We start from the raw sequence: 71177 nt of genomic DNA on the forward strand, positions 1-71177 counted from the left end.
AAATATTGATGTGAATATTCATAAAAGCTATTTTTTTTTCCTAGTCCAAATCCAGAACTTCCTATTTGATTACTCTTTGAAAAGAGGATCGTGAAGGCAAAAAGGTATCATGGAGTGCCCCACTGCCATATGTTAAGCTCCACTATATTCCATTCCACATATGTCTAGCATCATCTTTTCCTCCTTTCTAAATCATAGGCTACTGTGCCGCCGTGAACGTCGGCTAATTGACCTGAGCAGATGTACTTTCCTTATGCTTGGAGTCCGATATCTATTTGTGCAGTTCACATTATATTAAAATACAATTTTATTGGTATCAGAAATTTAAGAAAAAAAATACAGGTTACTCTCTTCGCCCATTGTATGAATTATTAATAAAATTTAGGTTTTTTTTAGCTAAAAGGTGTTTGAGATTGACATAACTCTTCATTTGATCCTTGAGATGTGGAAATCATAGAAGTAGTCTCAGAGACCACTTTTATTGATTTCAAATTTGAGGGACCAAGTAAGGAATTATTAATAAAATGTAGATTTTTTAGATAATAAGTGTCTGAGATTGACATAACTCCTCACCTTGGTGCTTGAGATGTGAGATGTGAAACCAATAGAAGTAGTCTTTGAGTTTGTCTACCATAAATCATTTTGGGCATTCCGTGAGAAATTCTGTTAAATGAGGACCAAAATGACAAAAATACTTTTAATTTAGTAAACAATAGGCCAAAATAATTCAACAAGAATTGAGGGTATTTTTGTAATTTTATCTTTATTTAATAGAGATTTTTCACAAAAGAATCAAAATGATTAATGATGGACAAACTTAGGACTACTTCTATCGATTTCAAATTTGATGGACCAAGTAAGGAGTTTATACCAATTTTAGGGACTATTTAAACGAAAAAGCCCACAATTATTAATATATCAATCCTCTAATTTGACCACAAAAGAAAAAGAATGCTGATCTGATTAAGAGAAATGAAAATTAATACTTTGGAGCCTTAGCTTAAATCTAGCTTCAGGGAGATTGACCTGTAAATTGGGCAGACTTTGGCACCCAGGCCCATTTCACAATCTGTATGAATTACTGAACCGAAAAAGGCCCGTTTAGACCATTTCTGTTAGAATTATATATGCTAGTAAGCTCTTTTGCTAGAAGTATTTTTATTATAAAACCATGTAAGGTTTCGTTACACATCCTAGTGTCTCCTAAACTTATAGTGCTTTCCTGCAGAGGCACGTGCTTCCCCAAAAAGCACTTCTACCCAAATACGAGTAAAAATTGAAAAGAATGATAGAATAATATTAGTAAGATACTATCATTGTTGTTCACTCTGCATCGAAAGAAATATAAGCAGCCAATTACAAACATCATTAATCGATGAAAGAAAAACTCACGACAACATTGTCATTGTTAAACATCAGGATACTTGCAAAGTTACAATGCTCATCCAAACCATCACCATTACATTCTGAACTCTTGTTACGATATGAAAACGCAAAATAAATAAATAAATAAAAAGGCGGGTGGTCGGTCAAAATAATGGCTCTTCAGACAAAGGAAAAGAGGATGTACTACTGTACATGGTATGTGAAAAATAGTTGGGGAATTCCCCGCACTATAATTCCTTTTGATCAAGCAATAAACATCTGCTTGCCTTGGTTAGTGGTGACCCCGTCGCAGGATGGACAGTAATCCTCCCGATGATTTGTGTCGTTCCTCTCCATCACCAACCTGTTCCAAAAAGTTAGTTTAGTCCGTTAATTTGCTCGTATTATTAATGACATACGTGCTTTGTCAAGTAACTGCAACCAGAATTTATACCTCTTTGGCTAATGCCTGCAAAATTTCTATGATTTCCAAGAAATCAGGTCTTGATTTTGGATCTTGTTGCCAGCATTTCTCGAGCAGCTCAGCAAGCTTGGGAGGAGTGTTCTTTGGGATGGTCGGCCGTAAGCCCTGGAAAGATGGTAAGCAAACTTATACACGGTCCATCGTTTGGATTCAAGATGTATCACTCAATGATTTTTCATTTTTCTCCCTAGGAAACAAAATTGTTGAATGATGATGTACCTTTTGAACAACTCCAACGGCTGCTTGTAACGGGGTCAAGTATTCATATGGAAGCTGTCGATGAAACAGAAGAAATCTTAAAACAGTAGCAATGGTGGGCAAAAACATGATAAAAATAAAATTCCCATCGCCAAGCATACCTTTCCGGTCAGCAACTCCCATAACACAACTCCAAAGCTAAAAACATCAGCCTTGTGATCATATGGCTTGTGTTCTATAACCTTCAATGCAAAAGAACTGTTGTAAGGAAATGACAAGATGAAAGACCAATTAGAATTCATGTAATAGGAAGGACATGGACAGAGATTCATGACGGAAATTAGGTAGCGAATAACCATTTTCTTAAATGTTGCTTTCACTTTCAAGCACACTTCTAAAACAAAAAATTGAAAATAATAATAATAATATTATTATGTTATAGTAAATGTGAGAATTAGGAAGGACATTTGGAGCTGCAAAGAGAGCTGTGACCATGTGAAACCCTCAGGCACAACCCAAAATAGTCTAATACTCTATGCTGACTAATTAGGAAGGTTTACCGCATAGATGATGATGAAGCACTTAGTTTATTTATTTTAATAGTACGGGAAAACCTAAGTTACCTAACTATGCGGGTCTAATATAATCTCTCTCTCTCTCTCTCTCTCTCTCTCTCTCTCTATATATATATATATATATATCTCTCTCTCTCTCTGTGCATTTGTATTTGTGTAAAACTAAATGATGAAGTGAATGAAAACAATTTCAGAGAACTTTCAAGGTGGAAGTACAGACCTCTGGAGCCATCCACCTATATGTCCCAGTTTCTGCTGTCATTACTCCAGATTGAGATATCACTCTAGCAACCCCGAAATCAGCAACCTTAACGACCTGTAAAGTGATGCATATATCAGAAAAGGTTTAGAAATGGTAAGTTATTGATCTCTAAAAGTATTAGCAGCTAAACTAGACGCAGAATTACTTTGCTGACTTGATTAAAGTATCACGGGGGTCTCTTACTTCATTTTCATCCATCAAGAGATTGGCCGCTTTCAAATCCCTGTGGATTATGTTATTCTGATGCAAGTAGGTCATTCCCTTGGAAACATCGATTGCTACCTTGAGCAAGGATGGGAGCTTAAAAACACCCTTTTGTTTATGCAAGTAGTCATACACACTTCCACCAGACATATATTCTGTCATACGACGAAAATAAATCTTAAAAAAAGGAACTAATAACTACCATTATTTGAAATATCAAGGCATCAAGTAAGGTTTTAATGTACATTACCAAACAGCAATGATAAAGTCATTGTAATTTACCTGTTACAATGCACAAGCTTGGAGGCTTGGTACATGCACCAATGAATTGGACAACATTCTTGTGTCGAACTTTCCTACAAGTTTCAGAAATTTTTTGTCAAACTAGGAGAAAAAAAAACGTAGTGTAAAAAAATTATAGTAGATTTCAACCACTTCCTCGTTTTCTTGAACAAGAAAGAAAACCGTTCAGTAGCTAACAAACATTTAAAGGAACGTTACATAACAAACACAAACATTTGAAAGAACGTTGAGTTGAGGCGTCAAATCAAATTAACGTAAAATATTTAAAAGACCAACTGGGAATGCAGTCCTTATGATTCCTGACAAACCCCTATTCATGTCCCTTAAACATACCATCTTCACTTTTTTTAACTGCCATCACAAGAAAATGCTGATAAAAATGATTTCTCTTGGAAATTTACACTGGAATTTGCCAGCCTAGTATCTCCCTGGCGAGCCAAAGCCCTATATACAGCTCTCATGGCTATTGATTCTGGGCAAAGTCAGATTAAATAAAAATGGTGCACATGTAGGTTAATATAAATTGATATACCTCATAATATAAACTTCCTGGGCAAAATCTTTCTGCATATCAGAATTTACACACTCAGGCTTGAGGACTTTAATGGCGATTTCTTGGGTACAATATGTACCTTTATATCTGATAAAAGATCCACAGTCAGTCACCACTCAAAAGTGCATGCTTAGCTGGGAGGGAACAGAAAAAGGGAAAAACCGATTCGAACAGTACAAGTATCTTATACTTCAAAACTTACAAATCTCCACAAGACCCAGATGCAACTTTGTTCCCAAACTTCAACTGTCTAGGATCAATTTCCCATACATCAGTCCCATCATTAGGTATTTGCAGATGAACAGGTTCAGTTTTGATCACTACTTGATTATGCTCGCTGCCAGAAGATGATTGATGAGTAGGCGGCCATGGCCTCTGCACATAAACACAAAATTTCAAATGTAATGATGCATTCCTCATGAAATTGCATGTTGACCATGGGAAGGTAAAGGTTAAGGTATAAGGAAAAGATAAGGATGTGCACCTCAACTAACATAAAAATGAAAACAAAAACATTATACCCATGGGACATCACGCATTGTCACCCACCCTACTCAATCCAAAATGAAATTAACAAGTAGAAAAGAATCACCTCAATCTTTAAAACTTCCTTTTGTATTGCGATCTTAAGCTTCTCTGTTTCCTGTTTCAATACCAAGTCAGGCAACTTAGTTTCTCATTGTAAAGAAAATAAATATAAAAAAAATAAAAAACTGCTGTTGGGAGACTGGAAAAGCCTGATGTTATAATACTTCCTCGGTAAAACACTATTGAATCAAAATCATGTTTACCATCTTAAGCAAACGAATGCCTTAATAAAAACTGAGTATTCGAATTGAAATGTCTAAGAATTATGTGTATGTACCTCGTAAGGCCAGCCATCAACAACAAAGACATCCAGGGAGTAACCATCTAATGTGGAAAAAGCATGTGCTTCTTGGATGTTCAGCCCAATCTCCGCAAGCAAGGAAGTCAACTGCCAAATTTGTCATGAGAGAAATGACCATGAAAAATAAGAGGTACCCTAATATATGAGGATATAATGTTCACAGAAAAACTATGTATTTCATGTGCGTGACCCTCATATGGAGGCAACATCAAGTGAAAATATGTGAGTTTTATGTTTTTACAACAGTAACTTGCGACATTTCCTAGCTCAAAATGTGTTTATTGCCATAAGCTTAGCTCACACAAGTCCACACACACACACGAAGGTTCAAAAGATCCTATGAATATTACTTGGTTTTAATTTCATATAAGAAACTGGCAAATACCTGACTGAGTAGTTTAGGCTTGTCGTCTGTTGAGAAAGTAATTTCATGCAATATGGGCCTACATCATTGTCAATCAAAATAAAAACACATCACTATCCATCTGCAAGTGTAGTCACTTTACTTTAAAGAGACATTAGAAAGCATGAGAATATAGTTGATTTACCAGTGGTCAGGTTCTTTTAAAGTCTAAATTCTGAAATATGAAAATTAAAGTTTAGGCATAGATGAGTACACTTAATCTAGCTAGCATGGATGACTGTTAAAATGCAGTGCGTCAAGCCATCAATTAAGTCCATGGCTAACAACAAACTAGCCAATTTGCAACCAATTTGAAGGATAAATAATTCCTAGTGCCTTCCATAAACTAATTTTAAACTAGGAAAGTGAAAATATTGTAGTCAAAACTCATGAACAAAACTGAAACAACTTCAGAAGGAGAGGTGCAGTGAAAATATATTTACTAGAGACAAATAGCTATACCGAGTAAATTGAGTTCTGGCATGTACAGAATGTTCATCATCATGCTCTTCAGATTTATTTGCCTCAAGTGCAAGGGCTTCAAGGTTAGGAGATGAGCCGAATGCTGGAGGAGGATGTATACTGATACTCGAAAAGCCAGCTGGAGTTGTCAGTAATGTTTGAGAATGCAGTAGGATGACAGAAAAAAAAGAAGGTGAACAACTTTTATTCGCAGACTATATGCGTTAAATCTTTGGAGCTGCATTTGAAAATTTGGATACACTATAGGAAACTAAATAAGAGTACCTTAGTCTGCTAGATATGTTAGAACTTTGGGCAGCATCTTTACCCGGAGAATCTGTAGCATCTGCTGTATTCCCATCTGCAACAGAATGAACCTGCGTACAATATTGTGATTCCCAGAATGCACGAGGTCATGCAACAAATTTTAAGAATGAATGATAAAGGGGTATAAATTGCTATAAAATTATGAGGGAAGTTCCAGCAGAAGATGGGACTTAAGACTTTGTTTGAATTTTGATTTTTCAATTATTCATTGATCATTTGTTTTCTTAAAATTCTTTGGCTCTAGTGGCAGCAAATTTTCCGCCCTCCATGTAAAGAAAACTTGTAGCTCTTATAGAAATAACCTAGTTTCAACGGGCAGCTACTCGCATACCTATTCCGACTGGCCTTGTCTCTCACAACATGACCAAGTTATTAGGTGCGAAGTGCAAACTGCAAACTGCATTGAGAGTAACAATTAATGTGACCCTCAGCTTACAGATCTAATCTAACTTAACGATAACCACTATGAAACTAAGCTGCACGGGGTAGAACCCTTCATACGATTTCTCTAAGGGAAAAAAACATTCTTTGGGATAAAATTAAGGTTGTGGGACAACTCCTTAGCACAACACTAACTTCTTTGAATGTGACATGACAAACATTTACATATGTTAGGTATGCAGTCTCAAAGTGGGGCCAGATCCAAATTCAATTTCTAAACTTAATCAAGAAAAGATCGCAGAAAATCTGTGGTGACAATAACGATGCACCAGCCACAGAAATGATAAGATAAACAGGCTAGCAGTTAAGCATCAATGGCAACCACCAAATCTTATACATCAGAGGCAGCGGTGGGTCAGATATGTAGTCGATCATCTAACCTGTACAAGGCGGACTTCGATCGCTGGTCGATGAGCAGGATCATGAGCCAAATGCAGTAATCTCTTGTGCATAAGCACATCTTCTGCCCTCTCCACATTCACATCTAGTGCGTACCTGCAAATACGCGAGTACAACCAAATGCCTCAACTCATGAAAAAACCGTTTGTGATTCTACAAAACAGTAAACCGCGAGTACTGAAGCGAACTGAAGCGATTACAAGTAGAATAATTTGTTCGAGAATTGCTAAATCTGCTTTATTTACTACTGTTTGGCTCAATAGAAAATTACGCCATAACGTAACAGAAAACGAAAGGAAAATTTCCAGATACCAATTTCCATAACCAAGATTCAGAAACAAAAATTTCAAATAACATATTCAGAATCAACAAAAAATCTTAATAAAAATAATAATTAGAAATTAATTCTAGTGAGAGTAATATATATACATGCATGTATAATATAAATAAATAAATAATTCAAGGAAAATATGAGGATTAAAAGGTACCGAGTGGGGAGGCGATTGAAGTGAGCCCAAAGCTCGTCGTCGAAGCCAGGGCAAATGGCTTCGTCGTTTTTGGAGTCCTTGAGGCGGCGGAGGACCTCATTGTAAACCCCGAGCTTTCTCTGCTGGCGAGACTGAAGCGGAGAAGACGACGCGTCGTTCAGCGCTCTACTCCCGCAGCTCTCGCTGTTGTCCTCCATCACCATTGGCGGCGAACGCGACGGAATTAAGTAAACGGAGGAAGAAAAAATGGCGGAGAGAGAAGGTGAGAGAGAGGAGGATCGTCGGTTGGTTTGTTCGCTTTTTACGTGATACGACGAGCAGCTGGGCTTATATGCGCAGGATTTCAGAGCGAGGGTTCAAACTGAAAAATAAAAAAATAAAATAATAATAAGAGTAAATAAATAATAAATTACCACAAAATGGAAATTAGAAAGTGCGCACCATTGGCGGTGCGAATCATGCCGAGGTGTATCTCTTACCATATCGACGCATGCTGATCCGCTTGTTAATTCTGTTTATTTTATTCTTCGATAATAATAACTTAATTAATTAACATTAGCATTTGCCTATACATTTTATGTGTATGAACATATTTTTTTAGAAAATGAGAAGGAGAGAGGGGGAGAGGAAGAGAGAGAACGTGGGGGGAGTGAGAGATTTTTGTTTTTGGTTTTTTTATTTTTATTTTAAATATTAGAGATATTTTAACATCACCGGTAGGTGAGATTTCAATAAAAAAATAGTAAAATTTGGATTTGTGAAATTACATTATTGCCCATCATTTTTTTTTTGTGTGATAGAAGACTAAGTTGTATTTTCATCCTCTTTTGATTGACAAAGAGGGTTTCATTAATTAATAGAGATGGGCGAAAAATCCATCCACTCCAACCAGCATAACTTAGGGGTATATTCAATTGTGTTATGGGTATATATTCAATTGAAATTGAGAGCGCTTTTAATGAATTTATACATCCATAGATTTTAATGGAATTTAATTTAATTTTAGAAATTTTATGTAAATTTATTAGTGAATTCACTCAAATTCTCAAGAGGAAAATGTGAGATTTTATAATGCTTAAAATACATTGCGAAATTTCTTAAATTTCCTCGAATTCTCTAACTTTTAAAAATTCTTTAAATTCAATTTTTAAATAAATAAAGTTGGAATGTTATAAACATCTTAAATATTGGTTAAATAATCTAGATTCTCAGAAAATCACTTAAAATTTTAATTGAATACTCATGAATTTGTAAAAAGAACTAAATCTCTAAAAATCACAATTGAATACACCCTTCTTAATAACAAATTAGACTAGATTATGATTTGGATTCATTACATTACAAAAGTAATGATGAGATTGATAACTGGTGAAAGTTTTATTCATGGTATACTCAGTGTCTTATCTTTGCTTTTTATATTGACATTTCTTATCACAACGAAGTATTGTATGATATTTCATGTTGTATGGCTTGAACATGTATTTTTTTTTTATCGCGCTTTGCAAAATTGAATTAGTGATCCGACCACAAATTAATTTCGTAATACATTAGGGGTAGTGAATTGGCAATTCTCGTTTAAGCTATATGCACTCCAAACATCAATTTTTGACGTGTTAAAAGAAATCCGTCTTGATTGACGGTGTGATTAACTGTGGGGCATATGTCTAAATTTAATAAATTTCTATGAACCTGTGAGTTGTGACGCCAAAGCCACCTTTTCCTTTGCCAATTAGACGTCTCCGACTTCCCTCCCTCTCCACTCGCATTTCCTCACAATTACCAAAAGCAGACACAAAGTAGCATATTCTGAGGCGCCCACCGATTTGGATAAGCTCATGCCACAAAGACAATTCTACCCCTCACTCACTACTTACTTTTGTATTGGCGTCCCCTTGTGGGCTTGTACGATCAGCATCCCCCGCCAAGAGCTAGGGCCGAAGTTTTGGCTCCTAATTGTTTGGAGGAAGGGTGGACCACAAGACATGCACTAACGGGGTACAGATGTAATTTCAAGTTGAAAATTAGAATTTTTTTTTAACAAATGATATCATCGTAACTAAGAGAAAGGGTAGATTTAGCCTCACAATATGTTAGCAATAATGTGGTTCAAATTCGTCTTTCGCGAGAATCGAACATAAGACCTCTTATTTACAAGTGAAGAAAAATAGTACTAGACTGAAATACTAAATGGCATAAAGCAGTTGGGTTTAAACTTAAAAATTCATAAGAAAAACGTGAGGGGCAGAGGAATAAAGGTAAAAGGGTAAATTGAGAGATATCAGTTTGTTTTGCTCGTTGCTGTGTTGATGCGAGCTTCTGAGGTGGAGAATATTTGTTACATAGTCCAAAAAAAAAAAAAAAAAAAAAAGAAAGAAGGCGCAATTTTTATAAGGTGTAGAACTTGGATTCCATCTCTTACTTTATACTAGGAACCTAAGTCGCCATCTTCAATAATTTTCTTTGGGGATCATATTGCCACATGGCTTAACATGGGCTACTTGATCATACACATTGGACCACATTGGACCACCATTTCCGTCTCTATGTTATCTTTGACATAAAATTTATTGAAAACTTCTTAGTGCGAAATGTTTAAACATGTGACCTATAGAGCAATCTGTTGTGATTTGCCTAAAAGAGTGATGCATCTAGTCTACCAACCAAAGGTTGAGTTGTAATTGGTTGTGAGAATTTTAGATAGGATTTTTATCTGTGTGACATTTCTTATCTTCAACTTCTAATGTCCATAAATAGGGTGGATATTGGCCTATAATTCACACACCCAAAGTGGGCTACACTTGTCCAAGCAATTGCAAACCATGTGGATGACGCCGAAAGATGGTTTACCTTACACCAAGAGTGTAATACCCTGAAAATTTAAAGATATGAATTAGATAATATAATTATGAATATGTGGAGAAAATCGAAAATAAATCGATTTATGGTTATGAAAATAGAATTGGGAATTTTAAAGTTTTATTTATGGAAATTATTATAATTTACGTTGTAAATTTTATCGATACGTGGGAAAAGGAAAAAATGCCCTAGTGGTATAACGTAGATGTACAAGGACATATTTTATTCTCATACATCTTGTAGTATTTCTTAGCATAATTTGATAGAATTCGATTTTATGAGTGTGCAGGCGAAAACCGTTCGTCAAACGAAATTATAACGAATAAAATAGAAGCGAATGAAAGTAAGGGCAAAATAGTCATTTAACCATGATTTGGAAAATTCTGATTTTGGGGTGTTGTGGTGGAAATATGCCACGGGAGTGGCTGACAAAAAAGGAGGGAGGAAGTTGGTTGGGAAAGAAAAAAGGGGAAAAAGGGGAAGAGGAGGACAGAAGAAGGAGGCCCAAGGAAAATGAGAGAAAGGAGAGGAACAAAGGGAATTCACCCAGCCAAACCCGGTCATCCCATGACCTACGGCTCGATTTGGTGGAATTGATGATCTTCGACGCCGTTTTTAGGCAATTTCTCCAGTGATTAGAAGCCACACACCACCTGAAATTGACCTAGCATCCAATCCTCTCCCAATTTCATAAAATAAAAAATAAAAAAAATAAAAAAACCAAGTTAAGTGGGTTAATTTCGGGATAACCCACCACAGGTTTGCGGGGAGTACAACGGAAAATTCCATCATTTATGAAGGTTATCATGTCAACCACCACTACTAATAGACTTCCCTTAACCCCAGGAACAAAGCCCAAGCAATGGTTGGGACGTCGGAGCTTGTTTGAAGTCGAATCAAGAACACCCATTTCTAGGGTTTCCGGTGAGTTTGAGAGAAATTGGAGACTTTCCAAGCCAAATTGGACTTCGCCACATGTATAAAGTTTGCTCTACTCTTTGAGATCTTTATTTCTGTAATTTTTGAGAATTTTTAAAAATAGTTGAATCTTCCAGCGAGCTGGGGTGGTGGCATATGTGGTGGCGCATGGCCAGGGAGCCGACGTTGCCATTTTTCATATAAATTGTGATATTCTGAATCTATATTTGGTAACCATTTGATATGAATTGGATTATGAAGGTTAGTGTTGAATATGGTGGTTTCTAGATTACGTTTGGAAATTGGTAAATAATGAATTGTGAATTACGAATAGTTTGATCCTTGTTTAGGGTACGTAGACAGTCTAACGAGATGTTAGATGCAGCCATAAAACAAGTAAGATTAGATAATCAAGAATTAATTTCTGTTAAGAAGTTGAGTTATTAGAAGTAAATTTTGACTTAATAGAAAGCCTAGGCACATGCCTTATAAATTAATTATGTTTATGTTTATGTTTATTGAGAGGGAGTTAAGGAATTTAAATAAAGAATCGTGATTTAAAATTCTGTGAAATAAAGCAAAGTTTTTGGGCCATCACCAATATCATTTCCCGAAATTAATATTTTTGGGCTGGGGTGTGACAAAGAGGCATGCCAGAAAAATGTTGAGAGAGCTTTCGGTATTCTACAAGGTGGAAGATCATTAAGGAACCAACAAGAAGGTGGAGTCGAGAAAATTTGATCTCCATCATGATGTCTTGCATCATATTACACAACATGATTGTGGAGGATGAGCAAGATGGGTATATTGATGGAGAGTCTGATGACGACCAAGAGGATCCAAATAGGTCAAGAAGGGCTCGTGCAAAAATATATGATAGGCCTAATTTGCCTTTGAATCCAAGAACTGGTAATATCTCTTTAAATGAGTACATGAGGTGTCATAGGATGATACGCTAGTGTGCCACAAATAAGTACCTACAACAGGATCTTGTTGCATATCTTTGGGCCAAAAGAAGCATGGAGTAGGCGTTTAAGTTTTATGTTGTTAAATATTTTTTTAATGTTGTTTAAGTTTCATGCCGTTAAATTTTTTTTATTGTTGTTTAAGTTTTATGTTGTTTAATGTTACTTAATATTGTTTAATGTTGTTTAATGTTACTTAATGTTGTTTTAATGGCTTAGGTAGTAATAGGACAAAAAAAACAAAAAAAATCAAATTTAACGGCTAGTTAACGTCAGAAACTAGCAGTTGGGATTCAAAACGCTGGACCGGTCGAGGCTGGCTGGTTGGTTGGCTTACGGTAGCCGGTTGGCCTAATTCTCCCTTTGTGGCTCGGTGGGGCCCACGAGCCCTTTGGCCTAACCTTCGGTTGGAGACGATTTTCGTGTTATTTAGGGCTATTTAGGACCGGATTGGTTGGAGATGGCTTTAGGGTGCATATGGTTTTGTGAGGTTAGCCAAAGTTTAGAATTAATTAAAACTTAAACGTGTATAGACTATTAGCCAAAAAATTTTCAATGATCAGGGAACATGTTGTCACCACATATCGTAACTTTTACATAGGAAGGAAAGAAATTAAGTTTGGTGAAAACAAAGACTCATAATTTATCAACCACAGATTATGCTTGTTTGGGGAGTAAATTCTCCTATCATCACTTCTATAAATAACTATATGCACTTAACTATGTTAAGCCCTATATATATAGGCTTTTTAGCCAAAATAGTCTCTGAGATTTGCATAACATATCACTTTGGTCCCTGAGATTTGAAAACAATAGAAGTGGTATTTGAGATTGTCCACCATCAATTATTTTTGTCCTTCCGTGCAAAATTATGTTAAATAAGGATCAAAATGACAAATATGCCCTCAAGTTAATAAACAATAGGCGAAAATAATTTGACAGGAATTAAGGATATTTTGGTCATTCTATTATTATTTAATGGAAATTTTTCAAGGAATGACCGAAATGATTGATCGTGGACAAACTCAGAGACTCATTTTATTGATTTTAAATCTCATAGACCAAAGTGAGGAGGACCATTTTGGCTAAAAAGCCTCTCTCTCTCTCTCTCTCTCTCTCTCTCTCTCTCTCCCTCTCTCTCTCTCTCTATATATATATATGTATATAAATGTGTGACAACCATTGGAAGTCTTGTTTACATAAAATATGACAATACAGTGTGCGTCAGGTATACATGTAGAGTAAAATTAACCTTGAAATTATATATGTGTGTACTGGTTGGACCCGAAATAGTTTTTAGAGTAAATTGTAGTAATGGTCTTTTCACTTTAACTCAATTGGAGCAATGGTCTCTCAACTAAAAATTCATTACCATTGGTCCCTCAACTCATCAAAACGTACAACTATGGTTCCTCAACTAAAAATCCATTACCATTGGTCATCCCTCAACTCATCAAAACGTGTAGCTATGGTCCCTTAACTAAAAATTCATTACCATCGGTCTCTCAACTTTAATCCAACTGGAGATATGGTCCCTCAATTTTAACCTAATTATAATAATGGTCACTCAACTTTAACCCAATTATAGCAATGGTTCTTCAAACATAACTTATTTTGACAAAATTATGACGAACTTGACAAAAGGAACCATAACTACACATTTTGATGAGTTGTGGGACCAATGGTAATAAAATTTTAGTTGATGGATCATCACTCCAATTTAATTAAAGTGGAGGGACCACAACTACAATTTACTCTAGTTTTTAAGGTCAACAAGTACCAAGCAAGCAAGGATGGCAACAATTCGGTTTGGGGACAGAAATGCTATATCTATCACCATAACCACGGAAATTAACCATATCCATAACCGCAAATTAGCCATTGGGTATTATCCATAACCATATCCACCGGGTAACGGATTTCCCATCATATCCATCTTCGTAAGAAAAAAAAAAGAATTATATTCATACAATTGACGCACAATAATTTAGTAGATACTAATTTCGTCATTAAATAGCCTCCAATAATAAAAAAAACATAACAATGAATGAATTTTGTAGAGTATAAAAATAAGAGTATTGAATAAAACATTGATGATGTTGGTCATTGATATCTCCCATATGCATGATGTTTGGTGCATAATGAATATAGCATAATGTTCGACGCATAATGAATATAGTATATAGGGTTCGGTGAATATTATTATATTATATACTAAATATATTATGCGGTGAATAATGAATAAGGTAAATTGGTATAGGTTCACTCAATATAAATACATACATATATACATATATATATATGTATATATATATATGTAGGTGTGTGTGTGTATATATATATTATAATACTATATTATAATATGTATGCAAATACGGATTAGAAACCCTAGAACCATATCTAAAATCATAACCAAATAAATTTAATGGTTTTTACCCATAACCATAAATACCCGAATTTTCATACCTAAATCAGTTACATTCAGACGGTTATCTACGATTATCGATTTTAACGGTTTGAATTGTTATCCCTAGAAGCAAGTAGATGGAGGTTGGGCTGCTATTATCTAAAAATGGAAAGAACCATTTGTAGTACAAGTCGTTGATAGGGCTGCTATTATGTAAAAATGGAAAGAACACCATTTGTAGCATAAGTCGTTGATAATGTAAGCTGAGGGTGAAGTTAAGGGTGGTTATTTTATAATAATCCAAGTTGACGATGTGCGGCCCATAAGCTAAGCATGCAAATCGTGGATTAATTAGAGTTTAAATAAAACATTAATTCAAATCAAATGACAAGGATTCAACATTCAAGGAAAGTGATGTAAGGATGTGTATTCAATTGAGATTTTGAGAGATTTTAATTTTTTTAATGAATCTAGGGGTATTCAATTAGAATTTTAAGTGATTATCTGAAATTCAAAGTGTATTCAATTAGAATTTAAGATAATTTATTAAAATCCTTAGGAATTCAGGTGTATTCAATTAGGATTTTAAAGAAGTTTATAATATTCCAGGTGTATTCAATTAGAAATTGATTTTAAAGAACTTAAGAAAGTTGAGGAATTACAGGGAATTGGAGAGATTTCGTAGTGTATTTTAAGCATCCACAAATCTCACCAATTCCTATGAGATTTCAAGGGAATTGAATCAAAATTTTATATGGAATCTCAACAAATCAATTAAATTCCATAAAAATCCATTAAAATTTCTCAAATTCTCAATTGAATACACCCCCCTAAGTTTGCCGTATATGATGACATTATGGCGCCAACATGTTGATAATTTCTGTGTATTCTTTGTAGCTGTTGAATGGACATCCATATATGTAAATAATTACGTTCTAAATCAAGATAATACTTGAAATTAAAAATATTATCTAGCCTTAAGTAGGATTAGTCCGGGATTAAGCAATCACATGGAATGAGGAAAATCGGCATCGTAAAGCCACGTGGCGCCTGGGGGAAGACACGAAGGGGGTGTTGACCAGCTGGAGCGGACAGGGGATCCGCATCCCCCAGAGGAATGACGCTGTGCGAGCGACGTGGAGACACGTGGAGACGCGTGGAGGGAGGTGATTGGGGGAAGTGGAAAAGTGACCCTTGAGGGCAATGAAGGGGCAAAAAGGAGGGAGATTATGGATGAGGATTGAGGGGAGGAGTGCCAGCGAAGCAGCGGGCGGTCGGCGGGGGAATGGAAAGGGGGAAGAAAGTAATGGTGCGAGACTTCTCCGAGTCCAAAGTCCAACGCTCTAGCCCATAGATAAATACTATAAAATCTTATCCAGTTTTTTCAGCTTTGTTTTTTGCCTGTTTGGTGGTTGCCTATAATATTTTTCTTGATTATTTGGAGGTTTGATGTGGAGCAAAATGGGAAAAGAAAAGTAAATGTGCTTTTTCGATTCCCAAATAATAAAGAATGGTTGGTAGCGTCAGCCGCGGATAAATTATAAAATATTAAAAATAACATTATACTGATTAGGTTACAAGTCTATTAACGATTATAATGGAGTACAATGACCACGCACAACAAATGCTAATCTAACTTATAAATAAAGTAAACTTATCAATGAGCAAGCAACAACATACAAAAGAAGAAGTATGTACTTCTCTATCTTGAGAATATTTCCCTAGTCATAGTTATTTGTTTTGGCCCAATGTGTATCAAATACTATGATAATGTAACACGATTATGTACTGCGATTATGTACGACCGATGTTAGTCTAATTTCTAAACCAAACTCGTTATTCGGCATGCAACAATATAGGCATATATGAACTACTACTTCACATTACATACAATCGAGCACAAAAATTTAAGTATGATGAACTACTACTTCACAGTACATACAATCAAGCACCCACGCTATCGACATTTTATCAAGTACTAGCATTCAAATTTGTACCATAGTCCAACATCGATGAAAAACCATGAAGGTGATGTGCGAGTAAGGTAGCACTACAAAAAAAGAGAACAATAATCATGAAGAAATAATATGTAATTCTTGATTGTTATTGTTGTAGTAACAATGATATTATTAACATATAAAAAATGACAAAATGTATTTGCAACCGTTGCGGTTTCATTGATACTTATATTAATTTTGACATTTTACCATTATTTTTCTCGTTAATAATATCATTGTTACTCGGGCAACATCGACAAACTAGTATTTAATTCTTTGCAGGCATTTCTCTCTTTTTGTTGAAGGGCAGACAACATGTACAGCATGTACAGGGCCCTCGAATGAGATGTTTTCTCCATGATTAAATGAGGAACAAAAAAGATAACAAAGGGGTTGGCGAGTGGGTCCAAAATGTCCCTCAAGGAGACGTCCAACGTTAACCTAGCTAACAGTTAAAGATAAGATCAAGTAGAGCCATTGTACCTCGCTGACAGCCTGACTACAACATTGTCGCCCAAACTCATATGGTCGTCCCCTTTTTTAAATCAAGTATGAGTGCATTTCTAGGGTTGTTCTAGTATGCACTATAAACTAAAATTCGTATTCAGTATACCTTTTATTTATAGAAAAACTAATGAAAATGACTTGATAACTTTGAGTTTTAACGATAAGGATAAAATGAATAGTACTAGGTTTGACTTTTTAGTGTAAAAATATGATTTTTCGTTAAAGTAAACAGTACCGCAGACTTTTCGTTAAAACTCTCTTTATTTATTCAGTACATGTCATATAATAGAGCGTACATATTATAATTTTTGATATTTCAGTTCTTTTTTATGTCCATCTCAACAATTCCATTTTTATTTATGGTATTTCATTACATGTTTTATAGGAGTACTCCTCATCAAATATTCCAGTAAGGTACGTTCTTATATATAACCAAATGATGTGGTTGTAGATGATTGGATTATTACTTAACTGTTGATTAACGTGTTTATTTCCTATTGATAACATATCGTTTGATTTGTAAATTTGATTTAAAATTTTGATATTCCTAGCATTACCTATATAATAATATAGTTAATATTACTATTCTAAACTATACTATGAGAATGAGGGAGAGTTTGAATCCACAAGGCACTGAGTTGAAGAAGAATATCCTAACCATGACAATCCACCACTTGTTGCATGATACAATCTTTCATCATGTAATCTCCCAAAGAATACATTTGTGAGATTGATAACATCAAGCATTTAAAGACAATTGAAAATTAACAAAAGACAAGCGCGATAAAACAAAGATTCAAAGAACACATTAATTCTGTGACTAATTATATTCTTAATAAATAGTAGCAGAACAAAATTAAAAGGGTTGGCACATTCAATGAACCTAGACAATTTTTTTCATTGTTCATTGAATGAGGACATATTTTTTTTGGAAAATACTAGATAAACTAAATTTTTAGACTAAATTTTCAAATTAAATGATGTGTCACCAGTAAAATAATAATTCAATCATTAATAACCGCATAATTTGATTTACAAATTTGGTCTCCATACCATTACTCTTTTCTTTGTAGCAAACGCTTCCATTGATGACGAACCGACGATTGATTTATCCCTTACTTTTCTTGTTAATTTTCCCTAATTTTTTTAAAATAAAATTTCTTAATCTTAAGGCTAGACAAGCTACATTATGAATGGTAATTTATATAATAATATTACCTAGTTCTACCATTTGATATGTTATTGGGCGAAATGTGTAAATAAGTGTCATTCTTATTCGTGTTATACATTCTCGATCAATGAATCTTTTACACAATATTTTGGCACACAAATTCACATTCAGACACTTTATTTTTGGAAATTCAAAGAAGCTACTTTGCTAACTTGATTGTTGGAATATAAGATGTTACACTTTTGTTTCTTTGTTTTTTAGGCGAGAGAAATTAAGGAGTTGTTTGATAATTGTGGAGTGAAAAATAGCTTCAAAATTCAGAAGGCGACACGTGAACTTTTTTTTCTTCTCGAATAAGACAAGAATTCCCTCATTAAATGGACACGACACACAAATATTCCCATGTGCAATTCAACATCTCTAGAGGCTTGAGCAGCTGACTACGACATTACCAAGCTCTAGTATAAATACCTGATCTCTACCAAATTCTGGTTAGCTTTTAACTACACATTATGCCCTAAACACTGACTCTTCTATGAGATATTGACTGAGAGACATCAAAGATCTATTGGCCAAACCCCATCACCGCACCTCGTGGGCGCTTGTGGCTTTGGTTTGATCAAATGTGTTGATTATTTTGTAGGTATAAATTCGTTAAGACTAAAGATGATAAATTTTTGCTACCACAATAATCATTTCGTTTTCAATTTTAGTTTCCGTTTCCATTTTGTGTTAGAGACGAGGAAAATATACACCGAAGAAAAGAGGCATATAGGAGAGTGGAAGAATTGCGGAAGAGATGTATATAAGAAATGTATAGAGAAACTTAAAAAAAAAAAAAATTAAAACAAATAAAAAACTATTCTACGTTGTTTTCAACTTGTTTTTCTTTCCTCGCCATAATGAAATGAATTCGAGTTTTTGACCTACCATGATCATGACCTATTTCCAATCTATCTTCACAACTTGAACTAATTCCAAGAACTTAAAAGTTGTTTGATAACCATTTAATTTTTCGTTTTCTTGTTTTCATTTTTTTGTGTTTATATGAACAACATACGAGGAAATAAGGAGTGAAGAAGGATGGGGAAATATGTAGAAGAATTGCATAACGAAATTTAAAAGCTAAAAAGTAAAAAGTAAAAATTATTTCTTCCGCTCCCTCTCACCATTCTTCTTCATTTTTTTTGTTTCCGTACAGTTTCTCCACATCTTATGCACAAAAAACAACTAAATAAAAATCAAATAATTTTCAAAAGTACCCTAAATTTTAATTTCTTTTTTTCTTTTTCAAGAAGGATGTAGGAAAATTGGAGACTTGGAGCATGCTGTACATATACACAGATTTCAAATACAAAGAGTGATTTGGTTCAAGGAGTAACATTTAAACCTAATGAAACCTGGTTTGGTTAATTACAACATGATATAGGATTAATTAGTTTTATTTATGCTGCATGCACCCGTTAATACCCTATAATTTCTATCTGAGAGAGATCACAATGTAGCTTAAAAAAATGCAAGTGACACTACAGGTGGAACAAATTCAGAATAATTAAGTGAAAAACTATTTCCAATTATCCAAAATAATTACAGAGATTAAAAGGTCCAGATAACGGATTTGGAGTAAATCATACAACAGTAATCAATAAAACATGATACACTTTGCAAGGGATGGATTGTCCCGATGAATTTCTCTTCATCCCGCTTTGTTTTGGGTTCAAACCCTCACCACTCCCCTTAGCATAGTTTAGAGTACTAATATCGTTCGTCATAAAAAAACTATAGTTTCAACAGAACAACCATTATTAACAATAACATAATAAGAAATTAAGTGTTTGATCACTCCACTGCTTCTGCATTCACCATATCTTCATCTGCCACCATATCTTCATCAACATAATCATCTTCTGCAAGCCAGCGTTCAAGCTCGTCCATCTCATCATAGTCATGCATGTAAACATCATCAGCGGTATCCCCTTGCTCAACTCCCAGCTCCTCACCACGGCACGACACATGCAAGAACGGTCTACTTCGAGCTAAAGCATCTACCACATCCCTATTTACACTGCCCGTGACTCCCAACCATCTGAGTCTTGGAAAATATGGTTTCTTCAACCACCGGAATGAAAGAGGGGTAATCCCACCGCAATTAAACAGATCCAACAACCTCAAGCCGTTACCATGCCACCTCTCCTCGTCAACTTGCATAGAGGCTAATGCCATTACCGAAGTGTCACCTATGAGTGGGCATTGCCGCATGCGCAGTTCAAGTAGCGGAATCCTACTCTTTGCCAGTAATAGAACTGCATTGTCGGAGAGATTAGGAAGATTGGACAAGTCTAATTCTTGCAGCTCCAACTTGGAAGAGCCATCAAATAGAGCAGAGATACATTTATCTGTAAGTTTCTTGCATCCTCTAAGAGACAGTGAAATTAGTGAACTTATGACCACTTGTCTCAAATATGATAATCCCACATCACTAATGTCAGAGCCATCCAGCAACAATGTCTTTACCTTTGGAAGAGTGCTTATGGCTCGGAGGGATTCATCCCCGAGGTTTCTGCAATCTCTCAAATCCAAAACTTTCAGATCCTTGTTAGACGCCAAACTAGTCACTGCATGGTTGGTTAAAAGAGTGCAGAGTCTCAAGCTAACATGTGTTAAAGAAAGGGAAGTTGCAGAAATGTCATGAAAAACCAAATCAGTTAATTGAGTCCCATGAGACACCCTAAGTTTATATAACTTGGAGCAAGAATGCAAGATCGTTTTGAAACCCGTGTCTGTAACACGACAGAAGCCACTGAGAAATATGCTTTCCATGTTTTCACACTTGTCAGCCAATAAGAGAAGCCCAAGATCATTTACTCTTCTAAAATAGGTAACGACATACTCCTGGCTCCGAACCAATGAGAGATGCTTCAACTTCCCATACTGATTAATCTGTTGAAGGCCAGAGTTTGTAAGGTCAAATGAAACTCTTGGTTCTATGAGGGGTGTATCTCTAAGATCCAAATGGGTGAGGGACAGGAGACCTTTAGAAATCGCTCCAACCATAGCATCAGTTATATAGTCAACTGAAAGGCACAATTTGTGAATGTTTGGCAATATTGAAGGCTGAATACGGTTTGATGGCTGATGGGATACAAAATTCGTGCAAAGTAGTTCAGTCACCATCAATGATGAAATGTAGCCAATCTCGAGAGACGTGAGTTTCTCCGACGCCAAAGCCCAAACTTGAGCAAAGTTATGACGGAGATAGATTGATGATACATCAAACATCAAGACCAGTGCCTACCAAACATAATCAAACAGAGATTAGACGAAAGACATCAAGCAATTATACTGTACAGTAACAAAATATGCTTTACCGGTACATTGCAATTAAGGTAACTTATATATGAAGCATCTAATGTCAAAACGCTAACAAGACTGCTATCAACCATTTAATTATTAAGCCAGATGACTGAAGAGGAACCTATCCATCCTAACAAACTCGCCATATCAGTCTTGAAGTTAGCATCTTCCGCAGATTCAAAAGCCAAAATGTTTACTCAAATCCTTCTTGTTAAACATTTGCTTACTAAGCAAACGTATATATTAAGCATCTAATGTCAAGATGCTAAAAAGGACTGCTACTAAACATTTAATTACTCAGCCAGATGGCCGAGGAGGAACCTAACCGTATTAACAAACTCGGCATTTTCGACAACCCATCAATTATAAAGTTAGCGTCTTTTGTAGATTTCAAAAGGCAACATCTTTACTCAAATACTTATCATTAAACATTTGTTTGTTATTGAATCATCATTTAACTGAGTCTTACTTGTAATTGAGTGCAACCACTGAGCAACTCCTCCAAATCAGAAATATGAATAGCCCGCCCTCTCTTTTCGGCAACTGACCCCAAGCACAGAGACCTGAAGGGAAATTTCATAATCCCCAAAAGCCAATAACAACAACACCCCTTTCACTTTCCACAACTCAATAAGTCACCAGCAATCTATACATATAATTAGCAGAGCTTGACCGAAATCGAAATCGAAACCAAACCAACCTCAGATCCTTGCACCGGGCTCCGATTTCCGAAAGCAATTTGCCGCTAAAATCCGCGCAATTGAGCATACAGAGCTCTTCCAGCGACGGCTGAAGCAGAATCTGAATGGCGGAATCGTCAAGCAGGCCGCAGTTCACCTTCACGCTCTTCAGCCAGGGGTTTGGGAGCAACAGGGGTCTCAGCAACTCCATGGAAGGCGCTATTTCCTGAAAACCCAATTCAAAAAGTACCAAAATTTTCAGAAAAAAATCCACAAAGTTACCAAATTTCAATTTTTGGGGAAACCCAGAAGTGAAAAATTGGAGGACTTACGAGGATGTGGAAGGAGGGAATGAAGGAGAGGATGTGAGAGGCGCAGGCTTTGAAGGCGGTGCAGGTGGATGCGACGGAGCAGACGGAGGCCACGTCGAGCTTTATCATGATGGTGGCGAGCAGGGCCAAGGGTAGATGATCAAGGCTAACGATTGAGCTGTTGCTTTCGCTCGTCTCCCCCGCCATTTTTGCTTCTTCTAAGTCTTCTTCTTCGTCAATCTTGTGGGATCTGCGTACTGGTGTTTACCGATTGACGACACGACACGACACTACAACCGCCAAGTCTGCATCTTGACGTAAATCGAACGGTGCCTGTACTGTTTAGTTTAGAATCACGAGGTAATGTGGATTTGGGTTTTGGTTTTTACTTGGCCCAAACTATATCCAAAGCCGAAAGCCCAAAAGTCCAAGCCCTTATCAAGTTAGAGTTCTATTTATATTTACAGAATTTTTATTAGTACTTTAAAATTCTTATTTTGCACCCAATTTTTCTATATTTAAAAAGAATAATACACCTTTGAGCAATGTAAAATGAGATTTTAGAGTGTCAATAACAATTTTCTTATACTTATTCATACAAATGATACTAGAGGATGAGAGATTTAACCACGAGATTTCAGGTGTAAAGATATTTTTTTTTTTTTAATTTTTTATAACCAACTGAGCAACAAGATCTAGTCCTTATAAGATTTTTGATACAAACGATATTTTACTTAATTTAATCTATATTATAAGCAAAGAAATTTAAACATAGGTACAAAAAAGGAAACACGTTATTCTAGTCAATATAAATGCCCGGTATGCAACCTTTATAAAGAGTTATTAACAATTTAACAACCAATTTGACAAGAACAATGTTATAATTTTGATACTAATAGGTTACACTAATTAGCTGTTGAATTTTGATATATTTGGAAGAAGTAAGCTAGTGGAGTTACATTTTCTTATCGCATTCTTTAATGGGGAGTGTTAACAACTTTTGCACTAACTTTTTATGGGAACCTTTCACTTTCTCAAATGTCATGTGTCATTTGCTTGCACAAGAAACAAGACCTTTAAGGCTTTTGGCTAGGAATTAATGGCATATTTACGTAAGGGTAATTAGAATTAAAAAGCAAACTTGAATGTCGATTACGGAATACTCTAGTGTTTATCAAACATTTGGTGGAATCCATGCAAATTTTAGAATCTACTTCCAATATTTGTATTGAAATCCCTACAATTTGATGTATTTGGATTCCGAATTGCTTAGTTAATCAGAATGAACTTTTTCTCCCCATTATGCCCTCATTATTTTTAAAAATACATCTAGAGCTATCTCACCTTCTCTTCGGCGCAGCTTCCCTTCTCTTCAGTCGCAGCTCTCATCAAATTAATGGAGACATAAAACCTCTTTGTCTTATGCGTTTTCATCAATATGTTGATTTTTTGTTTTCATAAAATTCATCGTGGAAAAGAATTGCATGATGAAATGACTACTTTCATCGTCGAAGGTGTTTTTTTTTTATTGGTAGAACTTAGTCGACAACTCCATCCCTGAAATCAATAACCATTTCTAGAATTATGGTCTCTAAAATTTTCAGTCACCTTCATGAAATTAGGAAGAGTGAGGCAAAATGATATTTTAGTAATTATACTAGTTATATTTCGATTTTGCTAAATTATTAAACAATTTTAAAGAATTAGTACAATTTTTGTTTTAATTCCAAAACATTTAGTAAACAGTTTTTATGGAAATCTGAATTTTGATTCTCCTCAATTCAATTCTTTTTAATCAAATTCCTCTAATTTTAATTACCATTACGTAAATGAGCCATAAAGGTGAAAAACATGTCATTTGGTAAGGTGAGAAGGTCAAGTTGCTAGCATTTCTCTCATGTCATTTAATTATATATTTTTATAATGGCTTTTTAACCAAAATGATCTCTGAGATTTGAAATCAATAAAGTGGTTTTTGAGATTGTTTAGCATCAATTATTTTGGTCAAGGAATTAAGGGTAATTTTATCATTTTATTCTTATTTTATGGAGATTTTTTATGGAATGATCAAAATGATTAATTATGAACAAACTCAGGAACCAATTCTATTGATTTCAAATCTCAAGAACCAAAGTGAGGAGTCGTGCAGATCTCAAGAACCATTTTGGCTAAAAAGCCTTTCATAATTGATGTGCATTACACCGGTATCACTTTGTTGTTTCTAAAAGATTACAAATGTTGCAATGTTAATATTATTGTAAATTTGCTTAATGTGAATGAGCTTTTAACTTTATAAAAATGTGAATAATGATATGATCATTTGTTTTTTTTTTTAGGACAAGTAATATGATCATTAGTTAGTGAATGGTTTTAATATGTTTTTGTTTATACAAGAAAGAGACTATAATTTACACAACAGATTGGAACTCGAGTGCAAGAAGCGAACATAAAGAGTTGCCCTGGCCAACAAGTCTAACCCACATTTGCAATCAACCCATAGCCAATCAAATAAAATTCCCAATGAAAATTTTGTACCCTACAAATGCCAAGTTCACTCTTAAAAACCAACCCCCAAACCCCACTCTTCCCACAACTTGGAAATTCAGCTCAACATAATCTATCATCTTTTACACTGTTTAAAAGCTATTTGTTATTAATGGGATTATGCTAATGCAAGATTAATCCAAGGTGCTAATACAATTTTCTGCAAATTAAGCATCAAACCATATAAAGCTTATGCTCTAATTCTATCATCAACTGACACTAAACCCTCTATCAACAGCATAATCCACAAAGCTGTAGAGTGGCACCACTCCATCACCATACTTCTCAAACCCATCCAACTCCTGTTTAGCTTTGGTTTTGAGCTGCTCTGCCACCTCCATAGCCTTCTCCACCCCATACATTTTCACATAGCTGAACCCCTTCTTCTTCCCCTCTCCATCACCATCATCTCCGCCCTTCATCTTCTCCTCAAGAATATCGTCAACCACCTGGTACAAAACCCCGACAGCTCTCCCATACCTCCTCAGCCTATCCAACTCATCATCTTCAGCACCCCCCAGCAGTCCTCCGCAAACAGCAGAGCACTGACTCATCTCCCCAAACTTCTTCTCCTGGGCGAATTCCACCGCCTCTGGCCCGCCTTCAAGGTCCAGGAACTGCCCGGCCGCCATTCCCGTGGACCCCACGGTCTGAGCAATCTCTATGATCACACGCAGGAGGCGCGGCTCCGGCACGAGGTTGGAAGGCGTGTTTGATACAATGTGCTGAAACCCCAATGGAAACAGAGCATCCCCGGCGAGAATCGCCATGTCATCGCCGTAAATTGTGTGGTTCGAGGGCTGGCCTCGCCGTGATGGGTCGTCATCCATGCACGGAAGATCATCGTGTATGAGTGAAGCCGCATGTACCTATCAATTGCCAATCAAAGAAAAGCAAACAACCTTATGAATATTCCAATCACAAAATACAAAACCCAAGTAAAAAATTGAGCAAAATTAGCAGCTATTTACTCCCAATTAACCAGACAGGGTTAAAAGCAAGATTCTACAATTTTTTTCTTCTTCTGAAAAACCCAATTCGGATTCTGCGCAAAAAATCCAAATGATGCAAGAATATTCATTGCAAATGAATCGGTTTAATTAAGTCTCTGTAAGGTAAAAGGGAAACAAATTACTAACCATTTCGAGAGCGCAGGCGGTGGGGAAGGCGGCAAGGCGGTTGCCGCCGAAGAGTTCACAGACTGCGACGCACATGACCGGTGAGGCTCGCTTGGCGCCATCAGCGAGAACGGAGTATCGCATGGATTGATATATCTGCTCTGGGTACCGAATCGGAATGGCTTCGTGAAGCTTCTGATTCATGTCGGCGATGAGGGTAGTCCAGTAGGTTTTCAAATCGAACTTGAGGGGGCTCGATTGGGTTGAAATGGACGGCGACGATGAAGCGGAGGAGCACCGGATTGGAAAAGCTAGCTTCTTTGGGATATAGAGGTGGGATGATGCCGATATCATCGAGAAAGAAGCCATTTTTTTCTGGGTTCTTCTGAATCTCAACTGGGAGCTCTAATACGAGATCTGCTCTAATGGTGGGGAGAGAGGAAGCGGGGGGAGAAGATGAGATTTTGGAGAGATTTTTCAATTTGACCACAGCACTGGTGATTCTACGTGTTATTATACAACTAATAAGATATATGTTTTACAATGTTAAAATCTTAAAACATAAAATTCTGTACAATTTATATAAAAACACGTAATATATTTGTGTTCCGATCATAATAAAAAGTTTATCGAAATTTTGGATGTGATTAGGAGAAAATTTTAGTTATGACGAGAATACAGATGATATACCGCGTATTTTTATGTAAATGATGAAAATTTTTATTTTTTAAATTATTAACTTTTTAATACACATATTTCATTATATATACGTGATATATTATCCGTATGAACTTGGTCCAACCACCTGTCCTCATTTCAATTGGCCATCCCCCTCAATTTTATTTTATTTTAATAAAATCAATATATTTGTAAAATTTTACTCTTTAACAAGAAGGATAATTGGAGAGTAAATTTTTAAAACAAATTTACAAATTAAATAATGTGTCATCAATAATAAATAAGTGCGTTAATTAAAACTTAAGTAATAGTCCAATTAAAAATCATAAACAATCACATTATTTAGTTTACAAAATTTGGTTCTCTAGCTTACCTAATAAGAATTAGCCACTACCAAAAAAAAAGGATTAGGCGAGTTTGATTACATATATAGTTTTTTTGTGGGTAACGTACAAAAAACTACCTCAACTATTGGGGTCACGACAGTTTCATACCTCATCTTTTAAAATTGACAATATCATGTCGTATCTTACGAATTTGTGACAATGCCATACCTTTGTCAATTTTTCTGTTAGTTTTTCTGTTAAGTGATCACGTGGCTTGATTCGGGACATACTTTCTATTAAAAAATTATTAAAAACTAAAAAACAATTATTTAATATTTTTTTAAATATTAAAATAATAATAAAAAGCAGAGGAAAAAAAAAAAAAAACCATCAGTTCGTCCCTCCCCTCCCCCTCCCCCCTCCTCTCTCTTCTCCCCATCTTCATTTTCTTCCCCCCACCTGCAAACCCAAAAAAATAAAAAAAATTTGGAAAACCCAACAACCCCCCTACGGAAGAACAAGAAGGAGAAGGATGAGGAGGAGGAGGAAGAAGAAGAAGAAGAGGAAAAAAAGGAGGAAGGAAAAAAAAATAAAAATTCCCTCGTCAGCACGGAAGAAGAAGAAGGGAGAAGGAGAAGGAGGAAGAAGAAGAAGAGGAAGAAAAGGAGGAGGAAGAAGAAGAAGAGGAAGAAAAAATAAAAAAAAAATTTGAAAACCCATCAACACCCCCCCTGCGGAAGAAGGAGAAGGAGAAGGAGAAGGAGAAGAGGAAAAAAAAGGAGGGAATTTTTTTTTTTTTTTTAAAAAAAACCATCAACTCCCCTGCGGAAGAAGAAGAAGAAGAAAATGAAAAAAAGAAGGAAAAAAAAAAGAAAATTTGAAAAAACATCAAATCCCAAATCCACCACTTTCATCTATTCTCCACATCCTCTTCCGCACCCATCCTCCACCTTCTCTGCTCACCCATCTTCTCGCTGACAGGATCTGGGTTTTTTTTTTTTTTTTCCTTCTTCAGGGTTGCAAGAGGGAGAAGAGTGTGGGTGTGGGGAAATTAAGTGTGGGTGTGGAGGGAAGACAAATTGGATTTTTTTTTTTTTTATTTTGTTGGGATTTGCAGGTGGGGGAAGAAGATGAAGATGGGGATAGGAGAAAGGAGGGAGGAGGGGGGAGGGGAGGGACGAAATGAGGGTTTTTTTTTTCTGCTTTTTATTATTATTTTAATATTTAAAAAATATTAAATAATTGTTTTTAAGTTTTTAATAATTTTTAATAGAAAGTAGGTCCCGAATCAAGCCACATTAGCACTTAACAGAAAAATTGACGGAGGTATGACATTGTCACAAATTCGTAAGATGTGGTATGACATTGTCAATTTTAAAAGATGAGGTATGAAACTGTCGTGACCCCAATAGTTGAGGTAGTTTTTTGTACTTTACCCTTTTTTTTTTACTGCAATTACATATATAGTTGAGTTATCAAACTAGTGGGCAACCACGATTGTAGAGAACTATTCAAATAAATCTCCAATAAAACGTCACTCATTAACATCATTACGATCGTCAAATAATACATTCAGAAATGGTTACTGATGTTAGGCTTTATCCCTTGGGCTTATACACTATTTATAGCTTTTACGGTCAAATTCCATTTGACCATGACGCTGGATTGAAATTGGTATATGAGGTTCTGAAAGAAAGTTAAATAAAGAAAGGAAAATTAATGAAAAAAACTTGAAAACTTTGAGTTTTAATGGTAAGGACAAAATAAAGGTAAAGTGAATAGTACCAGGATTGATTTTTTAGTGTAAAAATGTGATTTTTCGTTAAAGTGAACAGTATCGTAAGTTTTTCGTTAAAACTTCTAATAAAGAATGCATGGCAAAGTATGACATAAAGAAGAAGGTTTTGAAACAAAGTAGCTTGACGTGGGTTTTATGCTTTTAATCAAAATGATTGGGATTCGCTTCACTGATTTTCGGCTTAAGAGGAAAGGCACTTTTGACGAACTAAAGAGGTCTCACATCCGACCAAACGATGAGCAACGTCATGAGCTTACTAACACACAAACAAAAACTCAAACTCAACAATACTTTGAATGGTAAAGTGAGAAAATTGTAGCAATGATCCCTAACTAAAAATTTATGAACATTGGTCCTTTAACTCATCAAAACGTGCATCTATGGTCCTTTTCGTTAACTTCGTCAAAATTCCATCAAAATGACTCATGTTGGAAGAACTATTACTACAATTGGGTTAAAGTTAATGAACCATTTCTCTAATTGAGTTAAAGTTGCGAGACCATTGCTACAATTACGTTCAATTGGTTTTCCATATTTGCCCTTTGATTCAGCCTCATGTGCGTGGTACGTGACTTATTTTGATGGAAATTCTAACAGAGTTGACAAAAAAGACCATAGTTGCACATTTTTATGAGTTAAGAGACCAATAGTTATAGATTTTTAGTTGAGGGACCATTACTACAATTTTCTCTTGTAAAGTGTCACAAATGTTGTCACTTAGTACTACAATTTAGTAGTATTCCTCTTCACTTGTAAGTGAGAGGTCTTAGGTTCGATTATCGCCAAAGGCGAATTTAAACCACATTATTGCTAGTCCATTGTGAAGCTAAGCCCACCCCCTCTCCTTTAGTATAGATAATACCGTTTGTTTAAAAAAAAAAATCTAACAAATGTCCTTACTCCTTAATAACCCCTAAGACCATCTCTAACCGAAAGAGGGCCAGTTGATTCGTTTTAGCCCTTTGACTCTCCAAGAAATTAATATTTTAATAAACAGTGCAGGGTCATATTTCTTATCATCTTCAACCGAGGGCCAAAGGGCCAAATATAGCTGTCACAAAAAACTATCTCCAAGCAAGGGCCATAAGGCCAAACATAATTTATTATTTAAATTTAAAAACTATAACAACTTAAATTTAAAAATTACAACAACTTAAATTTAAAAACTACAACTTATATTTAAAAACTAAAACTAAAACTTAAAAACTACAACTTAAAATTTAAAATCCATAATCAACATCATCTTCATCATCTGCCATTATAGAAGTATAGTCGGAGATAAACAACTACCGCCGGGTCATAATTTCCCTTTTTTTCGTAACAAAATAGGCCTTACTCATTGGAGTGTAATCCGAAGCGTCCATTTGCATATTCCTATCATCCATTTGTTTGGCCCGTTCTTCATGCCTACGGTTCCTTTCTTCCGCGGCAAAGGCATTTTGCTCTGTCATTAATTGCAATGAGGCCGCCACTTCATGTTGAGCGGCATAATCATTCTTTGCCTTGCCCTTTTCCTTCAACCTTCGGGCCTTGTTTCGTCCCATAGTCCTAGCCCCTAGGTATGGAACCTTCACCCAAAGATTGATTTTCTACCCTTATTTTTTGAATGGTAGGAGATCCATCTTCATCCCCATCTACAACTTAGGATTGAGTTCCGAACACCGGCTTAGGACCTACTATATGTTGAGATGGATCTTCAAATAACACCCACCCTTTACAAATTTCCCAACAACCGTCAAACTGAAAGGATTTCGAGCTGCCCTCCATATACAATTTCTCCGCTTGGCGTACCTAGAAAATATAATTACAAAAATTAAAGGAAATTAAATTTAATATAAATAAATATTTAAAATAAATTGTGAAAACAATTACTTCGTTGTAGTAATTGGCGTCGTTTTCATGTTTACTTGCGGCTGCTATTAGTGCTTGATACCATTTATTCAAACTTGGATGAATATATTTCTTCCATCTTGAAGAACAACTCTCGTGGTTTCGAGCATTTGGTGGAGTGGGGCCTTTGTAGAACTCAAAGTATTTTTGGACACACGAGTCCAAATACCTTCACTTGTTCGAGAAGTCCCACTCACACTATCTTCCAAAACCCATATATAAGCCCTGCAAAGAGCTTCATCTTCTTTTTGGGTCCAAACCCTACCTTTCATTGCAGATGAGGCCATTTGAAAGTATTGAAAAAGTTGAAGGAAATATTATTGGACGAGGTAAGAAAATATGAGAATTGAAATGGTGAAAATGTATTTATAGGAAAAAATGAGAATTTTTTCAAAATTTTAAAAAAAATTTGCCCAAAAAAAAAAAAAAAAAAATTCAAATCCAATGATAAATGACGTCAGTTAGCCGTTGTGTTTAAATTATAGCCCGACCTGGGGCTGAACGGTTGGCTCTTTGGCCCTTTTTTGTCCGTGGGGCCATTAAGCCATTTGGCTTGACTTTTAATTAGAGATGATTTTTGGGCTATTTTCAGCTCCTTGATCCTCTGGACCTTTCAGTTGGAGATGACCTAATTTATTTGGTCAAGCAATATGAGTTAAATTAGTTAGCCAAGACATTACGTCTACATCTTTACAACTCGTGTTCGAATCTCCTAAGCACAGGTTGGATTAGTTAAGATTCAACATTTTATGCTATAAAGAAAATAAAATGTTGAGTAATGTTATTCATACCATATTTTATACTACATTTCTGTATCATCTTAGGTGGTATCTGATGTGGACAATCACATCATTTGAAAATTTTGTAAAACCCAAGGAAAGGAAGGTGAAAGACTCCTTATATACCACAATTATCATTTAATTAACTAATTTTTCTTAATTATTAGTTTATTAAATAATGAACTAAATTTAAAAATTTGATTAATTCAAATGATGTGATTGTCCACGTCAAATACTAGCTAAGGTGGTATGAAAATGTGATGAATAGAATTACTCTAAAATATTTGTGTCCAAAATCCCCTCGGTCAATGCATTTATTCACTATATTATCCCACCTATACAACTCAACCCCCTTCACCGCTTTCCTCCAACTCCCTCCTCCATCTCCGTCCCCTCTAATCCTCAATGGTGTCCGTACAATTCCGTACGCTTCTCATCGTCTCGGCGATACTGAGGGTGGTTTTAATCCTCTACGGAGAGTGGCAGGACGCCCACATGGAGGTGAGGTACACAGACATCGATTACATGGTATTCTCAGACGCAGCTTCTCTAATGGTGTCTGGCAAATCCCCATTTGAAAGATCCACTTACAGATACTCTCCTCTCCTCGCCTTTCTGCTCATCCCCAATTCGATTCTCCATCGCTCTTGGGGCAAATTCATCTTCTCAGCTGCAGGTACTTTACTTTTTGTATTTGGAAATATGCACAAATAGATCTGGTTACAAACTTTTTATCGAAAATATAATTGCGGATACTAAACAGACAATACCCGTATATAAATCATGGCTTTGATCTTGTAACCGGTTCCATTTGCAAGTATTTCTCGTTTTGTATTATTATTTGTTTGAGTGGAGGAATTCAAGTGGCATTGTTTTTATGTTGTGCAAATTCTGTAGATTTGCTTGTGGGTTTGTTTATAAGGATGATACTGAAGCTTCGCGGGGTGCCGGAGAAATTGAGCATGATTTCTGTGATTGTTTGGCTCTTTAATCCGTTTACTTTTACGATCGGGACTCGAGGGAATTGTGAGCCAATTGTTTGTGCTTTGGTTCTTTGGGTCTTCATATGTCTTATGAACGGTGTAAGTTTCTTTCCTTGTCTAAAATTTATTTCCCTTTTGGCATTGAACTCATCAGAGAATAACTGCTACTAAATTACTCAGTAATGAATTTTTCTCTGTATTGAGTGAGAGTTATCTGTTGCATTATTAATCGAACTAGCTATACGCTTCTATCTCTTGAGTTTTCTGTAATGACGTTTAATCTTCTCATGATTTGTTCTCTTTTGCGGCAACCATGCTAGATACCAACAAGCATGGCAGTGTCTTTGTTGTTTTCCATTTTCGATATTAGAATTATGATGTTAATATTCCCAATGTTCCTCGGATTCAGAAAGGTCCTTTGCATTTTGTGAGCATGATCGCTTTACGAAAACCCAAGTTGGCATTGCATTCTGCTATAAGTAGTGTTGGTCAAATTCTATTATTTTGAATGGTTGTTATGGCTTCTGCCCTTAACTGTCTAACTCTCTGATATTTTTCTTCATGACAGGACGTGTGTTACAAGCTGCATTGTGGTATGGGCTTGTTGTCCACTTCAGAATCTACCCCATTATCTATGCACTCCCAATCCTTGTGATTCTTGATCCGCATGTGTTTCAGTCTGGTCAGAAACCTAGACTTCAATATTGGAATCGTCGGCAAGAATCACCTCAAAGCAGTTCTGGTACAAGACTCGCTCAGCTTCTTTGCCCATGGTTTCTTTTGAAAAGTGCATTAACACGAGAAAGGATACTTTTCTCCTTTATATCTGCAGTTGTATTCTTCCTTTTCACTGGTTTATTCTATCATCTGTATGGGTGGGATTTCCTGTACGAGGCTCTGCTGTATCATCTTACCCGTACTGATCCAAGGCACAATTTTTCCATTTACTTTTATCACATCTACCTTCAGTACCACCGTAAACTTTCCATATTGGAGAAACTCGTCTCATTTTTGCCTCAGTTGATAGTCCAGGTTGTTCTTGTCTTGAGTTTCGCCAAAGACCTTCCATTCTGCTGCTTAGTTCAGACAGTGGCATTTGTGGCATTCAACAAGGTTTTTCTCTTCTAAAAATTGCTGGCTTAGTAAATTTTTTACTTATATGATTGACTTGTGATGTCTGATTCCTAGTGGTTATTCTCATTGAAAACCTCTGCTTCAATACTGTACTTTTTTTCGCTGGCATGGAATACTGTACTTTCGACCTTAGAAAATTTTGATTTCCCGACTGAATCTAAATTACTTCTGTCCATTGTTGACAGGTAATGACTGCACAATACTTTGTGTGGTTCTTTTGCCTCTTGCCGCTGGTTCTCGCTTGGAGCAACATGAAGCTTAAATGGAAAGGTGTATCATGCATCGCATTGTGGGTAGGCGGTCAACTTCATTGGTTGTTGTGGGGTTATATGCTTGAGTTCAAGGGACAAAACGTCTTTCTTCAACTCTGGATGGCAAGCATCATATTCTTAGCTGCAAACACGTACGTTTTAGTTTCTCTCATCCGCGACCACAGATTTTCTCCAGTTTTCGCACCGTTGGAGAAAACCTCCAAGGACTAGAAGAAACTCAAGTGATAGAACATGCAGATTTGTTTTGAAGGTTTGTGTATAAGTTGACAATTTAGTTCTCAGTTTCTTCCCGCTTTATTTGGCGTTTAGATAAGCACATTTTGGCTGTATTTGGCGATTAGATAAGCACACAAGCAAAAGAGCCTGCACGATGCCGCGGGTTTTAAAACTTTGTTAAATGTGTGGGACTTGTAAAAATTTATTTACATCCATATAAAAATCTATTGACATCCTATGTTCTATAAAGAACAAATCATACATAAAAATTATCTTATTTACATCCATATAGTTATAATACACAAAAAAATATCTTGTTTTCTATGCTCCAACTTTTCACATTGTTGTTCAGTATTTCACTCTTCTTTCTTCTTTGCCGCTAATCCATAGCTAGAAGATCACTGTGGAGCTTTTCGATAGCATGAATAATGCCGACCTACAGAAGATTAGATGCACAACTGACAAAGTAGTAAGCCAAATGTTCTTAGCAATTGCGAACTACATCAAAAGATTAGCTCAATTAGCACAAACAATCAAACGAAACCCAAGATTTAATTTGTAGCCCAAAAAAACAGAGGAACAGTAATCATGACATTTGATGAGTACATATATGAAAAATGTACTTCAAGATTGAAAGTTTCATCAAATAAATCACAAAAAAGCAGAAAATTAGAGAAACCCAAAATTATAAATTGCATAAAATTAGATCATCCATTTCAGTCATGCGTAAATACAACATCACACATAACAAATTTGCCTATATGACGGTGATACACAATGTAATTGTTCAGATTCAAACCACACACAAAGCATTTGTAGCTCCCAAGTATACCTGTATCACATTATGATGCTTGCTTTTTGACCTTGCTCCTGGAGTCCTGACTACTGTGATCTCCTTAAGTGGTGCATGAGGGTAAAGAAATTGGTCACAATAGGTTTCACATACATCAGTTCTAAACCTTAAAGGCTTTGGATTTGTAGGCTTTGGTTTCCTGTACTTCTCCCCATGAGCATTGCTGGCAACAGATGTGGAGTTTTCTTTTTGAATCTTATCTACTTGATTGACCCGCATCATTGTTCAAGCGTTAACAGGCATAAAAAACCGTAAGGGAGAAATGAACAAACATAAACACTATGAAGTTACGCCAAAATATTTTCTTTTTTCAATTATTCTTGTTCCTTGTGGTTGAATGGGATTCTAAGCTTAAGATTTCGAAAACAGAGAGTTTCGAAAAACCTTAGAGCCAGCACCAATGAGCTTAAACAGAACAGATAAGAGCTAAAGAGATAGAGCTAAGCTACTTCACCTCTTCCGTAAGTCTACGTCTCCACCCAAGCCTAGACATCCCAACATTGCCCAAATAGGTGTCCCATCTTGACCTGCAAAATTTACACAGAATTGCAAAATTGGAAGAGGTTTAAGCATGAACAGATCGTAAAACGTAAAACTTTATAGCAGCAAATTGGGTTGCAAGCGAGCACTAATCATCATGAATAAAAAGTGGGTGCACAGAATTGGCAAGAGATAAACTCGTTTCCTGAAACGCAGCTATGAGTGACGGCGATCAATCTCTCCATTTTTTACACAATTAAACTTAAACCTGTGCATAACCAAGGTTTGGAATCGTACTCAAATCAGGAATAGGCCCTTGTAAGTTGCAGTTTCTCAAACTCCTGAAAGAAACAACAAAAACACAAAGATATCAATCTTGACATGATTCGTCGTGTTAAATATTAATAGCTACTTCTCGATTGTCATTCCAAACAACCAGCACCATCACCTAATGTGATATAACATCAGATAGAAACGGGAGATGTTCCTTGCACAGTGGTTGGAAATATGTGTTTCCCAACAAAAACTATGATTCCCTCTATTGTTGCTTCTATGATTATAACTTTCCCTCTATCGTTCGGAATAGCTTCTCTGCACTTTTTCAGTATACGAATATAGTCGTCATCTCTCCAGTTGTGAAGAACCCACTAAATTCACAAAAAAATCATACTTTTCACATAACACGTCTTGTCTATTAAGCAAGAATAGAGGCACCCCATTTTTTCTCGATGGTAATAAGCAAATCACGTGATGTGATAGTTGATATGTTTGTTAACTGACATCTTAATTATATTAAATCATAAGTTGTGATCCCTAGCTCTATTGAGGTTTCATTGGGGGATTAATATTAAACAAGACGACTGCTAGCTAGTAATTTTTAAGGCAATAATCTTCCCAAGTGTTTTAATTTTATTGGTTTCCATAAACTATAAATATACTAACCATGATAAGTGCAGCATCAGCCTTTGGAACACAAAAAAAAAGTCACCTCCATCCGATCACACTCCTGAGCAACAGACACAACACGAGGAAGATCAAAATCGATGCCTCGAATCCACAGACAAGTCTCGACCAACAAGCGCAACGTAGTACCATCACCACCACCCACACCTACTATTGTCTCAAGCCCTTTGAACACCTCTAAACACCCTTTGAACACCTCTAAACATCTTTCAATCACTGCAGGCACAGCCACCCTTGCCTCACAAGCCATTGCATCATTGATGAGCTTGCTGTGATCAGGATTGGCGGTGGCAAAGCTCCATACATCTTCTCGATGCACTGCCTCAAATGACGGATTGCTATTTCCTCGAAGTTGGGTACTTAGGCCGTGCCATGGTGCCAGCATTACCGGGATACTCTTGAGCAAAATGATTGCAGCCACGCTATTTTCTCCGGATTTTAATAGCCGTTTGGACAAAGGTGTTTGTGCATAACCTTTGGGGCCTAATTCCGTTGGTTTTTCTTTGAATACTTTGAGGTGGACTAGTGCCCTCATGACGCGGTAAAGGTGAGAAGGATCACAACTTAGAGCAGACGAGAGCTCCAAGAGTGTCATGGGGCTGCCATGGCTTTCAATTGCATCGGCTATCCCGAGTTCAATGGCGCATTTTACCACCACGATTTCAACAAATCCTATACATATTTCCACGCATCCACTTTCGCACGCTCTTCCTCTTCTTCTTCCCACCTTAAATCTCTTTTTGTATCTTCCGTTTTTCTCTGCGAGTGCATCTTGTTGTGCGAAAGCTCAACAAAATGTGTAAGATCGTGAGCGGAAACAAACAATGACAAGCGAGAGATAAACAAACAATGAAACCAACGTATTGAACCAAGGAGGTTACATATGGGCATTTGTAATACAATGAAATACACTTATATGATATCACACTAGGTTACTAATTGAAACCTGAAACTATACTCCTATAAATGAGTTCATATGAATGGAGAATTATATATGAAGGGTTGTGAGTCGCCCACATCATATCTCCATAAGTAAATCCCTCAAGTATACATGGGAGCAAATTGCTTTGTATAAGTTCTAAAAAGGTAATGTGTCATGAAGTGTAGGAAATCTTTGAAGGATTCAAATTGCTTGAAGTAAGTTGTGGAAGGGTAAATCATAAATTATGTACTCAATAACCAATGGATGGTATAAATTGTTTTAGTGAGTACTTTCATTATGATATTGTTGCAACATACTAAACCTCTTGCAAGAGTTGATAATATTAGATTGAGACTCAAGAGTCTAGAAAGATTATAAAGTGTTGAAAGAGATATTGTCTTGAGCTGCAGATCGAACAATATGCCAACACGAATCTTATTCATGATGTTTATGATATTAAAGAACCATATGGATTGAAGATTATGAGTTGAATACTCAAATGATTAATCAATATTTAGACACTAAGACAGATCATCTATCTTCGTGAGGGAAAAGATAAATTGATATTTGGTCCAGAAGTACCATATCTTAGTAAAGGATATGCTTTATTGTATTTAACACAATATATTAGAATGAAATGAAGCTTATCTATTAATTTATATTCTTGGAACTAGAGTATTGCATCATTTCCTCATGTATTTATTGATTATGGAACTAGAAGTTTCTATGGGTTTCTATATCTAACAAGCTGGAATAAAAGTTTTCAGGCATATGGGAGGAAATTTTTATACATACGTTACTTGGGAGAACCCTAGAAGGAGGAGGCACTGGAGATTGATTATGTGACGCCTTAGTACTTGGCGGAACTCCAGAAAGAAGAGGCACCGGAGGTTGATTATTTGGAGCCTCAATACTTGATAAAACTCCGGACAGCGAAGGCAATTGGTGCCCTTGGAATAAAGCCACAAACCTCTGATGGTCACTTTGAATCCAACTTTTGAATTCCTGCAGCTGGTCAAGCTTAATTTTTTTTCATGCTCGTTGAGTAATTATTACAAGCCTGTGCAACTCTCTATTCTCGTGCTTGAGCCCTTTGATCTCTTGTATAAGACTTGCCACCTCAGCTATTAATGATTCGACTTGGCGAGTTCGAGTAAGTAGACGTTGGTCCATGTTGGATATAGAGCTCACACACTGAACACTGAAAGCCAGGGGGTCTTGAACAAATCAGACTGTTTTGGAAGTATCCTGTTATATTTGGGAGCGAGAAAATTCCTAGTTACCATTGTAGCAGTTATGTCATTCTTCATCACAGAGTCCCCAACTATAAGAGGACCATTACTGGATAAGGATAGGGGCGATATATTGTCTTGAGGAGACATGTTTGCATTTTTTACAACATTCAAATTGAAATGACAGTCAGATGGGCAAGCCATTTTCAAAAATGATGAAAGAAAAAGAAGTTAGATAAATTGAAATCTCAGAAATGCAAAAAAAGGGAAATTTCTACAAGTTGCAACTTTTCGAGTGTGCATTTTGAACACAATTGATGCCTCTATAAAAGAAAAGGCAACATGGCCACTTGGTCAAAAATCGAAGAGGCACTGCTGTTCGAATTTCAAAAGCCAGATTTTCCTGAAATCAGTCGGAACCTGAAATCAAACTTCCAGTTAGGAACCGACTGTCTAAAATCAGTTGGAACCTGAAATCAAACTTCCTGAAATCAGTCGGAACCTGAAATTAGTCGGAACCTGAAATCAAACTTCCAGTTAGGAACCTGAAATCAAACTTCCAATTAGCAAGACAAGGAGAAATAAAGCAATCAGTCGGAACCTGATATCAAACTTCCAGTTAGGAACCGACTGTTTGAGACCTTTCCCTGATTGCTAGCATTGCTCTCGAGAAGTCATCTTTAACTGTTGTTAGGTCTCAGATTTCCTCAGCAAATACCTCAGAACAGTTGATATGATGTTGGCTTTTTTACACTGAAGCTGTCAAGCATGGATGAGTCGCTGAGAAGTGATGTTTTGAAGGATCATTCAAAGACAAATGTTGCGCATCACTTTTGCTATGCAAGAGACTGAAGCAGAAGGATCAATGAAGAGCCCACAAACATTCAAATATTTCATTGACATGCATCGGCCTAAAGAATTTACATATGGCTATCTAAGGAGGAGTGTTATAAAAATATGTGGATGACCCACATGAATAGTGATTCCCTTGGCTATAAAATGAATGAGGGGAGAAGGAGGAGAGCACACCAAACCGGAAGGAAGAAACATGAAGGAAGAGAGAAAAGAAAGAAAGAAAAGAGAGAGAGAAAGAAGAGGGAAATAATAAGGAAAAAATAGTGAGAGTTATCTTTGTATTCTTATTATTCCAGATTATAAATGAAAGCACTATTGCTGCCCCGATGACGTACTTTAGTCACATTGATTGTAGAGGAGTCTCGTAAATATTGTGTCTTGTTTCATTTATTTCACTGCACACATACCGTCGATTTTACAACAATTAACTCATATTCGCCAAATATTGTCTCGTATATGCATGAAACGTGAAGAGCACACTACAAAAGTGTTATGCACAAAATAAATTTCTCTCTTGTATTTGAGCAAATTAATTAGAATCTACTATTGTTAATGATTAAAATAAAGAGAACTTTAACGAAAAACTTCCGATACTATTTACTTTAACAAAAAACCATATTTTTACACTAAAAAGTCAATTTTGATATTATTCACTTTACCTTTTATTTTGTCCTTATCGTTAAAACTCAAAGTTTTTTGTCCTTATTGTTAAAACTCAAAATTTTCAAACTATTTTTATTAGTCTTCTTTAAAATAAATTGTTCAAACTAAATATTGTATGAGCTCCTCCAAAGAGTTAACCATTTCAAAAATTCTCAAAGACATAAGGCTGAACCCAAGCCTAAAAGGAAGTCTGGAAATAATTTTCAACCAACAATAAACACACCACATTTAGAACCTCATTGGCTACGTCATTGGCCCAAGCGCAAAGATGCATTCTAAACCGCCGTTGGCCCCATTTTACAGCGCATTTGCAACTCTGCATTCTTCACTTGACCGATATGGGACAAAGTTTTTCTCTTAAATATGTCTCAAGAATCTTAACAATCTAACACATCACACAATTATATATTATTGTCAAAACAATCCAGATACTACAAGACAGACGACAAAGCAACAGCACTAGAAAATTACTTTTGAAAAAAAAACCACCAATTGAGAATACCAATCGACATCCTTAAGTTTAATTGCTGTGTAAATTTATGGAAAAGCTTGAATCACTGATTGGACTGCATGAATAGGTGTGATTGTGTATCGGCTAAATCCAGCCTCTCCAAGAACATATCCCCATTCCTTCAAGGTCCTCTCTTTGCCTGTGTTTGTATGGGCCAGCATCACCATGTCTAGCATCAATCTCACATCTGCTAGCTTGTTGTCTTCTTTTCCATCTTCTTCGATCACAGCTTCTATGATTATAACTTTCCCTTTATCGTTCGGAATAGCTTCTTTGCACTTCTTCAGGATACGAATGCAGTCGTCGTCTCCCCAATCGTGAAGAACCCACTACAATTCACGAAAAGAGAATTGGATCATACCTTTTATCATAACATGTGTTGTAAATCAAGCAAGAATAGAGGGACCCTGTTAAAGATGCTCCACATGCAGTGCACTGTGCTTTACAGATTCCACTGTGCTTTACAGATTGGAATATGGTTCCCACGTTAAGGATGTATGATTATGCATAGTGGACAGCAAGGCCACTGCATGTGTATACTGACTGATGCATCATAGACAGCAAGGATGCCACTTCCAGTTGCTTTGTTTATTTGCATGCGTATGTAGTAAACTGTGTATAAAACTCTGCTGCAATTGCAGCAGATCATTCATTCAAATATAGATTGGATCCAAGTTTAATAGACCCCACTCTTTGTCTTCATAATAATGGCAGACTACATGATGCAATAGCTGATATATTTATTAATCCATCATCTTAATATAATAAGTCATAAGTTGTGATCCCTAGCTCTATTGTGGTTTCATTCGGGATTTATATTGAAGAAGATGACTACTAGCAGGTAATTTTAAAGGATATAATCTTCCTAAGTTGTTTGTTTTAAAGTTTTTAAGCCAAAATGGTTTGTACACGAGATTGACATAACTCATTACTTTGATCATTCAAATTTGAAATCAATAGAAGTTGTCCTTGAGTTTGTTCACCATCAATCGTTTTAATCATTTCTTATAAAATCTATGTTAAATAAGGAGAAAATGACAAAAGTACCCTCACCTTAATAAATAAAGGGCCAAAATAATTTGACAAAAGTTGAGGGTATTTTGTCATTTTAGTCCTTATTTAACTGAGATTTTTCACATAAGAACCAAAATGATTGACGATGGACAATCTCAGAGACCACTTCTATCGATTTATAATATGAGGGACCAAAGTAACGAGTTATACTAATTTTAGAAACCATTTTGGATTAAAAAAAATCCATTAGTTTTATTGATTTCCTTATACAATAAATATACTGACCATGATAATTGCAGCATCAGCCTTTGGAACACAACAGAAAAAGTCACCTCCGACATTCTCAATCCGATCATACTCCTGAGCAACAGACACAACATGAGGAAGATCAAAGTTGATGCCTCGAATCCACGGACAAGTCTCGACCAATAAGCGCAACGTAGTCCCATCACCACCACCCACATCTACTATTGTCTCGAGCCCTTTGAACACCTCTAAACATCTTTCAATCACTGCAGGTACAGCCACCCTTGCATCACAAGCCATTGCATCATTGATGAGCTTGCTGTGATCAGGATTGGCGGCGGCAAAGCTCCATACATCTTCTCCATGCACTGCCTCAAATGACGGATTGCTATTTCCTTGAAGTCGGGCACTTAGGCCGTGCCATGGTGCCAGCATGACCGGGCTACTCTCGAGCAAAATGAGCGCAGCCATGCTATTTTCTCCGGATTTTAATAGCCGTTTGGACAAAGGTGTTTGTGCATAACCTTTGGGACCTAATTCCGTTGGTTTTTCTTTGAATATTTTGAGGTGGACTAGTACCCTCATGACGCGGTAAAGGTGAGAAGGATCACAACTTAGAGCAGACGAGAGTTCTAAGAGTGTCATGGGGCTGCCATGGCTTTCAATTGCAACGGCTATCCCAAGTTCAATGGCGCATTTTACCACCGCGATTTCAACAAACCCGAACACATATTTCCACACATCCACTTTCGCACGCTCTTCTTCTTCTTCCGAAGTTAACTCTCTTTTTGTATCTTCCGTTTCTCTCTGCGTGTCCATCTTGTTGTGCAAAAGCACAACAAAATGTGCAAGATCGTGAGTGGAAACAAACAATGACAAGCAAGAGATAAGCAAACAATGAAACCAAGTAACAAGTACTCAAAGATTTATGCTAGTTGAAATTTTGTAAACTGCAGGTTTAATATGAATAATTAGTAATCCGCTATGATTAAAGAGGAGCATATGGATATAGTGTTTGAACACTCAACATTTAGGATGCACAAGTGAAAGATGGAAAAATATGAGACTCAACCGCAAAAGAGTGGATGTAAATAGCTAGTGTGTTTTTCTCGGGATTTCTAGCATCTACAAATATATGTTGAAAGCTTGGGATTTCTCACACACATATGTGTGTGTATATATACACACAATGGCCTTTATGGGGAGGGATACCATTTTTTTTCCTTTCAAAAAATAGGGATTAGTTATGGGACCTACTCGGCTATTCCATGTCGAACTTCAACAACCCAAACCGTCTATTTTTTCAAGTCCCAATTTATAGATCATCTATGCAAAATTTAATTTAGTTTGAAACCATTTGCCCATTTAATTGTTATGATGAAATTTCAATGTTTCTTAGAATATTGTGTTCCTCAATTTTTTTGAACTCAACAAAATGACTCAATTATTTCCGATTTGCCTAATATTTTGTAAGAATGATCTTACACCTTGAAAAATAGATGGTTCAGATTATTGAAGTTCGATGTCGTGTGAGCCCAAAACAATCCCCATTTAAAACAAAAGGATGTGGAGTCATTCCCTTAAAGGCTTTGTGTGTCTATATATAACATCCAAAGGTTTTAGGCTGAATTGAATTTTTGCAAAAAGTTTTACACTCCTTTTTAACCATTAGATTTTATAACATCCAAAGGTCTTGATTAAATGTGATGAGAATGTTTTTACACATTAAATGACATGAATTATAACTAATTAAAAATAAGAAGGCTTATTTTATTAACCCACAAATTGTTGAATAAACCCCACATACTTAATCCACCCCACATTTGCTTTTTCACTTATAAATTATCTTAATACACCCCACATACTTCCCCATAAGACCTTCACACCCCACATTCTCAATATATACCTTTTATTTTCTACATACCCATATTTTTTATACACCCCACATTTCTCAAATCTTACAACACTCATTTTTAATTTTCAAGAACTAAATCCAAACATTTGTTTGTCGAATGATTTCAAATTATATGAAGTTTAGTTTGCCGAATGATTTCAAAATGAATGATTTGAAAAATGTTTAGATTCATTTGAACTTTTTCAATAATAATAATAGTAATTTCAAAGCTACCATGCTGTTTCCATTTTCTTGTGCATATTTTGGTCGAACAAATTCGAATTGCAAGAAAACATCTTAGTATACTGCAAGAAAGCACCATTAAAAATCACCATTGCCGAGTTGAAAATCACCATTAAAAAAAAGTCTTGTTGTTTAAGTTGTACTCTTGCCTGGCAATCAATATATTTTAGTTCAGCTTCTAAAACATAACTTAGTCAAAATCTAGACATATCGTTTTGGTGGTGGCTATATTATTTAGACTTGGTAATAGCTTAAATTGTTCCACACGATCTTGGTAGTGGCGTAAAGGTGTCGAGAGTTATTTACTGCAAGAATATGCCAATTTTTTGCAATCGGTGGCATGGGATGTCCTGGTGCCAAACGTAGCTATACAAAACAAAAGGAGTCAATTAGCTTTCAAAAACAATGTTCCATGTTGCAAAAAAAAGTAAGTCATCTCTTAGTACTTGTATAAAGTGATTGTCATTGACTAAACCAATAACAATCTCAGGAAGATTTGTGGACTCATCATCTCCTAATACATATAAAGGTAGGAATGAGAGGCATTGCAAACGGGATAAAAAAATCACCACTGCACAATAATGAAGTTTCATTGGTTAGGGTTTTGTTCAATAATGGAGGGTGGGAGGAGTTTTGATAGTTGAAGAAGAGAAATAATACGCTAAAAGTGATTTGGGTGTATTTAGAAATTTTTTATTTTTTTAATACCTAATAAGGTCAAAATTGTCATTGCATAGTAGGGTAAATAAGTCATTTAATATTAAATTTTATTGTGAGGTGCATTCAACATTTTATGGGATGCTAATATCAAAAGCCAATAAGAATGTTAAATGAATATCAAATAATTAAAATAATAAAACAAGTAAAAATATCATCTAACTTAAGGCACTGGCCAAGAATGAGGTGAAGAAAAAATTTCAACACCTTCATTAAATGTCGTTCTCATTCGATTGATACATAAATTCAAAAACATATTAAGGTATTAGCTTGATCTCTTGAATTATTTGGTAGGTAAACAAAACGAAATGCTAGACCCTAAATCTTCACTCTTGTATATTTTGATAAACCTAACAAAAGGTGATAAACCTAACAAAAGGTCCACGTCAGCACCACCAATTCAACCACAACCTTCCCGCTGCAATCTGCAACCGAAGGAATAATCCCAACATGCACAACTCTCTCAACTATCTGCTGTACAACCTGGACAACAGAAGGAATAATCCCAGCCAGACAATCACATGGCTTCTGCCACCTTTAATGTTTTTTATATGCTACCTTTATTGTTGTTTATTGCATGCGTGTATATGCAAACTGTATATAAACCATGCTGCCATTGCAGCATTGGTAAGTGAAAAATATATCAGACAAAGCAATATTCTTTATATTTGGGGTGATAAATTAGGTTGTAGAAAAATCCCAATTCATTACGTGAAGAAACATGTGTTAAATATTGTAGATTATATATACACATTATACGCATACTCATACGCACACATTACACACTATATGTTTGTGAATTGGGGTAGCTTTGGTTCATTGCATGGAGAAAATGTGTCAAATATTGTAGATTATCTGTCACATTCAATGGGATCTCTGCAAGATTCAACCACCCTAGATATACAATGGCAAAAGGATCATGGAGAAGATGTGTCAAATATTGTAGATTATCTGTCACATTCAATGGGATCTCTGCAAGATTCAACCACCCTAGATATACAATGGCAGACATCCTTTTGCCCTTTGGTTGCAAGGATTTTGTCTTAATATCAAACAGGCTGGCAAATGTGCAAACCCGATTGCCCGGGGTTGATAGAAAAATCCGAATTCGGAAAGCGAGCCAAAATTAAAAATAAAATAATTAAAGAGAAGCTGAAAGTGAAGATAAATTCCTTTTATAGAAATAAATTATAATTCTTTAAAAAGTGAAAATAAATAAATAATTAAACTTCTAGTATTACATTTGATCCGATCTTTTCTCATCTATCATTTTGATTGTCTAGTTTGTAAACATGCATAACAATATAGGGGTAAGCTTTTAGTAGCTCAGTAAGAACATAACTTTATCACAATAAATTGACAATACTAAATTAAGTATCACGATATCACGACATCACGACATCATACAATCAGGTATTAAATCATCAACGATAATAATGCATGAATACAATGCAAAGCACCTTAACTATACTCATTAATCTGTAAACCAAACACCCATAGCTCGGAGGTCCCATTATGTACTTATACCCTTGATCCCAAGTGACAAATTATACGAACTAACCCCGTAACTCAATCATCTAAATTTCTCTTTTGTTAGTCGTCTTGCCTAAACTCTTTATTGTTATTCCTGAATTACTCTAAAAAAAGGGTGCATTTATGGACTCGCTTGAGATCTGGCAAATGTTGAAATTTTAAGTGGTATTTCAAAACACAAATTCTCATCTTACACTACCATTGTTGTTAATATTTGTTTTAATTCAAAATTACGTTTGATTCTTTAAATTAATTTCCTTTTGGTTGGTATTAATTCATTTATAATCTTTCGTTGACCGTACCTTTAGAAATAACTTTCCAGGTGTTGAATTCTTATGCTACACATTCAAAGCATTTGACATCAAATCTTTTATATGTTTGTTTTGATTCCAATCTTACTTAATTGGACCGTTAGGACATGGCATTAGAATTGGTTTTTACTTACTATTATTTTCAAGTTAGATGAGAACAAAATCCTTCAGTTTCATGAGTCTGGTTTTAACGTATTGTTAACAATCACATTTGAATGCATAACGTTGCAATCATTTGATTTAATTTGTTTTCATTGCCATGAATGTACACAGGTTTTTGGGGCTCTGCCTTTACTATATATGGGTAGTCGTGAGTCTTTTTTGGGATCATATATACAAGATCATCATCTGTATTCCCTAATCGAATCCCTCATTTTTCCAAGTGTGGCTATATCATTCAATTGTTTTGTACTAATGGAAAAATTGAGTTATTCATCCGATTCAAGTATGATGAGTGTACACTTGCAATGATCATAGGTTGTTGTATCTTGAAGGATAGGGCGCCATAACTTGTTCCACCGAGACATTGTCTTCGCAGGGCGAAATCTACTTTAGGGACAATAAACTAACAGGCCTCAGCCTAAAATCTTGTTCTAATTAACTATCGACGAAGAAAGATTTCTACATTACAAAAGACAAGTATTTTGTTGTTATTAGATTAGTTTTATCTATTTTGTTATTTTGATGTGAAATGATATTTACTAATATATTTATTTTATATGATTTATTGTAAGAGAGATAGCATTCGGATCGCCTATATTTCCAACCATCTTAAGAGTAGATTTGGAAGCTACTTCTATATCGCTTGATCTCCGCACAACTATTATCTATGTCGGCAGGGAGCGGTAATGGTGATCTTGCTTGTCATTTCCTTCCTCTCTTTCCCAGATGATGGGCTCATGGATGCACACCACGATGGAATAGTGGCGATTATTTTTTTTTTATTTTTTATTTTTTTATTTTTCACCCCCTCCCCCTAAATCCAAAGTATTTATCTTTCTTACCGTAGCCACTAACATACATAACCAGTTGTCTGTTCCGAGTACAAGGTAGGATGTTGTTTTATAAATTTACGTTGCAGAGCATATTGTCTTAATGATTTGATTATGATCATATTGGTTGCAACATATTTATTTTGATTTATACATTTTTTTTGAAATAATAGTTGTCAATATTATTATGGTTGGTGTTCTGCCGCTGCATATTTGGTTTGGGATATCTTGTAGTATATATATACACATATATTATCGACTTGTGTGTATTTCAATGCTTCACTTGTCATGTTAATATCATTTCTAATGATTTCTTTTAATTCTTAATTTCAGTTTTATTTAACCAAAACTGATGCATTGAAAGGATTTATAATGTTAGCGTATGATTGCGCAATAATTTTCCGTGAATTCCCACTCTTTGGCCAACGTTTTTTGTGATTAGCCCTATATATATTTTTTTTAGGGTAAATTACATAAAATTACTTCAATTATGGATCGAACGACATTTTCATACCTCATCTTTTAAAAATGACAATGTCATACCCTCAACTTAAGAATTTGTGACAATGTCAGACCTCCATCAGTTTTTTTGTTAATTTCTCTGTTAAGTGCTGACGTGGCTAGAGACGGGGCCTACTCACTAATCCAACTAAATTAAAAAATAATTAAATATTATAAAATTAAAAATAAAATTATTTTTTATATAAAATTGTGGGATCCACTCTCTCCTCTCTCTCTCACCTTTCTCCTCTCTCGCCTTTCTCTATTCTCTCTCTCTGGACACTTGCATCCCCAAAACCCATAAACCTTTCCCACCCTTACCACCGGTCCCCCCAACCTTCCTCCACCACCCTTTCTCTCTCATCTCTCTATCGCCTTTCTCTCTTCTCTCTCTCTGGACACCTGCATCCCCAAAACCCAGAAACCTTTACCACCCTTCCCACCCGTCCCCCCCAACCTTCCTTCACCACTCCACCGCCGCCCTCTCCTCCTCCATCTCCACCTCCTTCCCAAGGTTCGGCTAAACAAAAATTGAAAACGAAATTCGATAGATGAGAAAACAGAGAAACCAATCAAACACACACCACAATGATACAATTCAATTCAAAGAATCTAACTTTCCCAATTTTCCCACACTTTCTCAGCACCCAAACAGAAAACAAGAAACAAAACTCAAAATCATCGCCGCGAAACGCCCGATTCAGCTTCGCCAATTTGTAAATCTTCGGCAGGTCCAAATACCCCAAAATCATCACCGCATAGCTCTCCGGCAAATGCCGAGACCGGATTTTGATGGCAAAGATTTCGGTGCATACAAACCTGTTTTTTGGGCTTGTTGCATGGATGCTCCTGTGGCACCTCCCGGCCACCTCTTTGCCGAGGATAGCTCTTTTCCCACATCGAGTGGGGAAAGGTGGACGAGTGGGGAAGGTTGGGGGGACGGGTGAGGAAGGTTGGGGTTTTCTGTTTGAAAATGGGGAATTAGGGTTAGGACTTGGGTTCGAAATGGACGGGAAGAGGTAGGGGAATGGAAGAGGTGGGGGGTGGGGGTGGGTTGGGGAAGGTTTAGGGGACGGGGAAAAGTTTGGTGGCTGTCGAAGAGAAGAAAAAGGTTGGTGCGGGTGGAGGAAAGGGGAGGCCCGCACCCCTAGGCCATTTAAAATAGGCCTGCACCCCTAGGCCATTTATTGGAATTATAAATAGGTCAATGATATTTTAAGATACGTAAAACACCAAACCTTTCCATCTCCTTCATTGTAAATCGTGCCTTCCACCACCTTCAGTGATTGTGCATTCAAATTCATATAGGTTTGTGGATTCAGACACTTCGTTGTAGTGTCTGTTTCCTATTCTGTGATAGTGTATTCATATTCAAATACGTTTATGGATTCAGACACTGCATTGCAGTGTCTATTTTCGGTTCTGTGGATTCATACACTTCGTTGTAGTGTCTGTTTCCTCTTCTGTGATTGTGCATTGAGATTCAAATAGGTTTGTGGATTCAGACTTTCTTGTTCTATGAATTCAGACACTTTGTTGCAGTGTATGTTTCCTGTTTTGTGATTGTGCATTGAGATTTAAATAGGTTTGTGGATTTAGACACTGCAACGCAGTGTTTGTTTCTTGTTATGTGAATTCATATTGAAAACCAACGAAGAAGAAGACCGAAATCGCAAGGGAGGTGGACGAAAAACTTCAAATGGCCATAACGGCTTCATTTCTCAACCAAATTCAAAGATTCAAAAGCCAAAATAAAGCTCAAGAGGTAAGGAATATAAATACACCTAATTGAGGTTGAGCCATGGCTAGAGTTGCCCGAAAAATACCTGCAACATCGTTGGTCCTTTGCTAGATACTGGGGGAAATTTCTTCGAGTTGATTTTCGTTTAACCTTCACCAAATCAAATGGATTTTCATATTCAAACTCTAGCATAAGATCCGAACCATAAAAAGGAAGAAGTTCAAGAGTTCCCAACCCTTACCTAGTTGGAAAATCACAAAACCTCGCCAGAAAATATGGAGGTAGAAGTCTGAGTTCGAGTTCGTAACCTGGGGTCTCGGTTTTAGTACTGGGATATTGGTGGACTTTGTTGAGGTCGAGGAGGCCATGTTGCATTCATAGAGAGAAGGAGAGAAGGATAAAAGAGTCAAATTTTAACTACATATAATGACTTAAAGTACATGTAGCACTCATCATTGACCTATGTCTAATTAATAAAAATATGTCATTGATTAAGTTCAAAACAAAAACATGTCATTGACCTATGACTAATGGTTTTTATTTTATTTTTTATTTTTTTTAGAAAAAGAGTGTGATATTCATTGAAGATGAAAGAATATGTATAGGGTGCTAACAATGGGCCTTGATAAAAAAACTTGTAGGGGATTTCAATATGATTGAAGGGAAAAACAGCGTCCTGCATCAAAATTAATGTTGAATACTATCCTCGAAAAGAATATCAGAGATTACATCCGGTGGTTCTTCAAACCAAGAAATTTGACTATCTAATGTTAAACCCAATCTGGCCAATCTGTGAGCTACCTTATTTGTTTCCCGTCGACCAAACGTGACCTTCGTTGTGAGAAAGACTTCAAAATATGTCTAGCATCATTTAGAATATGCCCAAATTCCCCACTTAATGCCGCTACATCAGTTGCCTGGAGGGCATTAATTATCACCACAGCATCCCCATGTATCTCCATGGCCGAGCATGACACCTCCTACACAAAATGGACAGCAGCTCGCGCTGCCATTGTTTCTGCCATTTCTGCAGATTTCACACCCCGCATACGTGCAGCCATCGCTGCTACAAACACACCTTGGTCATCACGGATCACAGCACCAATCCCCCCAAATTCTTCGATTCGTGCCACTTTCTATACTCTTGGAGCCATGCTTGAGTTCTACAATGTATATCCACTTGGTTCATCGCTTTCCCGGTCCATAAGAAGGAATTTCTTTCCTTCCATATGCTCCAAAGCAACATCAAAGTTAACTCAAAGTTTTGTCTGGATAAAGCACTCGCCATTTGTGCCAGCCAACTTCGAAGGCCACCTTGTTCTCAAGCTCAACGGGCTAGAAAACCAAATTGAAACTGAACGTGTCAATCGAGCAATGCATGTTCAACAGTTTCCCTCGCGCTTGCACAAAAAACATGTGTGTCAGTTGTAATGACCATTCTCTTCTGCAAATTAGCTCTAGTTGGTAATGCGTTCATACATCCCCACCATACACAGATTTTAACTTTCCTGAGGACACATGCTCTCCATAAGGCTTTCTATAGCAAATGGATCCCTGCACCCATCATGGATCCTGAAGGTTCCGGTCTTCTTCGCAATCCTTGTCAGAGTATCCGGTGATCGAAAATAACTACGGGGAATACTCAAGATCAAACCCGCTTCTTCCACTGAAAAAAAAGCAAGTAATTAAATCCACTTTCCATTTCAAACCCCCTTCCTCCATTAGCAACCAATCCACCTTGGTGCCGTGATCAGTGCCATGCGGAATTGGGCTAATAACCTTGAAAAAAAATGCTCTATCCACTTCTCTTCCCCACCCCACAACCAAAAAAAAAAAAAAAAAAAAAAAAAAAAATCCTTTTCTCCATCCCCAATCCTCCATCTCGATCCTCGTCGAATAATAGTTCGGGCTTCGCAAGAGTACGCCAATAATAGAACGCATTGGTTTTCACTGCTTGCATGAAATCCGAATTGGGGAAATAATGAGCTTTCGACGCCACTGTACCCAATGGATTCTACGCTTGCCAAGCTCACGCCCCCACCAAAACTTTGCAACCATTTGTGTCAATTCATTACAAAGTGTCTTCGAAAGTAAGAATGTTTGCAGCGTATACAAAAGGTAGTTTTGATTCTTAAAAGATACCTACTAGTCTTTGAGCTTGTAGAAAACATTTTTTTTGAAATGTAAATAACGAATATTTGTTTACATTTATAATATTATATCTGTGGGGGTTTTCCATGGACCTTGTGATTCGATTGCTACCTATTTTGATTTGTGTCATATTTACAAGTGAACTAAGAACTAGGTCGACAAATCTAAACGATACTTTTGTCACTTGATTGATTGGCATCCCCAAAGTTTTCCACTTCATCACCAAGAGCGTTCAAAGTAAGCTCTTACCTAGATGACCCGGATGTGCTGGATTAAGGTCCATTTTCATTATGAAGTTTACAGATAAGTGACACATTATTTTAATTAGTTATTGATTTTTTTCCTATATAAAGTAAAATTATTAGTAAGAGTAAATTACATAGAACTATCTCAACTATTGGATCATTAATAATTTCATACCTCGTTTTTAAAAAGTTTCAATGTCATACCTCATATATGAATTTGTTACAATTTCATACCTTCTGTCAGTTGTCTGTCAATTCCTCCGTTAAAATGCTGACGTGGCTTGAAGCAGGACCCATTTTCTATTAAAAAATTAATTAAATATTAAATTATATATATATATATATATATATATATATATATATAAACCCAAAAATCCCAAACCCAGATCCCCTTCCCCCCGAAACCCCCCATTCCTTTCCCATTTTCCCTGTCGGTCCCCCTGCACCCCCCAAAACCTTCCTTCCAAGCCTAGAACCCCTCCCCCACCTCCGTTACAACCCCCCCCATCCCTCTTCTCCCTCCATCCATCCATGATTTTGGCCGCGATTGTCCACCATCCATGATTTTGGTCATTATGTTAAAAACTCTTTGGGCAATTTTCAAAGCCATAATCTATCAAAATGAAGATAAGAAAGTGTAGAAGAAGATTATACCATTTGGAAGCCCAATGATTGCTGGAGATGGCAGGAAAATAGCCTGAAAGGTAACTGGTCCGCGGGAAAACTGGAAAACTCGCCAGAAACTTGGTAAATTTTAAACGTTCATAACTTCTTCAATACTCAACCAAATCGAATGATTCAAAAATGAAAATCATACTTCTCGATGAGATGAAGAGAATGATATCTTTTTTCACTGCTAACTCACCGTGGTTTGGCCGGAAAACTGCTCGAAAGTAGATCCCCTTCCCCCCGAAACCCCCCATTCCCTTCCCATCTTCCTTGTCGGTCCCCCCGCACCCCCCAAAACCTTCCTTCCAAGCTGAGAACCCCTCCCCCACCTCCGCTGCAACCCCCTCATCCCTCTTCTCCCTCCTGAGCCTCCCAACCACCTCCCTATCCTCCACTTTCTTCACCTCCCTTCCCATTCAAAACTTAAAAAAAAAAAAAAAAACAACCAGTTGTGGTGGTCCGCCTTCGTCGGGAAGGAAGGGTTGGGTGGGGTGCGACGATCTGGACAATCTGGGTTCAAATTTGTTTTTCTTTTCTTTTGTTTTTTTTGTTTTTTTTTTGAATGAGAGGGGAGGTGAAGAGAGTGGAGGAGAGGGAGGTGGTTCGGAAGCTCTTGAGGGAGAAGAAGGGTGGGGGGGGGGGTTGCGGGGGAGGTGGGGGAGGGGTTCTGGGATTGGAAGGAAGGTTTTGGGGGGCGGGGGGGGGGGGGGGGAACCTATGGGGAAGATGGGAAGGGAATGGGGGGTTGGAGCTGTTGGCGTGGGTGGGGAAGGGGTCGGGGGCAGATGAGGTGGAGGCGGGTGGAGATGTTGGCGGGGGTGTGGGGAAGGGGTAGGGAAGATGGGTGTGGGTTTTTGTATTTTTTTAGGGTAAATTATTATTTTAATAGAAAATGGGCTCCGTCTCAAGTCACGTCATCATTTAACAGATGAATTAACAGACAACTGACGGGAGGTATGACATTGCAACAAATTCGAAGATAAGGTATGACATTGAAACTTTTTAAAGACGAGGTATGAAACTGTTAATGACCCAATAGTTGAGGTAGTTCTGTGTAATTTAGCCTATTAGTAATCTGTTATGATTCCATAGTCAAAAGTCAATTTATCAGTAATCCATTATAATATCGGTCAAGTACCTCACGAGCTTACCATGGTTATGATGAAAAGCAGTGATGTGCTAAAGACAGCCTTGTGATATGAGCATGCACTACAAGGTTTGCAAGTCCTACATTTGCTGGAGATTTCCCTCAATTTGTGGGGGTTCATGGTGAGCTAGTTTTTGCATAATTAGTTGATGCTTCTTGTGTGGTACACTTCTTAATAATCAGATAGCTTAAATTGAAAAACATATGCGTTATAGAATTAAGACACACATACATGCTTGAGTTTTTTTAATCTTCTTAATTAGTTGTGAAAGACGTATTATTCATTCCAAATTCTAATGGACTGCTATTTGTCACTTATATATTTGACTTGTCTGCAATATCTATAGAGTAGTTTTGTGTTTGTCTTCTATGGTGAAGCTGCAACAATACGAGTGATCCTAGGAATGGGGGTGATGTACTTGTGATGACCTAACACTTCCAAGGAAGGCTCATTTAATGGAGTAGGTCACTGTATTTGTCCCTCACTGTGTAAAGGTTTGACCCTATAGTAGAAAAAAGCTCATCTATCATGGTCGATGCCCGTGATAACTTGCAATCCACCATGGCCACTATGCCAGTTAGTAATTTGGATGTGATAGAAAGTCACAGATTCTATCACGGGTTATGCTCGTTATCAATTTTAATATAATCACGGATTGTGCCCGTTGTAGATTAAGATCTAATAACACGTGCACTATAACAGTTGTGGATTACAAATTGGCCACAGCTAATGCCCGTTCTAAAAAAATTTCCAAAAAAATTTTTTTTTTTTTAATAAATGTATTATATAATATTTATACACAAAATTACACATTTACTACAATATAACAATTAAATAAAAAATCATAGATTCAAACATTACAGTTGTACACTAAACTAAAGCTAACAACAAAGATGAGATATACAAAGAAATACCAAACTATCTAGAGACCTCCAACAAACAAGGACATTGTCACTTGAAGACTTCACATTTCTTTGAACACCTCCAAACAAATGACCTTGAAAGCGAACTACTGCCCCTAATGCTTGAGCCTTAGCAATTGTTGCCTCTCTCTATCTGCATGGACATAAGCATATCATATGGATCAAGAAAAAAATCTTGTACTTGTATAGGTAGAAATATACATTTGATCTCAATCAAGAAAAGTGAATAGAACTCTTGAAAAATTATATTAAGGGGGGTCCTTTGAGAAAAGATAAATACATGATAGATTATGAACCTGCTAAATGGAGCCACTACATATATTACTGCAAATATATACGATACAAGATTAGCCAACCCAATACCATAAACAAAGATTTTGTTTTTATAAACATAAAACAATAGGAACCAAACCAATGCTATAAGCTAAATCATTAATTAGCCCATAAATCAATATCAAGTTCTTACCCTGTCTACAAGTTCTTTGTGCAAATAAAAAGGGTAAACCGCAAAGCTACCAAAACCACAGGTTTAGAAAACATCACTGAAAATTTGTATTAAAAAACTCAAAACATACAAAAACTACCTGTGGAGAAAAGTGCTAGAACGTATCAAATTTTGTGACTTGAAATATTAATTTCATTAGATTACTACTTCACAATTCGACGACAAGGATGATTAAGGACCAAGAAGTGGAAATTAGAATCACAAGTTGGGAATGGAATATGTTTATTCCCCATGAGGAGAACACAAGTATTATTATTATTATTATTATTATTATTATTATTATTATTATTATTATTATTATTATTTTAACTCAATGATTTGAGTTGTCAGTGAGAAAAAAGTTTAAAGTTTAAACCAGCAGGCCTCTTGAAGCTGCATTCGAAGAACAGAGTACAAATAGTAGACTCAGATTTAACTCCACTTTTACACATTTATGCACTACCTGAACTAGCATGCATTGGAGTGTACAAACTAAACTAAATAAAAACTCGGTGTTTTAAGCTCCATCATAAACAATTATATCCACCAATAATATAAGGACTTTAGAGGAAACTCAGACTACAAAATGAGATTCCGTAAGCTCTTTCTTACACTCATACTCAGTCTGGATATTTGATAAAACGAAACCTCAAATTGTTAGGGAGCTGGTGTTATAATCGACTCAATATAGAGGATACGAAAGAACATAAGAACACAAATTTCCATCAACATATTCTTGATTGAATCAGTTTTTCGTCAATGAGTGAGAAATAATGACACAAACTGGGCACAACTGTATAAAGAGATTAAGACCTGCACAGACAGAACTACCAACATAGCTCTAATGCAAAACTCATACTGAAAAACCGTTACGATACATAACCAACAATCCCCCAACGATTCCAAACAAAAAATGCAACCGGGTTTCACATAAAAAGGCAGCATAATAGACAAATACAACAAAAAAAAAAAGAAGAAAAACCTAACTTTTCAACATAGCAACACATGTTTACTTCTACTCAATCATAAAAAAAGGGTTATTATACAAAATGGTCCCTGAGTTTGCATGATCAATAGAAATGGTCTCTGAGATTGAAAATCAATAGAAATGGTCCCTGCAACTGTCCACCATCCATGATTTTGGCCATTCCGTTAAAAAATCATTGGGCAATTTTCAAAACTTCGTAACTTAATCGATTCTTAACCAAATTCGACCCATAATATATCAAAATGAAGATAAGAAAGTGTAGAACAATATTATACCATTTGGAAGCCCAATGATTGCTGGATATGGCAGGAAAATAGCCTGAAAGGTGACTGGTCCGCGGGAAAACTGGAAAACTCGCCGGAAACTGGGTAAATTTTAAACGTTCATAACTTCTTCAATACTCAACCAAATCGAATGATTCAAAAATAAAAATCATACTTCTCGATGAGACGAAGAGAATGATATCTTTTTTTACTGCTAAATCGCCGTGGTTTGGCCGGAAAACTGCTCGAAAGTGGCTAACTCGAAAATGGTTAGCCACTTTCGAGCCTTTTTTTCGGCCAAACCAAGACGAGTTAGCAGTAAAGAAAGATAACATTCTCTTCATCTCGTTGAAAAGTATGATTTTCATTTTTGAATTACTCGATTTGGTTGAGTATTGAAGAAGTTATGAACGTTTAAAGTTTACCCAATTTCCGGCGAGTTTTACAGTTTTCCCGCGGACCAGTCACATTTCAGGCAATTTTCCGGCCATCCCTGGCTACTATTGGGCTTCCAAATAGGTATAATCTTATTTTAAACTTTCCTATTTTCATTTTGATATATTATGGGTCGAATTTGGTTAAGAAACGATTGAGTTACAAAGCTTTGAAAATTGCCCAAAATCGTTTTTAACGGAAGGATCAAAATCATGGATCATGGACATTTTCATGGACAATTTTTATTGATTTTCAATGTCAGGGACCATTTTTATTGATCATGCAAATCTCAGAGACCATTTTGTATAATAATCCTAAAAAAAATAAGGGGAAACCATTACAACAATTCACAAACACAAGTCAAAATTCGTCAAAAAAAGAAGAATCACATACCGAGAAAGGATTTGCCTTTCAAGATCCATCTTCAGTGGAAACGCGCTTCCGTACGTGCACCCCTAGATTTTCCTATTTATCTGCTCCTGTGTTACCTTCGCCTAAAACCCAACAGGTAAACAAACCCAAATCAACAAAATTTAATCACATATCTTAAATTCTAAACAAACAGCAACACAAATCAAGAGAAAGAAATAGAGCAATAGAGAGGGAAAATATCGATTCCAAAGCAGATTCGAGAGGTCGATTCCCATTCAAACTAACAACGGTGATTGTGCCAAAGCCTCGCCTTTGAAATCCACCAAGACATACAGCGGTGAGATCTCGTGCTTTCTAGTTGGAGACGAAGCCGAAGATCCTGTAGATTGGGAATACTTGAGATGCCAGGTGGCGTCAGATCTCGAATTGGTAGAGATTGGGGTTTTGTTTTTTCAATTAGAGAAGATTGGGATAAAGATTACTGCACTATATGTGGGAGCATGTCCAATACGTATGACAGTAAATCAGGTGTGATTTGTTAAAATTTGAAGGCTTTCCAGAACTTGTGGATGTTTCTCTCACCGTACCTTGTGATTTATTAAAATAAATTGGTTACACTTTTTACTGCAATATGATTAGAAATTGTGGGGGGTTATCACCATTTTGAAATTAAATATGAGGTTTCTTTACATGCATTTTAATTGTGATGTTGATTTATGCATGATGTCAATTTGATCTGTATGGAACTAATGATATTGGTTGAGCCTTTGTAATACTATAATCAGAGTAACTATAAAGAAGGGGTAGTACAATTGTGATGACCCTTGTGACAGCTCCAAATCGAGAAGGTTCCAATTTAACCGATTATGACAGCGGTGGAACTATGTTAGTGCTAAAGTTTGCAGATCTTGATGCTATACACCCTTCCAGAATACATTCAAATTGTGGGGGTGGAGAGTCCTAGTATGGAAAAATCTTCTTTCAGGTGACAATAGGTAGTTGTGAATTCATATATGATGAAACACTTAATTGGAGTACATTCAAAAGTTTTAAAGAGCCATATATTTCTCGTACAAATATAAGAGAGGTACTCTTTATTAGTAGATAATGTATGGTGAGTTTTATCTTTCATGTATGATGATAGTATTATTTCAACTGTGAGACTTACCTTGTTATGTTGAGAAGCGATGTCTAGAGCTATCCTAATTAGACATGCATTCCCAATATGAAATCCAGTTGGTAGTCTTAACGAAGACCAACATTGGACGGAAAATGTTTTTAGAATCCTTTATGTGGAAGAGATTAGTTTATCTGTGTTTATATGTGGCGATATCCTACCAATGGGCTTGAGTTGAATTTAAATTTATCTAGCATATATGCATTTGATATAATATTTTGAGATACAATTTAAAATCAGTTTTGTACTCACCAATTATGGTATGGAAATTATATGTAACCATTATGATATTAACACTCAGCTGGTGAGATGTAAAAGATTTGAACAAGTGTACCAAAAAGTTTCAGGACCATTGCAGAGGCATAATCTGAATGTTAAATAACTTGAGGTACTATATATTATATATTAATTTGAATTAGCAGTAATTATTATATAGCTTATGGTAATGTTATACGTGCAAACGCCATATTATGTTGAGATGTCATGCTTGGTAGAGATATCTTAATTAAATAGATATGCATGTTCACTTTGAATTGGAGCATGAGTTGGCGCTTGCTGGAAAAGATATTTATTTGAGGCTTAACAACCTCTGTGATGACCCGTCCCTAATTTCTTATGTAATTTTCTCCCCGAGTGTGTAAATTGACGTTTATGTCCTTTTTGGCAGAAGTGGAAACTGATGTGGACGTACTTATTCGGCTTTTAATTTATTTTCTCGCTATCATAGTTAAATAGTACTCATTTTTACGATCGTGTGAGTGCAAATTAGACCTAGATCGGACTTGTAACGAAAAAGTTACGCTTAGTTACAGTGCATTAACAACAGGTAGATTTGTACACGTGTATACTAATATTTCAGTATTGGAAACACTATTTTTGATAGGGTACGTTAGATTACGTCGGATTTCGAATTGTACAATCTTATCATTTGTTTTTCTCTTTAAAATTTATCCCGTGACCCTATCTCCCTCACCAATCAATTACTCTTCTCACTTTTCTTAGCCAATCAGACATCACTCATTCTCTCTTCTATCTGCCCAATCAGAAAGCTCTCTCTCTCTCTCTTCTCTCTCTCTCTCTCTCTCTCTCACACTCATATTCTCTTTCTCTCTCTCTCTCTCTCTCTCTCCTTATTGTCACTCTCTATTCTCTACAACTCCAATGACCACCTTCAAACCCTCATAGATCAAACTTAAAATTACCACCATCACACTCCCCTCATCCTGACGAACTCATCTGTACCAACTGATCATGAAATGGACGAGTTTTGAGTCCAACTCAGAGCTCCGACTCGGGTGGAGTTTTCCCGACGTGTTCCCGTCCGAGTTACAAGGTTTCGAGAGTTTTGGAAGCACCTACGCAACTCCTCATGGCCACTAACCTAAGTTGGGAGAGGAGCCAATGTCGGAATACCCAGTTTCAAGGAGTCGAGTTTAGGTCTGAGACTTTTGAGCCAATTTCAGTCCATTTCCATCCACTTTTTGGACTTTTGAAATGTATAATCTTATTCTACTCCTCAAGAGCTTCATTTCTATATAAAGTGCGTTGAAAATGGTTGAGAAATGAGCAAGATATGAAGATTTGAAATTTTTCCAAAAATTGGTGAAATTTTCCCAATTTTTGGCAAACCAGACGACGGCGGCGGCTGACGGCAACCGAGGTCCACTGGAGAAAGAGGAATATTCTGTTAGACTAACGGAATATTCTAATGCCATTAAGGTATTTAACTGACGCCGTTAGATTTAACATAATATTCCGTCAGATTTGATGGAATATTCCTTTGTCAATCTGTCAGGTGCGTGGTCGCGACTTGGCGGCGCGTGAGAGTTCGTCCGGCCACCGGCTGGCGAGTGGTTGACATGTACGGGTCCACGTCGTCGAGTAGAATGTTTTTGTATATTTAAACCCTCCATTTGAGCAAACTATGGGGGTTTTTCCTAGCCTTTTCGTTTATGTCCTTATTAATTAATTAGTTTAGTTATTTCGCACATAGGTGAGACTTATCTTGAGGACTTACGAGGTCAAGCAAGGCTAGGAGGCTACGATCCATTGACGTATCAGTGAGTGGGCATTTGTTTTCGTGTGTGTGTATATATATATAAACTTTATAGTTTCCACATATGCTTTTGGGTTGATTTATGGCTATCATGCCATGTTTTATTTCATTTTTGAAATGTTATTACGTGGTTGAGAATTATATACTGTCATGGCATGTTCATATATATTTTACCTGCTCATCATACATTGCTACACCTGGTGTTAGTGCTCGCCCAGGGCCAGGGCCATGGCCAGTCTTTCTTGTGTATGTTCACATCCGCACTGTGTGCTCACCTTAGATCCAACTTCACATGCGAATTGTTCAAAAGTCTAACTGTAGAAAACAATTGAATGATATACTTGGATGAATAATTTTTGGTACATTCACACTCGCCATTTGTGCCAGCCAACTTGACTCGGATGAATAACTCGATTTTTCCATTGATACAAAACAATTGAATGATATAGCCACACTTGGAAAAATAAGGGATTCGATTAGGGAATACAGATGATGATCTTGTATATATGATCCCAAAAAAGACTCACGACTGCCCATATATAGCCAGAGGCTGAGCCCCAAAAATCTGTGTACAGTCATGGCAATGAAAACAAATTAAATCAAATGATTGCAATGTTATGCTTTCAAATATGATTTTTAACCAATACGTTAAAACCAGACTCATGAAACTGAAGGATTTTGTTCTCATCTAACTTGAAAATAACAGTAAGTAAAAACCAATTCTAATGCGATGTGCAAACGGGCCAATTAAGTAAGACTGGAATCAAAACAAACATATAAAAGATTTGATGTCAAATGCATTGAATGTGTGGTATAAGAATTCAACCTGGAAAGTTATTTCTAAGGGTACGGTCAACAAAGATTATAAATGAATTAATACCAAAAGGAAATTAAATTAAAGAATCAAATGTAATTTTGAATTAAAAGAAATATAAACAACAAAGGTAGTGTAAGATGAGAATTTGTGTTTTGAAATACCACTTAAAATTTCAACATGTGCCAGATCTCAAGCGAGTCCATAATGCATAATTTTTTAGAGTAATTCGGGAATAGCAACAAAAAGTTTAGGCAAGACGTCTAACAAAAGAGAAATTGGGATGATTGAGTTACCGGGTTCGTTCGTATAATTTGTTACTTGGGATCAAGGGGTATAAGCACATAATGGGATGTCCGAGCTATGGGTGTTTGGTTTATGAATTAACGAGTATAGTTAAGGTGTTTTTCATTGTATTCATGCATTATTATTGCTGATGATTTGATACTTGATTGTACGATGTCGTGACACTTAATTTAGTATTGTCAATTTATTGTGATAAAGTTATGTTTTTATTGAGTTGTTAAAAGCTCATCACTCTATTGTTATACATATTTATGAACTAGACAATCAAAAGGATAGACGAGATAAGATCGGATCAAATGTGATACTAGAAGTTTAATTATTTATTTATTAATTTTAACTTTGTAAAGAATTATAATTTATTTCTATAAAAGGAATTTATCTTCACTTTCAGCTTCTCTTTAATTATTTTATTTTTAATTTTGGCTCGCTTTCCGAATTCGAATTTTTCTATCAACCCCGGCTTCTTTGGTTTGCACATTTGCCCAGCCTTTTTGATATAAGACAAAATCCTTGCAACCAAGGGGCAAAAGGATGTCTGCCATTGTATATCTAGGGTGGTTGAATCTTGCGGAGATCCCATTGAACGTGACAGATAATCTACAATATTTGACACATTTTCTCCATGCAATGAACCAAAGCTACCCCAATTCACAAACATATAATGTGTAATGTGTGCGTATGCGTATGCGTATAATGTATATATATAATCTACAATATTTAACACATGTTTCTTTACGTAATGAATTGCGATTTTTCTACAACCTAATTTATCACCCAAATATACAAGAGTGAAGATTTAGGATCCAGAATTTCGTTTTGTTTACCTAACAAATAATTCAAGAGATCAAGCGAATCGCTTAATATGTTTTTGAAATTATGTATCAATCGAATGAGAACAACATTTATTGAAGATGCTGAAATTTTTTCTTCACCTCATTCTTGGCCAGTAGCTTAAGTTAAATGATATTTTTAATTGTTTTATTATTTTAATTATTTGATATTCATTTAACATTCTTATTGGCTTTTTATATTAACATTCCACAAAATGTTGAATGCACCTCACATTAAAATTTAATATTAAATGACTTATTTACCCTCACTATGCAATGACAATTTTGATCTTATTAGGTTTAAAAAAAAATTACTATTATTATTATTATTGAAAAAGTTCAAATGAATCTAAACATTTTTCAAATCATTCATTTTGAAATCATTCAGCAAACTAAATGTTCATATAATTTGAAATCATTCGACAAACTAAACGTTCAAATGTTTAGATTTAGTTCCTGAAAATTAAAAATAAGTGTTATAAGATTTGAGAAATGTGGGGTGTATAGAAAATGTGGGGTGTATGTAGAAAATATAAGGTGTATATTGAGAATGTGGGGTGTGAAGGTATTATGGGGAAGTATGTGAGGTGTATTAAGATAATTTATAAGTGAAAAAGCAAATGTGGGGTGTATTAACTATGTGGGGTTTATTCAATAATTTGTAGGGGGGTGTTAATATAATAAGCCTTCTTATTTTTAATTAGTTATAATTCATGTCATTTAATGTTTAAAAACATTCTCATCACATTTAATCAAGACACTTGGATGTTATAAAATCCAATGGTTAAAAGGAGTGTAAAACTTTTTGCAAAAATTCAATTCAGCCTGAAACCTTTGGATGTTATATATATACACAAAGCCTCTAAGGGAATGACTACACATCCCTTTGTTTTAAATGGGGATTGTTTTGGGCTCACACAACGTCGAACGGCAATAATGCGAACCATCTATTTTTCAAGGTGTAAGATCATTCTTTCAAAATATTAGGCAAATCGGAAATAATTGAGTCATTTTGTTGAGTTCAAAGAAATTGAGGAACACAATATTCTAAGAAACATTGAAATTTCATCATAACAATTAAATGGGCAAATTGTCTCAAACTAAATTTAAGTTTTGCATGGATGATCTATGAATCGGGACTTGAAAAAATAGATGGTTTGGATTGTTAAAGTTCGACGTGCAATAGCTGAATAGGTCCCAACACAAATCCCTATTTTTTGAAAGAAAAAAAAAATGGTATCCCACCCCATAAAGGCCATTGTGTGTGAGAAATCCCAAGTAAAACACACTAGCTATTTACATCCACTCTTTTGCGGTTGAATCTCATATTTTTCCATCTTTCACTTGTGCATCCTAAATGTTGAGTGTTCAAACACTATATCCATATGCTCCTCTTTAATCATGGTGGATTACTAATCATTCATATTAAACCTGCAGTTTACAAAACTTCAACTAGCATAAATCTTTGAGTACTTGTTACTTGGTTTCATTAATGTTTGCGTATCTCTTTCTTGTCATTGTTTGTTTCCACTCACGATCTTGCACATTTTTTTGAGCTTTCGCACAACAAGATGGACACGCAGAGAGAAACGGAAGATACCAAAAGAGAGTTAACATCGGAAGAAGAAGAAGAGCATGCGAAAGTGGATGTGTGGAAATATGTGTTCGGGCTTGTTGAAATCGCGGTGGTAAAATGCGCCATTGAACTTGGGATAGCCGATGCAATTGAAAGCCATGGCAGCCCCATGACACTCTTAGAGCTCTCGTCTGCTCTAAGTTGTGATCCTTCTCACCTTTACCGCGTCATGAGGGTATTAGTCCACCTCAAAATATTCAAAGAAAAGCCAACGGAATTAGGTCCCAAAGGTTATGCACAAACACCTTTGTCCAAACGGCTATTAAAATCCGGAGAAAATAGCATGGCTGTGCTCATTTTGTTCGAGAGTAGCCCGGTACTGCTGGCCCCATGGCACGGCCTATGTGCCCGACTTCGAGGAAATAGCAATCCGTCATTTGAGGCAGTGCATGGAGAAGATGTATGGAGCTTTGCTGCCGCCAATCCCGATCACAGCAAACTCATCAACGAGGCAATGGCTTGTGATGCAAGGGTGGCTGTGCCTGCAGTGATTGAAAGCTGTTTATAGGTGTTCAAGGGGCTTGAGACTACAGTAGATGTGGGTGGTGGTGATGGGACTACGTTGCGCTTGTTGGTCGAGACTTGTCCGTGTAGAAAAAGGTATGTAAGCTAAAAAATATATTTGTTATTGATACGTGAATGTGGAAAAATGGAAGAGAATGCCTTTTTTTTCATTATGTTTCTCTACAAGATTACAAGGATATATATACATGATACAAATGTGTAGGTAGGACAAGGTAGCCGTCCTAGTGTGTAGGTAGGACAAGGTAGGACGGCTGTAGAGGACAAGGTAGCCGTCCTAGTGTGTAGGTAGGACAAGGTAGGACTGCTGTAGGACGGCTAGTGTGTAGGTAGGACAAGGTAGGACGGCTGTAGGACGGCTTGACGACTGTAGGACGGCTTGACGGCTGTAGGACGGCTTATTCTTCCAATAATAATATTATATACAATTACACAAGGACTCCAACCATATTCCTTATTTGTCTAACACTCCCCCTCAAGTTGGAGAGTGGATGTCAAGAACTCCCAACTTGCGTAACATACCCAAAAACTTTTCTTTCCCAAGAGGTTTGGTAAACAAGTCTGCCAACTGTAGTGCCGTACCCACATGCTTGGTCTCTATTGTGCCATCTACAATCTTATCTCGTATAAAGTGACAATCCATCTCAATGTGACGAGTTCGTTCATGAAAAACAGGATTGGCAGCTATATGTAACGCTGCTTGATTATCACAAAATAAAATGGAAGGACCATCCAAAGGAATGTTCAAATCCTTCAACAAAAAACGAAGCCAAACTATCTCGCAACAAGCACCTGCCATGACCCTATATTCCGCCTCTGCTGAAGAGAGCGAAACGTTTTTCTGTCATTTCGTCCGCCAAGAAATCAAAGAACCGCCCAAGAATACACAATACCCAGTAGTCGAACGGTGAGTGATAGGACAACCTGCCCAATCAGAATCACAAAACGCAGTTAACTTGGTCTGGTTGTCAGAACGAAATAATAAACCTTGACCTGGAGTAGCCTTCAAATAACGAACAATACGAAGCGTAGCATCCATATGAGATATCCTTGGCTCGTGCATAAAACGGCTTAGAACATGCACAGAATAGGTGATATCCGGCCGAGTGATAGTGAGATATATTAACTGACCTACTAATCGTCGATACTTTTCAGGATCCTTGAGAAGTTCTCCTTTATCAGATAATTTTGTGTCATCCATAGGAAAAGCAATGGGTCGTGCTCCCAAAAAACCATAGTCCTTGAGAATCTCTAATGCATACTTGCGTTGAGAAATATAAATCCCTTGTTTGGAACGAGAAACCTCAATACCCAAAAAATATTTTAAATCACCAAGGTCTTTTATCCGAAAATGATCACAGAGAAAAGACTTCAGAGAATTAATGGCACTAGTATCATTGCCTGTAATCACAATATCATCCACATAAATGAGCAAAGCTGTGAAAGAAATACCAGACTTTTTAGTGAACAATGAATAGTCAGCTTTGGATTGTTGAAAACCGGCAGAAATGATGGCACTAGTGAATTTGGCAAACCATTGGCGAGAAGCCTGCTTAAGACCATAAAGTGACTTGTGAAGGCGACACACAAGATTCTCCCCCTGTCGCCGAAGACCAGGAGGAGGAGACATATAGATTTCTTCATGTAAGTCACTATGTAAGAAAGCATTATTAACATCAAGCTGATGAAGAGACCAAGACTGACTAGTAGCAAGAGCAAGAAAACAATGCACCGTAATCATCTTAGCAGTAGGAGAAAAAGTGTCATGATAATCAATACCTTCAGCCTGAGTGAAGCCTTTAGCAACCAAACGAGCTTTGTAGCGGTCAATAGAGCCGTCAGAATTGTGCTTGAGTTTGTACACCTACTTACAACCAATGAGAATTTTGCCAGGGGGCAAGGAAGTTAAAGTCCAAGTACCATTAGCATATAAAGCTTGAAGCTCCTCAGTCATAGCACGTTGACAATTGGGGTCAGTGGCAGCCTTGGCAAAGGAGGAAGGCTCCACAGTCCGACTGACAGAGTTAATGTAAGAAAAATGCCTGGGAGAGTAACGGTGATAAGAGAGAAAATTACAAAGTGGATATCGCGTACCTTGTGTAGAACCGGGTTGCGAAGTCGAAGATGGGTGGGATGGCAGAATCACCTGTGAGCAAACGTAGTCTTTTAAATAGGATGGAAGGAGGGGATGCCGAGAAGGCAGGGGCATGGGGAGGAACGGGTAATGGGGCAGCAAGGGAATCTGTGGGAGGCGTGGAAGGGGAGGAAGGTGGAGGAGGGTGAGGCGTCGGGGCAGGAAGGGGTGGGTTATATGTAAAGTCCAGAGGGGGTGGGATGGGTAGGGTAGGCGAAGAGGATGGGATAGGAGGGTGAGAAACGGCATAAGGGAAAGTAGTTTCGTGAAAGATGACGTCTCAACTAGTGAAAATGCGGTGATTGTCGAGATCGTAAAGGGTATAGGCCTTTTGTCCATGAGGATAACCGAGAAAAATGCAACGATGAGCCCGAGGGGAAAATTTGGTGGTGGGAGTGACAGAGGTGGCATATGCCAGACAACCAAAGACGCGGAAGTGGTCATAAGATGGGGTTTTCGAAAAGAGAACCTCAAATGGGGATTTATGATGGAGAAGACGGGTAGGGAGACGATTGATGAGATAAGTAGCGGTAAGAACACATTCCCCCCAAAACTTGATAGGAAGATAGGATTGAAAACGAAGGGCGCGAGCGGTTTCAAGAAGATGACGATGTTTTCTTTCAACAACGCCATTTTGTTGGGGGGTATAAACACAAGAAGTTTGTAAAAGCACCCCATGATCAGAGAAAAAACTACGAAGAGATAAAAATTCACCACCATTGTCAGTACGAATGCATTAGATGGTAGTGCGGAATTAGGTAGTGACATAAGCAAAAAAATCCTTAATTAATTGTTGAGTGTCGGATTTATGTTTCATGAGGAAGACCCACGTAAAGCGAGAAAAATCATCCACAATGGTTAAGAAATAATGAGCACCAGAAAGAGAAGATTGACGATTCGGGCCCCAAATATCACAATGAATTAAAGCAAAGGGGAAAGTTGATGAAATTGAACTCAAAAGAAAAGGTTGACGAGTTTGTTTTGCCAACGGATAAACATCACAAATATGACTAGAATCAAAAGTACAATTAAGACAGCTAGAAGCTAAAGCTTGCAAACGAGTGGAGGAGGGGTGACCAAGACGCCTATGCCAGAGGGAGGAGGGGATGGTAATGATGTTGCAGAGAGGTTGACGGGTGGGGAGAGAAGAGGTAAGGGCCACAAGGTAATACAGATCGCCACGTCGCTTACCCACACCAATCATCGCCTTCGAAACCAAGTCCTGCAAAACACACCAAGAAGGAAAGAAGGTTATGGAACACGATAATCCATCTGTAAGTTTACCAACCGATAAAAGGTCCACTCGGAAATTAGGGACACATAAAACATCCTTCAAAGTAACTGATGAATTTAAAGGAAGGGTGCTGGTAAAAGTAATGGGAGCGGAAGCACCACTAGGCAAAGAAACAGGTGGCAAATGTGAAGGAGAACGATTAACCAAACATGAAGCTGAAGAAGTAATATGATCCGTAGCACCACTGTCAAGAATCCATTGACCATGACGAGAGGTGACAGGTAACAAACCTTGGGCAAAATCAGTAGTGAGCACGGCATTGGCCTGAGGAGGGGTGGTGGTGTCACGTAGAGGAGCTAGAACACAGGAGTGCTGCTCCGGTAGAGAGGTCAGGCATGGCAAGCTGCAAGTCATGCAAAGTGGGCTAGGCCCCGTGCACTTGGTGGGTCGCTGGAGTAGAAGATGAGGTGGGGGCCTGGGTGCCTTGCACGTGATGGGCCTAGGTGAAATTATGGGGCCGGGAAGCAGAAAACCGTGGCTGCCGGGGAGGACTGGAAGGTGCATGGTTGCGGGAAGAGCTGGAAGCAGTGGCACGGCGCGGTGGTCGCCACGGTTGGCCATGGAGGGGATGGCCAATGGGATAGCCATGAAGTTTATGGCAGGTGTCTCGGGTATGATAATCAAAATTGCAGTAGGTGCAGTGGAGGGGAGGACGAGCAGAGGAGGGACGGGACGGGCCACGAACAGCCATGGCAGCAGGTTGATCGACAGAGCGGAGGACGCCCAGGGAGCGTTGTTTTTCAGCTTGAGACACCGAGGAACAGGCCTGACGAACAGTGGGAAGGGGATTCATTAAAAGAATCTGGTCACGAACAGCAGCAAAGGATTCGTTGAGGCCCATTAAAAATTGCATGAGTTGTTGACGGTCATGCTTGGCGTTGCAAGAGCACGTGCAGCCATCATTATAAGAAGCAAGCTCATCCCAGAGAGCTTTCAGGCGAGTAAAATAGGCGGAGATAGAAGAAGAACCTTGAGAAATTGTAGCAAGTTCCCGGTTGAGTTGGAAGATGCGTGGAGCATTACTCTGAGAGAAGCGTTCGCGAAGATCATCCCATACAGCTTGGACAAAGGTGGAAAAAAGCACAGATTCTTGAAGGTCAGGTTCCAAGGAATGCAGATGCCAAGAGAGAATCATGTCATTGCAACGACGCCAAGCTGCGTGAGCATCAGGGTCGTCGGAGGAAGAAGGTTCTTGGATATCGCCAGTGATGAAACCAAGTTTATTCTTGGCACTCAAGGAAAGCTGCATGCCACGGGCCTAGGATGTGTAGTTATCACCATTCAACTTCTTGGATACAAGGACAAGATTCGGGTGGTCGGAATGATGAAGGGAAAAAACACCATCGGAAGAAGAAGAGTCAACCATGGGAACAGTAGAGAAAGCTGCCGAAAAAAATTAGGGCTAGGGTTATAAACCTGCTCTGTATACCATGTAGAAAAAGGTATGTAGGCTAAAAAATATATTTGTTATTGATACGTGAATGTGGAAAAATGGAAGAGAATGCCTTTTTTTTCATTATGTTTCTCTACAAGATTACAAGGATATATATACATGATACAAATGTGTAGGTAGGACAAGGTAGCCGTCCTAGTGTGTAGGTAGGACAAGGTATGACGGTTGTAGAGGACAAGGTAGTCGTCCTAGTGTGTAGGTAGGACAAGGTAGGACGGCTGTAGGACGGCTAGTGTGTAGGTAGGACAAGGTAGGACGACTGTAGATATTTGTTTCCAAGATAATTAAAATTGTGAACTCAACCTATAATATTGAGTGGTAATTACGAGTGGCTTAGCGGATTTTTTTATCTTAATTTATATGATAGGTTCATATTCTTAATTAAGACTTGTTAAATAAATAAGAAAAATGTGTAGTTAATATATCTCAATTTATATATTACATTTGTGCATAGTTAATATATATCAATTTATATATATAATGCTTAAGTAGATAAGCGCTTCTCATGTAATTAGAGCACAAGGCTCCACGACGGGGTGGAATGTTGGCTATGATCGAACGTCTCTAATGCTCCTAGAAATTGGATACACTTTGACCCTTAAGAGAACCAAGACCTTGATTAGAATTCTCATCAAGAAAAGCTCGAATAAACTCCTTATATTTTATACGATTCAAACCCTACTATTGGTGATAACCAAGACCTTATATTTTGGATTGTAAATGTCGATTTTTTCCATTCACAATCGGATGAATAATGGTCACCTAATATTGGTGATAAACCCTGAATTCAACTTGAATGATATACTTGGATGAATGATATTATACTTGAATGGTTTTTCCATTCACAATCGGATGAATAATGGTCACCTAATAATTTTTAGTACATTCACAATCTGTATTCCCTAAACTCTGAATTCAATTGTTAATGGTCACAATCGGAAGTGTACACTCGTCAAATTCATGGTGAGTGTACACTTCGGATAAGAATGTGATTCTTGAATTTCAATGGTAATTGTCTGACGCTCTAGTAGGACCAAAATGGTAGGAGTTAGGAGCAACAACCCAACATTCATCCCATAAAATAATGGTCACCTAATATTGGTGATAAACATGGCTCATCTGATTATGACGTAGTTAGCTTACAATTTAAACTACATTCTGCATTGTTGACTTTATATACTTGGATGAATAATTTTTACGTACGTCGCCTTCGATCCAACTTCAATGACTTTTTGCAAGTAGCTCTCCTCTGGATTTTGGTAGTTGCAAATTTGCAATGATTAAGAAACATGGGACATGATACTAGAAAATGTGTTTGTAGATTTAAAAGTTAACTGTTGTTAATGTTA

General features: G+C 36.8%; 6 protein-coding genes, 1 long non-coding RNA gene, 1 other non-coding gene and 1 pseudogene across 10 annotated transcripts; 3 read left to right on the forward strand and 6 right to left on the reverse strand.

Moving 5' to 3' along the window:
- Positions 1 to 1376: 1376 nt before the first annotated feature.
- On the reverse strand, positions 1377 to 7710 carry LOC103946586 (serine/threonine-protein kinase STY46). 2 transcript variants are annotated; one of them, XM_009357311.3, is made up of 16 exons: positions 7354 to 7705; positions 6847 to 6961; positions 5984 to 6075; positions 5699 to 5818; positions 5219 to 5276; positions 4810 to 4920; positions 4537 to 4587; positions 4147 to 4319; positions 3924 to 4031; positions 3371 to 3444; positions 3068 to 3243; positions 2843 to 2938; positions 2209 to 2289; positions 2069 to 2122; positions 1820 to 1954; positions 1377 to 1729 (listed from the first exon to the last, which is right to left on the reverse strand). In XM_009357311.3, exons 1-16 carry the CDS (start codon positions 7554 to 7556, stop codon positions 1658 to 1660), a joined length of 1719 nt encoding a protein of 572 aa, XP_009355586.2. In that variant the 5' UTR covers positions 7557 to 7705; the 3' UTR covers positions 1377 to 1657. The 2 variants fall into 2 exon arrangements, 1 of the variants encoding a protein (XP_009355586.2); XR_001953147.2 differs by lacking the exon at positions 1377 to 1729 and having other exon boundaries at positions 1866 to 1954; positions 2209 to 2305; positions 7354 to 7710.
- A 12016-nt stretch (positions 7711 to 19726) lies between these two features.
- LOC103937144 (F-box/LRR-repeat protein 10-like) lies at positions 19727 to 29740 on the reverse strand. 2 transcript variants are annotated; one of them, XM_009347056.3, is made up of 4 exons: positions 22541 to 22834; positions 22229 to 22434; positions 21998 to 22091; positions 19727 to 21465 (listed from the first exon to the last, which is right to left on the reverse strand). In XM_009347056.3, exons 1-4 carry the CDS (start codon positions 22724 to 22726, stop codon positions 20014 to 20016), a joined length of 1938 nt encoding a protein of 645 aa, XP_009345331.3. In that variant the 5' UTR covers positions 22727 to 22834; the 3' UTR covers positions 19727 to 20013. The 2 variants fall into 2 exon arrangements, with proteins under 2 accessions (XP_009345331.3, XP_048421176.1); XM_048565219.1 differs by lacking the exons at positions 21998 to 22091; positions 22229 to 22434; positions 22541 to 22834 and adding an exon at positions 29734 to 29740.
- Positions 25145 to 26679, reverse strand: LOC125468768 (heterodimeric geranylgeranyl pyrophosphate synthase small subunit, chloroplastic). The gene is made up of 2 exons (XM_048565224.1): positions 26203 to 26679; positions 25145 to 25932 (listed from the first exon to the last, which is right to left on the reverse strand). The coding sequence occupies exons 1-2, from the start codon at positions 26548 to 26550 to the stop codon at positions 25273 to 25275; spliced, it is 1008 nt and encodes a 335-aa protein (XP_048421181.1). The 5' UTR covers positions 26551 to 26679; the 3' UTR covers positions 25145 to 25272.
- Positions 29741 to 31980: 2240 nt separating the features above from the next.
- On the forward strand, positions 31981 to 34493 carry LOC103937142 (GPI mannosyltransferase 1-like). Its single transcript, XM_048565226.1, has 4 exons — positions 31981 to 32328; positions 32550 to 32732; positions 33204 to 33748; positions 33955 to 34493. Exons 1-4 carry the CDS (start codon positions 32058 to 32060, stop codon positions 34249 to 34251), a joined length of 1296 nt encoding a protein of 431 aa, XP_048421183.1. The 5' UTR covers positions 31981 to 32057; the 3' UTR covers positions 34252 to 34493.
- Positions 34494 to 35975: 1482 nt separating this feature from the next.
- LOC125480707 lies at positions 35976 to 37370 on the reverse strand (annotated as a pseudogene).
- A 2986-nt stretch (positions 37371 to 40356) lies between these two features.
- LOC125470352 lies at positions 40357 to 40495 on the reverse strand. Its single transcript, XR_007252665.1, has one exon. It is a non-coding gene; the product is annotated as a U4 spliceosomal RNA (small nuclear RNA).
- Positions 40496 to 40564: 69 nt separating this feature from the next.
- Positions 40565 to 43120, reverse strand: LOC125480708 (acetylserotonin O-methyltransferase-like). The gene is made up of 2 exons (XM_048591742.1): positions 42036 to 43120; positions 40565 to 41065 (listed from the first exon to the last, which is right to left on the reverse strand). The coding sequence occupies exons 1-2, from the start codon at positions 42813 to 42815 to the stop codon at positions 40763 to 40765; spliced, it is 1083 nt and encodes a 360-aa protein (XP_048447699.1). The 5' UTR covers positions 42816 to 43120; the 3' UTR covers positions 40565 to 40762.
- Positions 43121 to 59841: 16721 nt separating this feature from the next.
- LOC125480712 lies at positions 59842 to 61005 on the forward strand. Its single transcript, XR_007260991.1, has 2 exons — positions 59842 to 60502; positions 60579 to 61005. It is a non-coding gene; the product is annotated as an uncharacterized LOC125480712 (long non-coding RNA).
- A 2591-nt stretch (positions 61006 to 63596) lies between these two features.
- Positions 63597 to 65010, forward strand: LOC125480713 (acetylserotonin O-methyltransferase-like). The gene has a single exon (XM_048591749.1). It carries the CDS (start codon positions 64361 to 64363, stop codon positions 64931 to 64933), a length of 573 nt encoding a protein of 190 aa, XP_048447706.1. The 5' UTR covers positions 63597 to 64360; the 3' UTR covers positions 64934 to 65010.
- The last annotated feature ends 6167 nt before the right edge of the window (positions 65011 to 71177 follow it).

Source organism: the organism of the source record quoted next, unplaced genomic scaffold, assembly GCF_019419815.1.
Source record: "Pyrus x bretschneideri cultivar Hongxiangsu unplaced genomic scaffold, Pyrus_bretschneideri_v1 Contig10, whole genome shotgun sequence".
Taxonomy (NCBI): domain Eukaryota; kingdom Viridiplantae; phylum Streptophyta; class Magnoliopsida; order Rosales; family Rosaceae; genus Pyrus; species Pyrus x bretschneideri.

What these genes read in the sequence shown, in the direction of transcription:
- LOC125468768 (XM_048565224.1), bottom strand. Translation starts at nt 26,550, where the DNA reads ATGGCTTCTTTCTCGATGATATCGGCATCATCCCACCTCTATATCCCA. An exon ending in CCGCCTGCGCTCTCGAAATG is followed by an intron (nt 25,933 to 26,202) that starts GTTAGTAATTTG and finishes GGCAATTGATAG; the next exon opens with GTACATGCGGCTTCACTCAT.
- LOC103937142 (XM_048565226.1), top strand. Translation starts at nt 32,058, where the DNA reads ATGGTGTCCGTACAATTCCGTACGCTTCTCATCGTCTCGGCGATACTG. An exon ending in CTTCATATGTCTTATGAACG is followed by an intron (nt 32,733 to 33,203) that starts GTGTAAGTTTCT and finishes TCTTCATGACAG; the next exon opens with GACGTGTGTTACAAGCTGCA. An exon ending in CATTTGTGGCATTCAACAAG is followed by an intron (nt 33,749 to 33,954) that starts GTTTTTCTCTTC and finishes CATTGTTGACAG; the next exon opens with GTAATGACTGCACAATACTT.
- LOC125480713 (XM_048591749.1), top strand. Translation starts at nt 64,361, where the DNA reads ATGGACACGCAGAGAGAAACGGAAGATACCAAAAGAGAGTTAACATCG.
- LOC125480708 (XM_048591742.1), bottom strand. Translation starts at nt 42,815, where the DNA reads ATGGACACGCAGAGAGAAACGGAAGATACAAAAAGAGAGTTAACTTCG. An exon ending in CTGATGCTGCAATTATCATG is followed by an intron (nt 41,066 to 42,035) that starts GTCAGTATATTT and finishes CGTGAATTGTAG; the next exon opens with TGGGTTCTTCACGATTGGGG.
- LOC103946586 (XM_009357311.3), bottom strand. Translation starts at nt 7,556, where the DNA reads ATGGTGATGGAGGACAACAGCGAGAGCTGCGGGAGTAGAGCGCTGAAC. An exon ending in TTCAATCGCCTCCCCACTCG is followed by an intron (nt 6,962 to 7,353) that starts GTACCTTTTAAT and finishes GCGTATTTGCAG; the next exon opens with GTACGCACTAGATGTGAATG. An exon ending in ATAGGTGGATGGCTCCAGAG is followed by an intron (nt 2,290 to 2,842) that starts GTCTGTACTTCC and finishes TTTGCATTGAAG; the next exon opens with GTTATAGAACACAAGCCATA.
- LOC103937144 (XM_009347056.3), bottom strand. Translation starts at nt 22,726, where the DNA reads ATGGCGGGGGAGACGAGCGAAAGCAACAGCTCAATCGTTAGCCTTGAT. An exon ending in TTCCCTCCTTCCACATCCTC is followed by an intron (nt 22,435 to 22,540) that starts GTAAGTCCTCCA and finishes TTGGGTTTTCAG; the next exon opens with GAAATAGCGCCTTCCATGGA. An exon ending in GCCCGGTGCAAGGATCTGAG is followed by an intron (nt 22,092 to 22,228) that starts GTTGGTTTGGTT and finishes ATTTCCCTTCAG; the next exon opens with GTCTCTGTGCTTGGGGTCAG.